General features: G+C 43.7%; 1 pseudogene; it reads left to right on the top strand.

The window, feature by feature from the left end:
• Positions 1-41,542: 41,542 nt before the first annotated feature.
• On the top strand, positions 41,543-54,894 carry LOC143713987 (uncharacterized; annotated as a pseudogene).
• The last annotated feature ends 17,195 nt before the right edge of the window (positions 54,895-72,089 follow it).

Genomic DNA, 72,089 nt, shown 5'->3' with positions numbered 1-72,089 from the left:
GTTCACGGACTGACCGCTTGTCCTGACCTTGTTCTGGATCACTTCGAGTTTATATCTGTTTTACAGTTGCTGTTTCTGCCCAGCAATTAAAACAGCAAACGCAAATTACCCGAGTAATGGGAGAAATCGAAACTAGCTGTTGGACAGCGCTCACTTCAGTGCTATAAAATTTAAACTGCAATACTATTCAGAGCGGCTGTTAGCTATATAAAGTGGGAACGCGTTTAATTAAAATAAAAATTTGTGAGAAGGCAAAAAAAGAAAATAACCAGAGAATCGAAAACAACCTTACCTTGTGGTAGATACTACACTGGTTCCCTATGGTGCTGGGTTTATGAAGCTAGTGGCCTCTTGCTATCTGTTTCAGCTAGCCTTAATAGGCAGCTGCTGAAGGCGAGCTTGTGCCCTGGCTCACTAAAGTTTTCATTCTCTGCTATTGGTTCCCTCCCGGAACCATTCCTGCCTACAGCCTGGTTTGCCTACCAGGCAGACCTTGTGCTCCCCTCACCGAGGGTCTCTATTAGCATGCGGCTTCCTGAGTCTGGTCAGACGGTCGTAGGCCTCTCGTGAGGCCTCCCAGTTAGATCAGCCCTTAGGCCTTCACAGGCCTCCTCAGTGTTTTGAAACACAGACACTGGGTTGATCCGCGGATCCAGTAGAGAAACTCCCCTCGCTAGCAGGGGTTGGAAAGCACTATGCTGAGACATACTCTCCGGGATATCCCGTCTCTGAGATCCGGGCCGAGTGGTTCACTGCCAGCTTCGCAGTCCCTCGGGTTGGATGTCTTACTTAAGGCTTTTGTCCAGAGGCTCTGTCTTCAGACAGACAGGATTTGGCCAGACTAAGTGTCTATGTACTGACACCAGGTCAGGCCGTCCTGGTGGCATTTCGGGGTGAGTACGTTCCCCTGAATAGTGACTGGCTGGGGTTCCTTTGGGTTCCCTAGCCACATTCCCTAGAAGGGACCCCTTCTAATTGGAAGTTGTGGTTCCAGGCCCGGAGCCGGCCCAGGTAGACCCTTCATTTAACCATGTTTATGAGGGTTTTTCTGTGAGGCTGTAGCTTGGGCTATGACGGTAGGGAATGCTGTCACTGACAGCCAAGTGTGACCGGAGGGTGAGTGGTTCTACAATACAAAACAATACAATACAATACAATACAATATTTATTTATAGAGCACATTTTAAAACAGCCAGGGCTTACCAAATTGCTGTACAAGGCAGAAGATATAATGCACAGGACAATAAAAATAAGCAAATAACACTCAGGGAGAATTAAAAGCAAGAGGAAATAAAAAAGTCTTTAAAGAAGATTTAAATATGGAAACTGAGGGAGCCAGTCTGATATAGAGAGGCAGACTGTTCCAGAGTTTTGGGCCAGCAGTCGCAAAAGCACGGTCACCTCGTTTTTTGAGTCTGGATCTAGGCACGTTAAGAAGGCAGTGGTCACTGGATCTCAAGGTACGAGAAGGATTGTACAGACAAAGCAAATCGGTCAGGTACTGAGGGGACAAATTGTTAAGAGCTTTATACACAAAAAGTAAAATTTTCAAATCAATTCTAAATTTGACGGTTAACCAATGGAGATTGAATAAGATAGGGGTGATTGATTCATACTTGCGTGTCCCAGTAAGGAGTCTAGCTGCTGCGTTTTGCACTAGTTGTAGGCGAGAGAGAGAAGACTGAGATAGACCAAAATAAAGAGAATTACAATAGTCTAGTCGAGATGTTACGGATGCATGAATCACTGTTTGGAGATTACTCTGAGTTAGAAAAGGTTTCACTTTAGAGAGTTGGCGGAGGTGAAAAAAGCATGACTTTATGACGGCACTGATCTGTTTATCAAATTTTAAGTTGTGGTCAAACAGAAAGCCCAGATTTCTTGCACAGTGGGTTTCATACGGTTCGAGGGTACTACGGTCAACATCATACGCGCAGTTTTCCCTGGGGCCGAAGATAATTATTTCTTTTTTATTTTCGTTTAGGTTTAGAAAATTACTTGAAAGCCAAAGTTTAAGTTCACTTAAGCAGGCAAACAGGGGTTGTAGACCATGTTTAGCATTATGTTTTAAAGGAAAGTAAATCTGAGTATCGTCGGCATACAGATGAAAGGATACTCCGTATATGTTAAAAATGGAAGCCAGAGGTAGCAAATATAGAATAAACAATACAGGCCCGAGGATTGATCCCTGTGGGACTCCGCAGTTCAGAGGTACACTAGAGGAGGAGTGATGCCCAATACGGACACTAAAACATCTGTTGGCCAGATAGGAGCGGAACCACTGCAAGACTATGCCTCGAAAGCCCACGGATGTCTCCAGACGTCGCAGCAGGACCTCATGATCAACTAAGTCAAATGCAGCACTCAAATCTAATAAAACTAGAGCCAGTGATTTCCCAGAGTCAGTTTCAGTGAAAATATCACTTGAAACTCTTAAGAGAGCAGATTCGGTACTGTGTAAAGCTTTAAAACCAGATTGAAATGTTTCATGGAGGGAATTTACAGATAGATATGATTGTAGTTGAATCAGTTCAACTCTCTCAATGATTTTTGAAAAGAAAGGTAGGTTAGAAATAGGACGAAAGTTACAGAGAGCGGAAGGATCGAGATTAGTTTTTTTAAGATATGGCGTCACCACAGCAACTTTCAGACTGCTTGGGAAGGAACCAGTTGACAGGCATTTGTTAATTAAAAGTAACAGGCCAGGACCAACTGTGGCCATGATTTGTCTCAGGAAAAAAGGTAGAATAATATCCTGTGGACAGATGGTAGGTTTTACTTGACCAACAATTTCATTACATGTGTCCAGATCATTCGGCTCAAACTCAGACCAGGTGGAGGGACATAATGGATCAACATATATCCAGAGTTAGACAACTGAGATCTTAAGGTTGTTATCTTATTAACAAAGAACATCCCAAAGTTATCACAGAGAGCAGTAGAGGATTCTAAGATGGGATGCACAGAGGGATTTAATACTGAATTAATAGTAGCAAAGAGAACTTGAGGTTTATGACAATTATTAGATATGAGTTCAGAAAAATGTTTACATTTTGCAGACTGTGCAGAATTCTGAAACGCCTTGTAGGCATTTTTCATGATTTCATACGAAACCTGCAGATGGTCCTTTTTCCACTGACGCTCCGCCTGTCTACATACCCGTCTAAGGGTACGTGTAGTGTCAGTGTGCCAAGGCACAGGTGCAGGCAGGGCCGCATTAAGAGCTCACTGGGCCCCCGGGGCTATGAGTTACTGCAGGCCCCCTCCAGCACTTTATGTCACCAACTACAGAGAGAAACCCCACATATATTGTATAAAGTAATCAAATACATAGTTTTCACTATAAATTGAACATTCATTCTTATTTATTTTACTAAAGTGATTCAGTCAAGGGCAGTAAATTACTTTCCTTCTGATGTTTGATTAACATTATTGACACAAATGGCGACAGCAGCTTTATTAGCAGCTTCTGTCACTTTAAGACCTCAGGGTCGGAACTCATACATCCATCAAGTTAATAATCAAACTTATCGAAAATTGGTGGGGTCGTTGATGACGCTGTGTCTTTATCTGCTCCAACATGTGCCCAGCCCACTTGCTGTTCCACAACTTCTCCGTGATCATCAGCATCATATTAGCCATATATTATGTAATATAATATTTATGGCAATAATAATATATTTTTTATATTAGTAAAATAACCAGATAACTTGGGGATTTGACTGAGCAGCTCATGTTTCCTCTGCTGTTCAGCTTTTAAAAAAAATCCTTTTTTGAGCCCCACTCAAACATGTTTTTTTTTTTAAGATGACATTTTTAGCTATGCTATAGAAGACGAAGATAATGCGTGACAATTTTAAGAATAGTCTAGAATGAAGTGAAGAGTGGAGGCGATTGATTGGTTGATGCGTATATTCTAATAAGGTGCAGGCAGCCATCATCTGATAGGCCTACGTGCAGCAGCAGGTCGGTCGTTCACAAGTTAAATATAAAATAAATGTATTTGACTGGTATATCAAATTAAAACGCGACGTTTCAATTCACCATGCCCTGCTGCCCACGGGGGTTTGATTGACAGGCGACCTGACCAATCATAACGCCGAATGCACAATTTTGTCCGATAACAAAGCTGTCAGTAGATTAACGTCGGTGGACTTGAACTTGAAAAATGGTATTGTTTAAATTACTTAAATGACAATATTTGAGAGTTGAGACTTTGTTTCATATCAACAGTAAGCTGCTCTGAGCTCTCTCTTGTATGTCGGCGCGTAGTCACTCAGTGTAACGTTAGTCTTTGCCCGCAATGTATTTTTCACTGCGTGAGTGAGAACATGATGTGTGTGACTCGTGAGAGCCGCCTGGCTTGTCACGCAGTAACTAAAAAAGGCGGGTCTTTGCGAACGGTCACTATAACATTAATGATAATGATTCCATGATAATACATGGAATATACGGCAAAGCGCCACTAAATAACAGGGCTAATTTGTGGGGGGCGTGGTAAGGCTTTGGCAATCAGATGGCTAGTAGTAGTCAATCTGCTCCACAGCCAATCACGGGCCCCCTCCTTGTTCGGGCCCCGGGGCTTTAGCCCCGCCTAACCCTATTGTTAATGCGGCCATGGGTGCAGGCTTGTGGTTTTTATACTTCAAAGGTGCAATAGAATTCATAATGTCTGAGCAGGTGGAGTTAAAAAGATTAAGATGTGCATCAGCGTCCAAGTTATATAGGGTAGAGTTAGATTCCAGGGAGTTTCGCACATCATGATAGGCTGTAGTAAAGTCTTCACTAGAGCGTTGATTAAGACAGCGTCTTAAACGTGCCAGCGATGGATTTTTAAGTGTGCGTCCAGTCAGAGGAACAGTAAAAAGTACAGGCATGTGGTCAGAGAAAGATGCGCTGCTGATTTCTATATCCGAAATAGAGAAGCCATGGGTTAAAATCAAATCAAGGATGTGGCCATGGATGTGTGTTGGACCAGAAACCCACTGAGTAAAGTCGAACGACTCAATCATGTTTTGAAAGTCAGCTGAGTATGGTTTGGAAACACAGCAAACATGAATGTTGAAATCAATCAGCAGTAATATTTTGTCATGCCTGATAACTAAATCGCCCATTAGTGCAGCAAGCTCACTTAAAAAGTCCTTGTTTTTCGAAGGAGGACGATAAATTAGAGCTATGGAAATGGGGTTTACTATGACAGCCACGAGGCACCAATTCCGAAAATGGAGATAACTCGCCAGGCTTTGTCCAAGTCTCAGTAACACACAAGAAATCCAGCGTTTGAGAGGCAAAAGATGAAGGTTTTATTTACCAGAGACCGGGCGTTGATGAGTGCAAACTTCAGCCGCGATGAAGCAGTCACTGCCTGTGTTTCTCGGCACAGCGAACGAAGGTTGTGAAGATTAGCTCCACCACGGCGACTGAAAATCCGAGCAGGTGCAGAGAGGAATCCAGGTATGATAGGGCGCAGCCATCGAGGGGGGCCATCCAGAGAAGACTGGCCGGTGGTGGAATTGTGATCAAACTCCGGTCCCCGTCGGAGCAAGGCGAGGTGCGGATCATGATTCCGTAGAAGGGCCGATATGAGTCGTACAGCGATGCCACCGCGCTTGTCGCGCTTTCTCCGCCATCTCCGGCGCGATAGATCGACTTGGAGCTGGCACAGGTATGCAGGAGGGATGGACGGACAGGGTGGAAGCTCGAAGCATGGTCCACCGACATCACACTTGGCGTTAGGCAAGGTGGAGAGTGTGCTAAGGATGTTTAGAAGTAGTAAACGGTCATAGACCAATATAGCATTGCAATATAAAACTAAATGGGTCATATATAAAAACATAGTAAGTGCAAGAGATAGTAACAGGGCAGACTGCAGACGGCATGCCAACAACATCGGTGCCATCTTCAATAACCTAGCGTTTTATTTGAAGTTGCTGGTTCTGACAGTTGTCACCTGCCCTTGGGCATGCACTCCCCTCAGCATGGCGGAGTGGGTATTTCGTTCCTCATAGCGTCGATGACGTATTGTTGAGTTCCCTTTGAAAGGGAACGTCTCAGGTTACGACAGTAACCTATGTTCCCTGAGAACAGGGAACGAGACAATACGTCTCCCTGCCATGCCTCGGGGCTTGCCTACCGTACAGTCCCTTCAGACGATAAGGTGATTTTTCATGTTGCAAGGCGCCCTTATATACTTCCAGGTCGCACGTTAATCATTACTCTAATGATTCACGGGCTGTGGCCGGTCAATGTGATTGACGTGATTTGATAGTGATTTCAGACACCTGTCACGCCTGAGGCGTTCCCCATAGCGTCGATGACGTATTGTCTCGTTCCCTGTTCTCAGGGAACATAGGTTACAGTCGTAACCTGAGACGTTTTTAATTTGTTTTCCCAGAAAATCTTCCAATCTCACATTCAGTTGTCATTTAAACATTTAAATTCTGCTGTCTCCATTGGCTACTGCGTGTCTTGTGATTGCTTGTGACAAGACAAGTCTGAATGTATATTTCTGAATGACATTTGACGGTAACACTTTATTTCGATAGTCCACTTTAGACATTCTACTAACTATAAGTAACTTTGCAGCTACATGTCAACTAACTGTCATTAGAGTATTAGTAGACTGTCTGCTTAATATCTGCTAACACTTTATTTTGTTGGTCCCCCAAAAGATATTCTACTGACTATAAGAAACTTAGCAACTACAAGTCAACTTGTTCTCCTAACCCGAACCCTAACACCTAACCATAACCTAACAGTCTACTGACAGTCTACTACAGCCTACCAATACTCTAATTACAGTTAGTTGACTTGTAGTTGAAAAGTTACTTATAGTTAGTAGAATGCCTAAAGTGACTATCGGAATAATGTGTAACCCATTTGACAGCCATGGTGTCAGGAAACAGAGACTCAAAGAAGTAGTGAGTAACAATAAACAGTCTTTATTTAAACAGGTAGATGGCACGTATTGCAGCCAGAAAACAACCATGAAGACAAGGATGATGATGAAGCAATGGAACACAGGTATTTTGCACCACACGCACCCTGCACACCAGTATATTACTGAGTACTCACTTGATGAGATTGTAGGGTATGGACCAATCAGACACATACTAATTATTCATTATATACAAAGGTTAATGAAACTCCTCACACAGCCCAAATGAACAAACACAAGGGCAGAAACAGTGTCAGGTTACAGGGCATGATAAGGAGATTTTACGACCTCCGAGGAATGTGGCCACATACTCAAGAGAGAGACTATGAATCAGAAACCCTCTTTAAAACATACTTTGCTGCATTAATCATAGACTAACTGATCTATAAATGAACATGCATAAAACTGTGAAAGAAACAGTGTAAATGGTTTACTGTCTCGTGTACTATTAGGTATATATTATGGTATGTATCCTGGTATACAACCAACTAACGATCAATGTAACCTCACCTGTATCATGCCTCCTACCTAATTAATCCTCATTTAATGACTCACACTTTGATGTACATCACCTTCTTCTAGAATGCAGTGTGGATGTGTTATAGCTATTTTAGCATTAATGAAGGTATAATCATGCTAGGGACAAAGATCCGTAAATCAAATAAGAGCCACTTTCCCTCTCAGACATGTCCCCTTTCTGATTGGTCGAGTTCAACCCTTAGGGGAGGATCTTCTCCAGGCCTTATTAGAGACAGTCCACACGTGACCTCCCTCTCTTAGTTCTTTCATCCAGCCGCAACACTGTTCTGGTGATACTGGGGAGCCCCCTCCCCCTCCACGGGGGCCCCAGGGCCCAGCAGGCCTCGATTCCAACCAGATATGGGCTCAGGCAGGAGAGAGATGACTCTCTCACAAAGAACCAAGGACAATCTCAAAAGTTTTGGAACAAAGACTCCAACCAACAACGACTCCAATCACCCATCCTTCCGACTTCCTCACTTCTCCTGGGTGCTCGGCGTGGCCTCAACAGAGTCCCAGGCCTTGACCAAACCCGCGATGCGTTCCTGGAGAAAGAGAACGCTCAACCAACTTCCACTTGACACTGCCGGAACCATCAACGATATCAATTTTCAACAACTTCAAGAATTGTTCCCATTACAAATGCAAGTATTCAATTCAATGAAATGTGAAAATGAAATTCTGATGGTTCTTCTCATAGACCCTCTTCCGGTTTCCAATTTCATCCTATCACTAACCTATTTATGTATTCATGTGTGTATGTTGTTTAGTTTATTTATATTCATATAAATATCTATATTTAGTTAATAAAACTTGTACATAATATGTATTTGGTTCTGTTTTGTTTGCAATACAAGTCACTTTACGATCACGGTTTTTGCTACTGGCTCAAAGTACTGTACAGGCGAAGAAATAATTATTCTTCTGTGGCCAGGGAAGATACCCTTTTCTTAGAATAAATTAATAATCAAAAGAGTTCGTTGGAAGAACTGATTAATTGATTGTAATATTAATTCAGCCACATCAAGTTAATCCAATTAACTGACCCAAATATTTATAATTAATAATAACAAGATATTATTGATTATTAATATTTCCAAAAAGCTGAGTTCCTTACAAGATGTTTCCTCTTTCAGGGAGTTGGAGAACTGGAGAACTGGAGAACTAGAGCAGGCAAGATTGGAGACAGGCAGGATAACACTGAGGTAGGTATATCAGGTAAGGAATATCCACAACTTGAGTGAGTCCTAATTGAGACCAGACAATGTGTGTGGTGCAGGCTTTTGTAGTGTGGAGCAGATGAGGGTGATTGATTGATTATGGAGTGAGTGCAGATGGGAGCCAGGGAGGATGATGGGAAGTGTAGTGCAGATGTGACAGGTGAATCGTGACGGTACTCCGGGGAGGGTGGGCAAGGAGCAGGTGACCAGGGTGGTGTCGGTAGGATGGTCATGGGCTCCGGTTGCTCAGGGAGCCAGGAAGGTGCCGGCAGTGCAGGGGCCAGGGAGGTGCATGTAGCTCAGGGAGCCAGGAAGATGCCAGCAGTGCAGGGAGCCAGGAAGGAGCAATCTCTTTGGCCATGAGTTCGGAACTATGGAGGCTGGAGATTAAATCACTGGGGCAAGGAACAACCCTCGCAGCCTTTTTTTCTTGGGAAGAACTGCGGGGGTAAGCGCTGCCTCCTGGCTGGGCTCTGGGGCTTGCACATGATCCTGGCTGAGCTCTGGGGCTTAAGCGGTCTCAGGAACGAGCTCTGGGGCTGGAGCTGGAGCGGGCTCAGGAATTTCACTCACTGGGATGAACTTGAGAATCTCACTTACTGGAATGAACTTGAGAATCTCACTAACTGGAATGAACTGGAGAATCTCAATTGACTTGGAAATTTCCCTCTGTGGAACAGACTCTGGGATTTCACTTTCTGGAACAGACTTGGGGATTATACTCTTAGGAATAGACACAGGAAAGTTACTTCTTGAATTTTACTTCATAAACCCGCCTCCCCTCACTCACTCATTTAATTTGCTCGGGATTAATGTTGGTGTTACAGGACTTGAATTTCTGCTTGGGATTGTCCATATTGCACATAATTTTACAGATTTGTTGCTCACACCCAAAGTGCGCACACATAAATGCATACATAAAGCCGCCCTCTCAGTAATAGTTATTTTTCGCTGCTTATTTCACTTAAACAGTGAAATACACACAAAATAATGTCAAAATGACAGTCTTGGCGAGTATCCATGTAAACACAGTCAGTTATGTTTTACAATAAGTGAACGTAAACAATTGAGAATTAAAACGCATGTGTACTGGCCGAGATAAGGCTGTTCTAGTGGGTACATGAGCGTTGAATGGCCGCTGACGGCCTGGAGCTTGCATCTCCGAAAACGGCTAGACAAATTGTCATATATCGCATATATGCGGTCTAAATAACTACATTTTCGCCTAAACCCCCCCCCCCCGTAAAACTACATTCTGTGACACAATAACAGTAGAATTTGTAAAAAAAATAAAATAATAATAATTACAGTCGCCGGAAGGGGAGTGCTACAAAACGGTGAAACGGATAGAGTGCGGATACTGGGGGAGTATATTGCACGCCTGGAAAAGGCTCTCAGCCAATCAGATTTGAGAACCAGAAAGAACTATATATGTGTATATTTTACAAGGATAATATCTTTAACGACCAAACCCATTTCAATGTCTTATTCCTTTAAAAGCATACCAAAAAATTAGCAAAGGTATTTATTGACCCATAATTACAAACTTTTTTTTTTTTTTTTTTTTAAGCCTGAGGCCATTATATGAGACTTCGTTTTTTAGGTAGTATTACAGCAACATTTAAATTGCAGTTCTGTACTATAAAAGATGGTATTCCTGCCATGTTGGTCCACCTCTGAGAAGCTGTACTTCAGATTGCAAAATGTCATCTTCTACTGAACATGCTTCTCACACACATCCTACCTCATCTGCACCCAGCACATGAAAAAAATCATTTACACACATATGCTCAGCCAATTTTAAGGTAACCCAAATAACCTGCTCCGTCTTATCTCCGATTTCAACACACAATCAAGGCCACCAAACAGACCATCTTCATCTGTTTAATAACAGTTATAATTACTTCTTATCTGCACCCAGCTACAGCTGCATGTCCCAGGGACCGACTGTTATCAGAATAGCACAGTTAGCTAAATAGCATGATGTGAATTCATGATTTCTTATTAAGCTAGTGTGTTTGTGGGTTTCAGTTGTTTATCATCCTAATATTAGTGTTCGTATATGCATGTACGGAGGAGGGACAGCTCCAATATTATATGTTGGCATATTGTATATGTGTGTTTGTTTGTGTGTGTGTGTGTGTGTGTGTGTGTGTGTGTGTGTGTGTGTGTGTGTGTGTGTGTGTGTGTGTGTGTGTGTGTGTGTGTGCGTGTGTTCTACTTTCCTAATCTCGGTATTTAGGACCGGAATATTAATAAGCAAATACAAATTGTGTATGTGTTTTAAATATAGGGGAACGAAAAAGTAGTTAGCAAAATCAGATGAAAGTTGTATTTGGTGAAAGTTTTCAAAAGGGAAAGTTAATTTAAAAAAAACAAAGAACATCATGTGTTCTTTAAGGTTTGGGTTAAGGTTACCCAATGGGAAAAAAAAATATTTGCTTTATTAATAATCAAAATAAGCCAATAAAGAGCATCCCACCTTTTAGATATAGGGAAACATGTTCCCAGAAGTCTGCTAAATACAAATAATAATAATAATAATAATAATAATAATAATAATAATAATAATAATAATAATAATAATAATAATAATTAAAGCTGCAAGCAGCATTTATCGGTGTTCAAGCAGTTAAGGAAGTTAAGGCAGTTAAGCTCAAAAGCATCAAAAGACATTACGTTTTATGTAGCAAGCATTTACCAATGACATCATATATGGAATAGACCATGTTTTAGCATGATTTACCATGATATACCAAATTTTAGTGTGATTTTTCATGATTTACCATGTTCCAGTATGAATTACCATGAATCTATCATGATTTACCATAGTTTACCATGATATACCAAGTTCTAGTATGACTCACTATGATTAACCCTTTTATAGCATGGTTTACCACAATTGAATACATTGTAGTATGATTTAATATGATTCTAGCATGACTTACCAGTTTACCATGATTTACCATGTTATAGGATGATTTACCATGATATACCACATTCTAGAATGATTTACCAGGATTGTAGCATGATTTACCATGATTCATCACATTGCTAGCATGATTTGCCATGATACACCATGTAATAGTATTATTTACTATGATTTACCATGTTTCTATCGTGATTTACCATGATTTACCACATTGCTAGCATTAATGTGAAGTGTCAGTAGCAATGAAGTGATAAACTGACAAAAAAATGATTGTCTTATAATAGTTAACATGGAAAAAGTGCTTTAGTGCAGAATAGTGGTGAAAATCAAGTCTGTCAAAATGAAACTGAGCCAATAAGTGGTCTTTTACTGCCCTCTGCTGGCCATTATACTTATTAATAAAGGATGTTCACAGGTGCTTCTGCACTCTTATTTTGCACTCTTATTTAGACAAATGCTTACACACACACACACACACACACACATAAACACACACACATAAACACACACACACACACATACACACAAAGATAAATGTTGTTGTTTTTTTCAATGCTATTGGGATGTGTCATTATGAAAATATACTTTAATGGTATATAAGCATTTCACATAATGTCTTGTAAACTATTAATCCGATTATTCAGCATTTATTCAGAAATATAGGACTACACACACACACACACACACACACACACACACACACACACACACACACAGACACAGACACACACACACACACACACACACACACACACATTATGTTGTAGATACAGACATTTGAACTATGTGATGGAAAAACAAAATGTTTACTGCAAGTCTCCTTCAGGATTCACATTTCTCAATGTGCTACAATAGTCAGCAGCAATACTTCAATAGATGAATTTTGACTAAATGTGAGTGTAAATGTTAAAATAGTGATTTTATAAAGTCTAAATAACAATTATAGAATTATATTAGTTAGTAGCATGACGAAATGACTATTTTAAACAGCAGGGGGCAGTAGAATACCACTTATTGGCTTAATATGCCATTATGTTCATATCATTTTCACCTTTTTAACTGTTTAAAAGGCATATATGCTCCAATCTGTCTGAAAATTGTCATGCTTATTTAGAGTCACATGTTCTGACTTGTTTTTAAGAAGATGTGAGCATTCATTGAAGAGATATAGGCTTTCGGGGACACTTGGTCAAGGCCACATTTTGAAGTGACCCTATTAAAGTCATCCAAATGCAGACGTTCAACTTTTTCTGACAATTATTGATCTAGAGAGTCCAGAGTATTGTACTGCACTGGTTTTTAAAATTATGATATGAAAATTATATGATCATAGATGGAAAAGACCATTTACAGCTAATACAGGCAATTTACCATAGGAAATATATGGTTTTGAAGCTTTTTAACAGTTATAGCGCCACCTATGGTCCGATCTCCATGAAACTTTGCATTCTTTTTCACCATGTTCTGACACATATGCTCATGAATTTTTGTGTAGTTCTGAGTTTTTATCTTGAGCCACAGATTACAGTGGTGCAAAAAGCTTGGGGCTAGGACCAACGGTCTATGAGTTATGGGCAATTTAGTACTTTTGGTTGCTGTAGCGCCACCTATGGGCCAATCGGGGTCATACTCTGATAGGTTCTCCCCAAAAGTGTGGCCTACCATCTGGCCGAGTTTCAAGTCTCTAGGCCTTACGGTTTGGGCTGCACGATGCGTTTTAGGGGATTTTTTTTTTCAAATAGCAATTACAATAGGTTTTCAGCACTTCGTGCTTGAACACCTAATAATAATGAGACCTTTTTGACAGTTATAGCGCCACCTATGGCCCGATCTCCATGAAACTTTGCATGCTTCTTCACCATGTTCTGACACATATGCTCATGAATTTTTGTGTAGTTCTGAGTTTTTATTTATGATGTATAGGCTTTTGAGTGTATTTTGCCACGCCCCTTTTTCTAAATGACCCTGTTATAGACACCCAATTGCAAAATTTCAACTTTTTTTCGATAATTATTGATCTAGAGAGTCCAGAGAATAGGCCTAGACTGGTTTGGTTCCGATCGGGCGAAAAATCAGGGACTAGTTCGCAAAAGTAGGTTTTGGACAAAATCCGATATAACCTTTTTTTTTTTTTGTTGCTTAAATCAAAATCGGAGATATACATCTTGTCCGTCTTGAACCACGGATTACAGTGGTGCAAAAAGCTTGAGGACCAACGGTCTATGAGTTATGGGCAATTTAGTACTTTTGGTTGCTGTAGCGCCACCTATGGGCCAATCTGGGTCATACTCTGGTAGGTTCACCCCAAAAGTGTGGCCTACCATCTGGCCGAGTTTCAAGTCTCTAGGTCTTACGGTTTGGGCTGCACGATGCGTTTTAGGGGATTTTTTTTTTTTTTTCAAATACCAATTACAATAGGTTTTCAGCACTTCGTGCTTGAACACCTAATAATAATAACAACAACAACAACAATAACATGCAATGCTAAACATTTTTAGGGGTTTGTCTATAGTAATTTAAATTAGGTTTAAATACAAAAAATAGCTGTCTATGATATAGTTGTCTTAATTTAAATGACACTTAGCATGACAGTTGTGGCATGTCTGATTCCCTTGTGCCATTTCAGGTCTTTGCAAAAGAAATGCTGGAATTATCCCATTTCTTGAATTATAATCAGCACCCCAAGCAACTCTTTTAGATTTACTTTGGCACTGTCTTACTGCTGTGATTTTAATCATGTTACTGTCAGTTCCCTTACGAAGGGAACTCAACGATGCGTCCATCGACGCCATGGGAACGCCCCCAGCGTGACTGCGTCTGAAGCATCTATGTCAACTAGTCCAATGGAAAGAATGAGCGTCACGGGCGGGTGACGTCATGACCAGGATATGATAAAAGCACATCCGGTGCAAACCGGCATTAGCTTCTGTTGCCTCAGCAAGCGATCTGTGTCAAACTGTCTGTTATATTTACTGTTGTCTGTCTGATATATATATATTTATGGAAACTAAACAATTGCACAACTCTGTGTTCTCCCTGCTCGCGCTATTTAACGAGTAGGGACACACACGAGCTTTGTGTGATGTGTTTGGGAGTAGAGCATGCGGTATCAGCCTCCGAGGGGGCTGATTGCCAACATTGTGAGAAGCTTTCGCTTCGCATGCTCCGCTCCCGCCTGTCACTTTTCGAGGAAAGTGGCCGGGCTCGCAATTCTCAGGGTGACAGGTCCCGCGTCTGCCGAGGCAGCGCGGAGAATGCATTCCTGTGGATCGCGAATAGGATCTCTTTACGGGGTTGGAGACGGGTCCGCGGATCTTATCTCCTCCCTTTCCACGAGGGATCCAGTGCTCTCTCGCCGGTCTCGGAAGCCCGCGCTGCGGTCTCTTCCGCCCGGGGAGAGAGAGAAATCAATGCTTCAGTGCTCTACCTCCGAGGAGGTAGATGTGCTGGGCATTGAAAGTGACACAATCATGGGGGAAGTGAATTTGCCATCTCTTTCCCCAGCGTATGAGAAATATATATAGCCTATATATATATATATATATGATAGTTTATATATTATATATAAAATAAAGTGAATATATATAAAAAATATATATAAAAAATAATAAGCTGGTGGAAGTGTTTACTAAGGCTGTAGATAAATTAAATATTTATGGCCAGCAGAAATAAGGGGGCACTCGTCCTAAAAATAAAATAAATTAAACGAGTTTCCTTCCCTCTATTTTTCCACCTCCATCACGGGGCCTTCCATTTTTCCCGATCTGCACAGCGAGCTGTCTAGATCATGGAAAAAGCCTTTCTCCTCTTGTCTTTTAGCCCCCACATTCATGTATATTCAGATATTTGGGGGTTAAGAGGGTATGGCTATACCCCGGGTAGAACAGACGCTTGCGAGCTATCTGTCTCCCGGTTCAGTATCGTACCTGAAGGCGTCGGCTTCTCTCACTAAACCATTAAAGAAAACTATTTTTTAATCTAGTGGGAAAAGCATATATGGCAGTGGGTCTAGCATGGGCCTGCTTGCACACCATAGCAGTGCTACAAGCATATCAGGCTGACCTGCTGCGGTATTTGGACAGAAGTGAGGGAGTTTGGCCCGATGGGGTTTGAGAACTCCGTCGGGCCACAGATTTATCTCTCAGGGATGGCAGCCCTTGTGGTCACTGAGAGACACCTCTGGCTCAATTTGATGGGAATCATAGAGAAAGATACAAGATAATCTCTCCCTCGCTATGTCCAACCCCCTGGGGCTGCTGGGCGTGAGCAGCTCCAGCCGTCTAGTTTCTCATACACAACACAGCAGCCAAAGCCTTCAAAGCAGAAGCCGGATCCGAGGACCGTTCTTCACGCTGAGAAGGCTGCGGCTCAAAAGAAAAAAAGGTCCTGATGTTCACGCATCAGGCCTGTGAGGACAGCCCCGACCGAAGTGGAGCGGTGTACACCTCATTTTACGGTGCCCGTTCCATTTCGGGGTCCTCACGAGACCCTTCTGCCAACCCTGCCACCCTCGGTGCTTCAGGGCGCAGCGGTCTCCAGCGAGTCGCTGATGCTATGCTGCGGCACAGCATCGGTTTCGCGCCCTCTGAGGGGGGCCTTAGAGCGGCCAGTTCAGGTAGTTCCTGCCATTATGTTTCAGGCTCCGGAATTGGCTGTCTCGATAACACCAGAGACCAGCCTCGAGAGGCTGGTTCCCTTAGTAAATTTTCTGGCAGCGTGGAAGCTTCTGCCGAATATTTCTCATTGGGTCCTGCAGATTGTAGAGAAAGGATACAGAATCCAGTTTGGTTCTCGTCCTCCTCGTTACAACGGGGTGCTGCCCACAGTGGTGCATCCCGAGCAGGCTCTGGTAATGGAGCAAGAGGTAAAGGCCCTGTTAGCAAAGGAAGCTATAGAGCAGGTGTACTCACCCGACATTGCGTCGGGTCTTTACAGTCGTTATCTCATTGTTCCAAAAAAGGATGGAGAGCTGAGTCACATACTAGATCTTCGTCTGTTGGAGTGTTTGGTGCTGGAACTCAATTCCAAAATGCTGACACTCAAACAGATCGTGACTCAAATCAGATCCGAGGACTGGTTTTTCACGATAGATCTAAAAGACGCATACTTCCATATCTCCATCCTCCCTCAGCACAGGAGGTTCCTGAGGTTTTCTTTGGGGCAAAGAACACCAGTATCAGGCACTTCCTTTCGGTCTAGCTCTATCACCCCGCACATTCACGAAGCGTGTAGACGCAGCTCTGGCCCCGCCAGGCTGCAGTGTATATGCATTCTGAATTGCATAGATGACTGGCTGATTCTAGCGGAATCAGAACAGTTAGCGGTTCGGCACCGAGGTGTCGTTCTCGCTCCTATGCAGATGTTGGGGTTGAGGCTCAATGCCAAGAAGAGTGTGCTTTCTCCAGTACAGAGAACCACTTTCCTTGGTGTGGTATGGGATTCAGTGACGATGCGGGCCACTCTGTCGCCCGTTCGTGTAGCTGCTATCCTAACAGCCACAAAAGAGCTGAGGCTAGGCCAGTCACGCACTGTAAAACAGTTAGAGAGACTGTTGGGTCTTGTGACAGCAGCGTCCAACGGGATAACTTTTGGCCTGCTGTACATGAGACCTTTACAGTGGTGGCTCAGGACCAGAGGGTTCTCCCCGAGGGGAAACCCACTTCGTATGATCAAGATCACGCGGCGGTGTCTCCGCACCTTGGTTATATGGAGGAAACACTGGTTCTTAACCCAGGGTCCGGTGTTGGGAGCTCTTTGCCATCGAGTTGTGATCTCGACAGATGCTTCCCTCACCGGCTGGGGAGCGGTATTGGAAGGCCGCTCAGCTCAGGGCTTGTGGAGGAGTCATCATCTCTCTTGGCACATGAATTGCCTAGAGATGATGGTCGTCTTCAATGCGTTGAGACATCTCCTCCCAGACCTGAGGGGCCATCATGTGTTGTTCTGGAACAGTGACTGTTAGGCCTCAGGGCAGCAGCGTCCAATGTGATACCCTTTGACCTGCTGTACGTGAGACCTTTACAGAGGTGGCTCAGGACCAGAGGGTTCTCCCTGAGGGGAAACCCACTCCTTACGATCAAGATCACGCGGCAGTATCCCCGCGCCTTGGTTATATGGAGGAAACTCTGGTTCTTGACCCACAGACAACACGTTGGTGGCCTCTTATTTTGGTCCCTCAAGAAATTACGCTGTCTGAGGGCAGTGTATATTCCAGGGGGGGCCAGAATATTGGAGCAGACACCCTGTCGAGGCAGGGGCTGAGGCCAGGGGACTCCACCCCGAGGCGGTGGAGCAAATATGGGAGTTTTACGGACAGGCAGAAGTGGATTTGTTCTCGTCTCAGCATACGACGCACTGTCCACTCTGGTTATCCCTCACTCAACCAGTCCCCTCGGGGCTGGATGCTATGGTGCAGACGTGGCCGAGGCTACGTCTGTACGCATTTCCCTCCGTTGCTCTGCTCCCAGGAGTTCTGGAGTGAATCCGCCAGGATGGAATAAGCCTATTTAGTAGCACCAGCCTGGCCGAGCTGAATTTGGTTTGCGGACCTAATTTTTCTCCTCGACGGACCTCCCTTGGAGGTCCCGATCAGGAGAGACCTTCTGTCTCAGGCAGGGGATGCAATATTGCACCCCCGGCAGGGGATTTGGGAACTGTGGGTTTGGCCTCTGAGGGGGCCCAACTCATAGAGAGTGGTCTCTCAACCGAGGTTGTTTAGACCATTCTAAGCTCCAGAGCTCCCGCTACGAGGAAACTATATTCACTATTTCGAGAGTTTTTCACTTCTTGGTGTTACCAGCGTCAGTGGGATCCGGTTAACTGTTCAGTAAACACAGTATTCGAGTTTCTGCAAGAACGCTTTGTATCAGGTCTATGTCCTTCCACGCTTAAGGTATAATATGTGTGGCGGCCATTGCGGCTTTCCACGCCCTGGTGGGTAGTACATTTTTGGGTCGAGACCCCCTGATCACTCGTTTCCTTCGTGGCACTTTGAGGCTGAGGCATGCAACTTGCACTAAGGTGCTGGCTTGGGACCTTGCAATAGTTCTAGAAGGCCTATCTGGGGCTCCCTTCGAGCCCTTAGATTTGGTCTCAGAGAAGTTCCTTTCTTTTAAGACTATTTTCTGCTAGCTATTTCGTCCCTATAAGAGTCAGACCTTCAGGCCCTTTCGGTCCCCACCTGCCTTGAGTGCACCGGGATGGCCAAGGCAATCTTACCCGAAACATGGATATGTTCCAAAGGTGCCTACCATTATTCCGAGGCCTATTGTGCTGCAGGTTTCTGTCCTCCCCCATTTTTCGGACCAGGAAAAGCTGAACCTCTTGTGCCAGTGCGAGCACTGGACACTTATGTTCATCGGACTTCTCTGTCGAGAAAATCCAACCTATTGAGCATATAGATAGTCGAGACTATTCTTCTTGCTTGTGAGTCTTCTGGCCAACCATTTGGTGGTCAGGGCTCATTCCACTAGGAGTATGGCTTCTAAGCGTATTATCTGGAGTTCTCTCCAAGACGTTTGTGATGCGGCGGGCTGGTCCTCACCGCTCACATTCATGAGGTTTTACAGCTTGGACCTGGATGCTGCCCCAGGTTCTCAGGTGCTTAGTGCTTAGTTACAACAGACTGACACTCAGGTACTTGGAATTCTGGCGCTTTGGGTATTCTCGTTCCCATGGCGTCGATGGACGCATCGTTGAGTTCCCTTCGTAAGGGAACGTCTCAGGTTACTATTGTAACCATAGTTCCCTGAGAACAGGGAACGAGACGATGCGTCACCCTGCCATACTTCCTGCATCCCTGTGATCGGCTTGCTTCGGCAATTTTCGAAGCTAATGCCGGTTTGCACCGGATGTGCTTTTATCATATCCTGGTCATGACGTCACCCGCCCGTGACGCTCATTCTTTCCATTGGACTAGTTGACATAGATGCTTCAGACGCAGTCACGCTGGGGGCGTTCCCATGGCGTCGATGGAAATTTTCTCTCGTAAATCATAAGCATAGGTGCGTATGGTCTCACCAGGTGCTTGTTTTCGATCATAAAAGTTTTTTAACCTTGTGCCAATAGGTACCTTGTCCCCGTAGGTTTCCTGGAGCAACTGGAAGATGGACTCCACACTGTTATCCACTTCTTCCAGCATGAACTTCACAGTATCTTTAGCCTACCCTTTTAGGTGCTGCTTATCAGCTCCACCTGATCTTCCTTTGGCACCTTCATGACTCGAAAGGCTGATTTCATAGAGACAATCCACTCTGCTACACTTCCTTCTCCATGTTTCGTGGTGCCAGTGAAATCTGTAGGTTTATGATCTCTTGGGATATAGATTGTTGCTGGGGTTGCACGAGTGGATACTTGCTGCTCCACTATTGTTCTGGCCAGTGACAGGGCTTCTCGCTGTTCCTGTCTGGCATGATCCAATGCCCCGGCTTGCTCCGCTAACATCCTCTGCATTTCAGCGAAGTCCCTTTTCAGTTCTTCCAGTTCTGCCATATTTCTTCTTGCTCACAGACCTGGGACAGAATACTACAACAACGACAAATCAGGCAAAGTATGATCCTGTTCGTGACGCCAAATTAATGTAGCGGAAATTTTCACTACATGTAGGGGTAAGAATTTCTTCTGCACTATCTTGGACGCCTAGGAAAATGACAGGATCTAGGTCCCCACTCCTAGTACGATTAATTCCTCTACTTATTAATTTAAGTACAGGTCCTTCTCAAAAAATTAGCATATTATGATAAAGTTCATTATTTTCCATAATGTAATGATAAAAATTAAACTTTCATATTTTAGATTCATTGCACACCAACTGAAATATCTCAGGTCTTTTATTGTTTTAATACTGATGATTTTGGCATACAGCTCATGAAAACTCAAAATTCCTATCTCAAAAAATTAGCATATTTCATCCGACCAATAAAAGAAGTGTTTTTAATACAAAAAAGTCAACCTTCAAATAATTATGTTCAGTTATGCACTCAATACTTGGTCGGGAATCCTTTTGCAGAAATGACTGCTTCAATGCGGCGTGGCATGAAGGCAATCAGCCTGTGGCACTGCTGAGGTGTATTGAGGCCCAGGATGCTTTGATAGCTGCCTTAAGCTCATCCAGAGTGTTGGGTCTTGCGTCTCTCAACTTTCTCTTCACAATATCCCACAGATTCGCTATGGGGTTCAGGTCAGGAGAGTTGGCAGGCCAATTGAGCACAGTAATACCATGGTCAGTAAACCATTTACCAGTGGTTTTGGCACTGTGAGCAGGTGCCAGGTCGTGCTGAAAAATGAAATCTTCATCTCCATAAAGCTTTTCAGCAGATGGAAGCATGAAGTGCTCCAAAATCTCCTGATAGCTAGCTGCATTGACCCTGCCCTTGATAAAACACAGTGGACCAACACCAGCAGCTGACAAGGCACCCCAGACCATCACTGACTGTGGGTACTTGACACTGGACTTCAGGCATTTTGGCATTTCCTTTTCCCCCGTCTTCCTCCAGACTCTGGCACCTTGATTTCCGAATGACATGCAAAATTTGCTTTCATCCGAAAAAAGTACTTTGGACCACTGAGCAACAGTCCAGTGCTGCTTCTCTGTAGCCCAGATCAGGCGCTTCTGCTGCTGTTTCTGGTTCAAAAGTGGCTTGACCTGGGTAATGCGGCACCTGTAGCCCATTTCCTGCACACGCCTGTGCACAGTGGCTCTGGATGTTTCTACTCCAGACTCAGTCCACTGCTTCCGCAGGTCCCCCAAGGTCTGGAATCGGTCCTTCTCCACAATCTTCCTCAGGGTCCGGTCACCTCTTCTCGTTGTGCAGCGTTTTTTGCCACACTTTTTCCTTCCCACAGACTTCCCATTGAGGTGCCTTGATACAGCACTCTGGGAACAGCCTATTTGTTCAGAAATTTCTTTCTGTGTCTTACCCTCTTGCTTGAGGGTGTCAATGATGGCCTTCTGGACAGCAGTCAGGTCGGCAGTCTTACCCATGATTGCGGTTTTGAGCAATGAAACAGGCTGGGAGTTTTTAAAAGCCTCAGGAATCTTTTGCAGGTGTTTAGAGTTAATTAGTTGATTCAGATGATTAGGTTAATAGCTTGTTTAGAGACCCTTTTCATGATATGCTAATTTTTTGAGATAGGAATTTTGGGTTTTCATGAGCTGTATGCCAAAATCATCAGTATTAAAACAATAAAAGACCTGAAATATTTCAGTTGGTGTGCAATGAATCTAAAATATATGAAAGTTTAATTGTATCATTACATTATGGAAAATAATGAACATTATCACAATATGCTAATTTTTTGAGAAGGCCCTGTATGTTTTAATCTGTCTTGATCCAATATGCTTTCTTTTAGGAATGACTGGTGAGGAGGAGGCTGCAGGACTTATAGTGTAAACAGTAGCTTCCCCAGAGTGTAATAGAATTTATTAACCTTTTTCCTACTACCAGCCTACAAAACAGGAGGAATGCCCCTACTCCAAGATGACAAAAATTGTAGATTTGTTTTTCTAAATGTTCAATAAAATAAAATAAAACAAAACAAATAATAGTAGTAAGTGCCACAAAATAAATCCTTGTTTCACATCAATTATGACTCAAAAAGATACAATCACAGAAATAAAGCTTCACTTAGCTTCAAGCTTTTGTTTCGTCTCTTTCCTTTCTGCAGCAATACTCAAGTCAAACATAAACAAATAAACAACAGTTCCAGTAGAATATTCAAATGAGAACCAGTTCACTCAACGGTATATAATAAATGTTACATTTCACATCAGGTACTTTTCCTCATGTCAATCAACATACCTGAAGGAGGTTCACAACCCAAGATTTAACCTCGCTGCAGAACTGGGCTGGCCTTGGACTGTCCAGGTATGGCAGGCTAATCAGAACAACTATCAGGAACCTGTTTAAAGATAGCAAGTCTCTTCTTTTTTCCAAACACAAGGAAATTAATGTTTTTAGAAAAAATAATGAGTGGAAAAATATTATTTCCACGCACAATCTCGGTAGACGAAACAGTCCCTAGGAAAAACCCGGATTCACTCAATCGTGCAAACTAAATAGTCATTTCACAAGTCCATGCAAGTGTCCATCCAAGAAGAATTTTTAAAGTTGTTAAACAAAAATACTGCAAAGCGTCCAAAAAAAAAAAGAATTATAGAGAAAATATAGAAAGAAGAAAAAATAATTCACAGGGCAATGGCTGAATACTCAAAATAGGGAGTAAAAAAACAAACGAAAGAATTTCATAGATTTGCATCCACAGAGCGGCATTAATGTGTCAAAAATGGCGAGCGAGGATTTTTCTGGAAACAACGGTAGCAAAAAAAATAAATCGGCTGAATCGGCTTTATTCTACATCAACAACAAAAACAATGTCCATGTTTTTCAGCTCCCTTAAATCAGACACAAACACTCGGGTCACACAGCAGTCAGCACAATGAGCAATGCCACTCCTGCTATCACACAGACACGCAGTTCAGCTGCGATCACGCTTGAAACTTATGACAGCACAAGCTCGGTTCAGCTCCTCGTCAGCTCACATCGACACTTGTCAACTGTTGTCCATGTAAAAGCAAATGAATCACTAAAAAACAATTTTTTTCCCCATCTTTCACGCCAGCTTCACTCTCACTTTTTTCATCTCCCTCACGCTCTCCAAACTTTTTTTTCCCTCTCTTTTACAGTTGCTGTCCTTTTCAGAGAAAAAAACTTTCAAAAGAAAAGTCCTTGAATACCTCCACACGTTCACCACTATACATTTAACCAACTATGATGACTTCTGCTTCTGAGAACACTGGAAATGTGAAAAGGGTTCAGGGTTCATTGTAAGTGCAAATTCAAGGATGAGTTAGTTATTGTCTGTAGTAAACAACAAAATATGGATAATTTGTTTACAACCCTGTACCATCCTTTAATTATAAAATGCTCTCTTATCTCGCTGAAATCTAGACCAGTTTATAACTTCCTGTGCATCGGCGGTCCCATAATTCCCTCTCCCCTTTATCTCATGCAATTCTACAAACCCTGTTCAACAAATTCCTTAATTTTTCTTACCAAGTAGGTATGTCTGGCATCTCATTGTAAAAAGACGTTCCTGGGAATCCAGGTCAAGAGAGATAATTTTTACCTCTATAAGTGTAAGTTCCCTTTCGGTCAGTCACTACTACGTAGGTCATGACTGACCAATAGGAATCTCGCTAGAGAGGCCAATCTACTACGAGTGAAACTAAACAAGGCAATACACATTGGCGTGCAATCATTTGCATCAGCTGCGCGGCCTCGCAGCGCGGGTATATAACAGGCAGCTGCTGCAATTGCACTTCAGCTTTTTGCTTCGGAGCCAAGCACTTCATATGCGACTACACAGTGAGTGAACCTGCAAGCCTCTTGGAACGCGATTGCCGTTCCCCTGCAAGCTTCAGCACCAGGGAGAGCAGTCTCTAAAAGAGCTTACACAGATAGTTCGCATCTTTTTCAAGATGACGTTCTATCTTTGTGTTTCTTGATGTGGTTATTAACTGGGGTCACGGGATGGTCACGATCGCTGTTATGTATTGTGGGATTGCCATTGTGGGAATGGATTCCCATGGTGGGAAGATGACCATCTCGGAACTTCCTTCGGGGAACCAACCCCCTAGGAACCCTCATCCCTCTCACGATCTGCAGCTATTTGAGTTACCAACCAAACGTACCGGACCATCCTCGAGATGTGTACTAGTCGTTTCCTTTGGTGCTCCCTGCGACGACCAGATGTCGTTCGCTACATCGGAGGGTGGGTCAGACATCTCTGCGGATGACGGCTCGGAGCCGCTGCCTCCTCCGGGTGTGCCAGCTGTGCCCGAGTCAGACCCAGAGATGATGGCCATGCTTTCCCAGGCTGCCAACAGGATAGGGCTCGAGTGGAACCCTCCACCGTGTCCGATGATTGGTATCTCGGGGTGGCGTGTGCTGGTTCTCAGCAACTCACCCCAGTGCCTTTCTTCCCGGAAGTGATGACCCGAGATGGCTGTGGCATCATGGCACTCACCGGGTTGCAATCACACCGGTGTGCCGCCAGACCTTCGTCCCATGGTCAGATCCCTCGTTCCTGTGGGCAGGAGTCCCCTTGGAACAGGTATCCAGGCATGCTGTGGTATTCACAGATGCCTCTGCCACCGGCTGGGGTGCCACATACAATGGGCATGCAGTGTCAGGGGTGTGGACGGAACCCCAACTGCATTGGCACATCAATTGCCTTGAGTTGCTAGCTGTACATCTCGCTCTGAGCCGCTTGAAAAGGCAGCTACAGGGCAGGGACGTGCTGGTCCGTACGGACAACACTGCAACTGTTGCGTACATCAACCGACAAGGTGGTCTATGCTCCTGTCGCATGTCGCAACTCACCCGCCATCTCCTCCTCTGGAGTCATAAGAATCTGAGGTTGCATCGAGCTATGTATGTCCCCGGCATGCTCAACCATGTGGCTGACGAGCCATCACGTGCTGTGCTTCCGGGAGAATGGCGACTCCACCCCCTCCGCACAGCTGGCCCGGGGGTCTCCGCAAATATGCATTTCCCCCGGTGAGCCTACTTGCGCAGACACTGTGCAAGGTCAGGGAGGACGAGGAGCAGGTCCTTCTGGTGGCTCCATATTGGCCCGGAGCAGGTCCTTCTGGTGGCTCCATATTGGCCCAACCGGACTTGGTTCTCAAAACTCATGCTCCTTGTGACAGTCCCTCCCTGGCCCATTCCTCTGGGGAAGGATCTTCTGACTCAGAGACGGGGCACCCTATGGCACTCGTGTCCAGACCTCTGGAAACTCCATGTCTGATCCCTGGACGGAACACGGAGGTTCTGGGTGACTTACCCCCAGAGGTACTTAACACCATCACTTCAGCACGGGCGCCGTCCACGAGACGTATATACACTCTGAAGTGGAACCTGTTCGTCGAATGGTGTTCTTCATTGCCGAGAAGACCCCCGAAGATGTTTGATAGGGTCTGTGCTTTCCTTCTTGCAGCAAAGGTTGGAGGCTGTACCCCTCCACCCTTAAAGTACATGCTGAAGCTATTTCAGCATATCACGACCACATAGATGGCAAAACAGTTGGAGAGCACGACCTGGTCATCAGGTTTCTTAGGGGATTAAATCATCTTCGACCCTGTTACGCCCTTACTAGGGAGCAACAATGAAGGAGGAAGAAACGTTTACGGCGGTTACAATACTCTCTTTATTTACACATTCTACGTGACAAAACTGTCTCTCAAGTTCTCTCAAGCTTTCGCAATACGCCGCAACGCTGATCAACATCTTGGTCCTGGCCAGGGATCGATGTGACAGAATGGAACGCTCCCTGAGGACGCCAAACAGGAAGCTTATATTGACAGGCACACCTGTGCACCGGTGCACCCAATCCACCTGATTTCCCCCTCAGCTCCGCGGCGCACCTGTAGGAGGAGCAAAACACACCCAGACACGGCAAAAACCGCAATACAAAGTATACAGCCGTGACACTTCCCCCCTTAAAAAAAAGGAAACTAATAAGTTTCCGCCAACAATAATCATTCATAACCGCATTAACAAATATAATTTAAGTGTAGGCCTATACATACCCAATGACAACAACGTTCCTCCCCCCACCCCCCCACCCCCGTGAATAAAGTAATAAATAGAAAAACAAACCTGTTAACTCTTCATCCAAGGCACAACCTAAGAAATGTTCTACAAGGGTGCCCTAGACAGTGCATCGGCCACTATATTTTCTGAGCCCTTCAAATGCCTAACATCTAAATGAAAGGGCTGAAGGAAAAGGCACCAACGCATTAACCGTTGATTTGGATTTTTAAAAGAATGTAAAAATGTAAGCGGATTATGATCACTATAAACTATTACCGCTGCACTGTTCCCACCAACATACACTTCGAAGTGTTGGAGTTCTAAAATTAACGCAATGGCCTCCTTTTCAATTGTGGAGTAGTTCCTTTGATGACTATTGAACTTCCGCGAGAAAAAACAAACTGGCCGCTCAATACCCGCATCATCCTCTTGAATCAATACCGCCCCTGCTCCCTCTTTACTGGCATCAACCTAAATTTTAAAAGTTTTCTCCAGCTGAGGTGCCATTAGGACTGGTGTCGTAGTTAACAGCGATTTTACTGCCTCAAGGGCATTCTGACAAGACTCAGACCAAACAAACAAAGCTTTGTCTTTCAATAGGTTCGTTAAAGGAGCAACAACCGTAGAAAAATTCCTACAAAAACAGCGGTAGAATCCCACCAGACCTAGAAAGCTCATTAACTCCTTTTTAGTGTTCGGAACAGGATATTCATCTATTGCTCTCACCTTCTCCCTCACTGGACGCACCTGTTCTTGCCCCACTACCTTACCGAGATACGTAACGGTCGCTCCTGCAAATTCGCACTCAGCAAGATTCAGTGTAAGATTTGCTTGAGAAAGACAGACTAAAAGTAACCGTAACCGTTTAAGATGTTCTGACCATGTATCACTTACCACGATTGTATCATCCTAATAAACAGTCACGCCTTTCAGTCCCGCTATTACTCTATTCATCATTCTTTGAAACGTCGCTGGTGCGTTTCGAAGACCGAAGCTCATATCCCGGTAAGAAAATAATCCGTTAGGTGTTATAAACAAGGAAACCTCGCGCGCGCGTTCTGTAAGCGGAATCTGCCAATAGCCTTTAAGTAAATCTAATTTTGTCACAAATTTCGCGGCACCGACCTGATCGACACAGTCCTCCATTCTCGGCAGAGGAAAGGAGTCTGGTCTTGTAACAGAGTTTCCTGTAATCTGTGCAAAAACGGAACGTACCATCAGATTTTTTCACCAACAAACACGGCGAAGACCAGCTGGAAAATGAAGGCTCGGCTAATCCATTATCCCGCAAATACTGGACTTCCTTTTCCAAAACCTCTCGTTTATTCAGCGGAACCCTGTAAAAACGCTGACGGACAGGAGCAGCCTCGCCCACCTCTATATCATGCTCTAACTGTGTCGTTTGGGTTGGAACATCCGAAAACAGCTCCGGAAACTCAGAAAGCAAACTAATCAATTCATGACTTTGCGTCTCGTCTAAATGTTTAAGATTAGAAGACAGATTTTTCAACGTTTCAGAATTCTTTAGACGACCCAGTAACACGCCGTCATCAGGAGACTCTAATTCGTCCACAGACATACTCATCATGTCCTGTGGAATGCCTGACTGAGGGGAGCTATCCACTAGCACCACAGGCGCCACTGGCACTGAGACTGGTCGGTTTCGCTGATAATAAGGCTTAAGGAGATTTACATGACAGACTTGGGATTTCTTTCTTCGGTCTGGTGTAAGAATCGTGTTCCATGGCCCCGCAATGTATTATCTCATACGGCCCAGTATATTTGGCCTGAAACGGGGAATCTATTACAGGCAGAAGCGCGATGACCTGATCTCCTACACTAAACTTTCGATGTTCAGTGTAACGGTCAAAAAACTTTTTCATTTTCCCCTGAGTTCTACTCAAACTTTTCCCAGCTAACTCCCCAGCCAATGAAAGCCGACGACGAAAACCCTGCACGTAGTCCGAAAAACATATTGGTGGTACTGACTCAATCCATTGATCACGTAAAACAGCTAATAGTCCACATACTTTATGTGCAAAAAACCAGCTCGTTAGGGCTAAACCCAATGCTCTGCTGGGTGACTTCCCTGCCTGCTAATATCAACCATGGAAGACCCTCTTCACAGTCCCGCTGCATTTCCAGACAGTAGGCTCTCAATAGTGATTTTAACGTGGAATGAAAACGTTCGAGTGCCCCTTGACTCTGGGCGTGATATGCTGTTGACAAGTTGTGTTTAATACCCAGCTCGAACAACACCTCCGTAAACAATTTCCAAGTAAAATTGCCTCCTTGGTCCGACTGAATAATTTTCGGCCACCCAAAAATAGACACGAACTGAGTGAGCGCCTTCACAATAGATTTTGTATTTATCGAGCGCAATGGGTACGCAGCTGGATAACGCGTAACTTGACACATCACGGTCAACAGGTACTCACTTCCAGCTTTCGAACGAGGAAGAGGACCGACGCAATCAACAATAAGGTGTTCAAACGGTTGACATACAACCGGAATTGGACGCAGAGGAGCCGGTTTTAACGACTGGTTCGGTTTGCCGGTAAGTTGGCACGTATGACAGGTCTTAATAAAACTGGCAATGTTCTTTTTAACACGAGGCCAGTAAAAGTAACGCAGAATTCTGTCATACGTTTTCTGTACACCCGCATGACCGGCGAGCTGATCGTGAGCCATTTTCAACACTAACGAACGAAACTTTACTGGTATCACGACTTGAATGACAGAATCTCCCATACCATCAATAGCATGCGGGGACCACTTCCTCAGTAGAACATTCTGTTCAAGAAAATAGCCTTGCCCTCTGTCACGAATTTCAGTACTGTCAACAACCTGTTCAAATTGAGATTTTAATGTCTCATCATTCTGCTGTTCTGTAGACAACTCTTCCCGAGAAACCACAATAGGATAATCACTCAAAACGAAACAGGCTTCAGCGTCACTGATTTTACCTTCAACCCTTGGTTGTGCACAAGAACAAGTCACTGCACACGCGACAAACACTTCCGGATACTGTCGCGCACTGATATCCGGACCACCAGTACAGGACGGTGCCTCAGTCACAACCAGAAAGGGCGATTGATTAACCCAAACGCGTCCGCCGGCTAAGTTATTTCCGAGAATCAGTGAAACGCCATCAACAGGTAGAATAGGGCGTATACCTAGAGCCACTACCCCATGCACTAGTTCACAGGTTAAATCAACTTTATTCAGGGGTACGGATAATGTATTAAGCCCAATGTCACGAATTAAAAGCGAGCTACCAGTGTGCGACTCAGTTGAAAAGGGGAACACCGACTCCAAAATAAACGACTCAGATGACCCCGTGTCCCGGAGAATTTTTACTGGTTCTTTCTCAACACCACCTGGAAGCGACACAAAGCCATTAGAAATAAATGGTTCAAATAACTGCTGGTGATTCTCTACATTCTTGGGTGCTACCACTGGTATTCCTTCCAAAGTACCGGCCTGACTTAATACAGAAATTGAAGTAGCCAGGACAGCAGGCTTCGCGGAATGGGCGTGTCTGACAAATTTTGACTTAAGCACTGGACAATCTGACTTCCAATGTCCTTTACCCAGACAGTAGTTACAGCTATCAACGTCACTTGAATTTTTTTTTTCTTAAAAAACGCCTGGCTGTACCCACAGGGACAACGGAAAAATTTCCCCGTGTATGAACCTGATGTTGATTGAATTCATTAACAAGGGGCTTATGAATAAGTTCCCAGTCATCAACCAGCAGTGCAGCTTCTGACGCGGTTTAACCTAACGCTCCGCAACATAAGTGGCTATCATCTCGGGAAGTGTATCTCTTTATTGTTCAAATAAAATCAACTCTTTCAGCTTATCAACTGCTGTACTATCTGCTGCTGTACACCAACGATCAAACTGCACAGTCAACTCTCTTACGAACTCAACATTTGTTTCATTCACCTTTCGTTGTAACGTACAGAATTTTTGCCGATAACTCTCTGGCACACGCTCATTAATTTTTAACACCGCCGCTTTAATGGCTTCATAATTCTGTCTGTCAGCATCAGACAGCGTAGAATAGGCTTGTTTGGCTTTACCTGTTAAAACGCATTGAAGTAACTTAGCGCGTTCATCACTCCATTTATACGCTACTGCGACTCGCTCAAATAGGAGAAAAAAAATCTCCAACTCAGCCTCATTAAACGGCGGTACTAATCGTAAATTATGAGCGACACTCAGTTTCGTCGACTCCGTATCAAAACCTCCCACTGGCTTACCTTCTTCGTGTAACTTTAAACGACGTCTTTCAATATGTAAACGCTGCTGCTCTACCTGTTGCCGGCTCTCCTCCAACTCTAACTTCAAACGTACCTTGTCACACTCCAAGCGACGCTTCACACACTCAGTATCATCGTGTATCATCAACAACTCTTTCTGTTGCTCAAATGAAAGTGTGCTTAAAGCAGGCAATGGAAGAGTAGTTGGAAGAGGCGTACCTACGGCAGGCAACGCAGTTGAATCAGGCCATTTCGATCTTTTCCTCAAGATTCCAAGGTCACACAGCGCAGTCTCAAATTAACTTAATTCCGTCTTTTGACCTTTTTTGATTATACGTTAGCTCGATTTTATAATGCGCAGCTAGCTCTATCAATTGCTCGTTGGTCATTTCCTCTAACAATTCCTCAGACGGAGTCTGAGAAAATGTTTCAATCACATCAGTAGCCGTAATTACCAATAATCACGCTTACAAAACAAACGCTCAATAAATATCAATTTTTTTTTTTTTTTTTTTACTTGACAAATCAGGGTTTATTTAAAGAAACTAAACCATCCCATTAAACTAAATCAACCCTAGTCTCCAGTTGGCCCAAGACCGGGTATTTACGCACTAAATCCCGCAAGTTTGGGAAGACGACCAACTGCCGAGTCGCCCTCCAAACCTCGGATGTGCTCCCGAGACAACTGCTCTAAGCCCCGAGCCAACCAAAAATAACAAACTAAAATAAAAAAACTACGTGCCCAAAGACATGCACTAAACCTACCCGGAAGGTTTGTTCTTCAAATACCCCCAACAAATTATGTTCTAGAACCTAACTAATTAATGGAGCGTTCCAATTTTTCAATTCACAAATAGTCGGATAATATACAAATATTCAAATATCAATTCAAAATTATCCTACCTCTTACCCTCCTTCAAAGACAACATTTTTTTTTTTTTTTTTTTAATGATTCGCACGAATCCAAACACAAATTTAGTTAGACGAGCCCCCAATTGTTACGCCCTTACTAGGGAGCAACAATGAAGGAGGAAGAAACGTTTACGGCGGTTACAATACTCTCTTTATTTACACATTCTTCGTGACAAAACTGTCTCTCAAGTTCTCTCAAGCTTTTGCAATACGCCGCAACGCCGATCAACATCTCGGTCCTGGCCAGGGATCAATGTGACAGAATGGAACGCTCCCTGAGGACGCCAAACAGGAAGCTTTTATTGACAGGCACACCTGTGCACCGGTGCACCCAATCCACCTGATTACCCCCTCAGCTCCGCAGCGCACCTGTAGGAGGAGCAAAACACACCCAGACACGGCAAAAACCACAATACAAAGTATACGACCGTGACAGACCCCCTCCATACCTTCTTTGGACCTTTCCCTGGTGCTTCGAGCACTTCAGGATGCTCCCTTTGAGCCTTTGCAATCAGTTTGCAATCGGTCTCTGGAACTGCCAGCCGGCTGTTAACAAAGCTGATTTCATTACATATTTTTCAAGTCATTCAGGTCTCAGTCTATTGGCCCTGACTGAGACCTGGATCAGAACAGAGGACACTGTCACACCTGCTGCCCTCTCCACTAACTTCACTTTCTCACACACCCCCCGTCTGACCGGAAGGGGTGGTGGTACCTTTAGCGACAATGAGTCTTACATTAACCCTTTCACACGTACGATCACACCGGTGTGATCAGTCTTGGCTGGTCCCTGGAGCGTACGATCACACCGGTGTGATTAGAATGGTCAGTGCTTCACGTGATCAACTGCTAAATTCAAACGTGCTTTCGCGCGTTGACTGGCGCCGAGCCAGAGACAGACGCACTCAGTGCTGTCATATATCACAACTATTGAGTGTTTTCAACCACATAATGTTTATTTTAGGTTTCAGACACTTAAATACACATAATTACTAGCAAAACAATGATTTTGAGTTTGTAAAAAACACACTGATGTCTATGGAAGCGGCAATAATTCTTCTTCCTTTCCATTATAATAAGACAACACTTTTATTCATATCAGATACACATTGTGTAAGTAGCTTTACATTTTATCCTATTCTTCTCCCAGTTCACCTGCCACTTACTTTCATGTATTTCGTGAGAAGTGGAGGAATTGACGTGTTGTAAATCCAACAGATCCCATTCTCTGAACTGTGAAACAAACTAACATGGCACCGCCCATTGCGCATACAGCTCAACTAACGTGATCGTTATAAAGGTGTTTAAACAACAAAACACTTCCACTTGCACATATTTGACAATCGGAATATCAGTGTTTCATGCCATAGCCAATACATTTGTGTATATTTTTAATTAAAAAGGAAAAATTACATAAAAGCAGATCATCATTCATTCAGCGCTGTGTTGTAGTTGCGCTGTGCCACGTGACAAGCAATGACGTGTCACCATGGAAACATTAAAGTGACAAGTTCTAAATAACGGTCGCCTTGAAAAACTCACGCTGGGGGGTCAGTTAGAATATTTTAAACTTACGTGTGAAAGGGTTAAATTAGCTCAAATTATATATAGGGAATTTAATAATTAATCATGAATGATTCATATATTGCACATTACAGTTAAATTATCGAAGCTGAAAATAGATCGATTGTGTATATGAATATGAATGATCACCATAATGGGTTATGGTTCGTCATTAATATATCAATAGTCTTATTACAGATCGATTATATGAGATAACCTTAAATGGAATTCATTTAGTTATCGAACAATCTGTTTGTCCAGCAAACGGCCGTAAGATTAACTTATCAATTTTCAACAAAAATTATCTCTTTCTTATAATTCCAAAAAAGCTATTTTCTGGCCATGAAAAATCACCTTCTTGTTATTATAAAATTTAGGTTACTGAAATAGTAACGAATTGTAAAGCTTTGTAGCTAGATCAAACATTTCATTGACTTTGTAAAAATGAGCATTTTAGACAAATAGCAATCAAGAATATAATGGTTTTAATAAAATGAAACTACGGATACAGAATTCTACATTTAAACCAGGGATACATGTATGTACAATAAACAGTAAAACTAACGAGACAAACGAATAACAACGGGAGTGAGAGAGAGAGAGATTGAGAGAGAGAGAGAGAGTGAGAGGGGGAGAGAGAGAGAGAGAGAGAGAGAGAGAGAGAGAGAGCGAGAGAGAGAGAGAGAGAGAGAGAGAGAGAGAGAGAGAGAGAGAGAGAGAGAGAGTGAGAGTAAGAGGATGAGAAAGATGAAACTAACGGTCAGGTGATCGCAGCATGGCAAAAATCACAGACAACGTAACCCTTAGAGAGGCAACAAGAAATCACATCAATCAAATCAAATCAATAACCTATACTTGCGTATGGTTCTCTTTCTGTGAGCTGAAGAACGCAGAGTCGTATGCGTGTTTGTCCTTCGACGCTATAGGCTTGTTCTCTCGTGTCTTCCGGGGCGAGCAGACTCGCGGGAAGTTTTAAAGGTTCACCGAATGTGAAGTTACCAAGGAAATAGTTCAGAGTTCATCTCCCTCGGGAGAGAGAGGTGAATATGAAAATGAAACTTAGTAAAGAAAGGTAAAGAAAAGAAACGCGGTGTAAAGCTCCCTAAGGAGCCATGGGACCGGACACCTCTCACAGGGAAAGTGCTCTCTGTGAAACTTCTGTGTCCGTCTCTTATGGAGAGGAGGGGGAACCAATCATCTTAGAGCATCTCGAGCGGGAAAAGTTCTTCTTTGTCTTGTCAGGATAATTTATTATGGTATAACATTTTGTCATTTCTAGCCAGAAAGATTGTATACACAGAACAATACGTTTTACTGTAATATCCTATGTATGACTTGTTTAGTCAAAACAAGACGGTCAAACAGGTACCAAGAATGGCCGGAAAGAGTAGAAGAAACATAAAGTTACATTCATATACAGAATTATACACATTTAATGTTCACTCACAAGACTATAAAGCCATAATACCGGCTACCATGACCTAGGAAAGATCAAATTCATGTTTATACCTTTCTTAAGTGGTTATACTTATAGAAAATATAAGATTGCAGAGTCTATTAGTCTTTCTTTATCAGAATTCAAGTGGGAGCTGTGATTCCCTTGGAATTCCTTTTGGGGGTCATAAAGTTTTATGACCTAGCAAGAGGGAGAGTTACAGAAGATGATCATGTTAGGTAATATTTCTTTAGAAATACACTTAAGATTTGAAGTTACAGACCAGTCTCCAATTACATCTATAGAATAAGACAAAACTAATTAGATATGCCTGCATACAGGAAGGTTAGATACCATTCTGTGTTATATACATTAAGGACATTCCTATCCTAAGTTGCACACAAAGGACGTTTGTGTGCGGGTATGTGTGGATATCCTTATTTTCAGCATCTGTCCATCCGTGGTGTGTACCACGTGAGGGTTTCGAGAACAACGGGGACCTGTTTCTTGATTGCGCAATGCGTCATAAATGGGGTTAATCAATGACCTGCTGCCAGACATTGGGGCACCATTTCACATGATTCAAGGTTTTGTGAATTAAACATATATGTGTTCATATTTGTTCAGTAGTGAAAGGAAAACAGGATTCGGTCAGTCGCTACATACTGGTCTGCTCATCTCAAATGACTGGAAATTTGGTCCCTTACCACCTCTATTTGACAACAGCTCATTTGAATCACATTCAATTACCATCACTAGTCCTATTAAAATCCATTTTGTAGTTGTATATCGTCCCCCAGGTCAACTTGGCAGTTTCTTGGAGGAGCTTGATGTGCCACTCTCATCCTTCCCTGAAGATGGTACTCCTCTCGTAATTCTTGGAGACTTCAACATCCACCTAGAAAAACCTCAGGCTGCCGATTTCCACACCCTGCTTGCATTATTCAACCTCAAACGAGTATCTACTGTGGCGACTCACAAATCAGGTAACCAATTGGACCTTATCTACACGCGCTACTGCTCCACGGACAATACACTGGTCACTCCACTGCACACCTCAGATCACTTCCTCCTCACTCTCAACCTCAACCTGCCTCAGAACACAACACACACTCCTCCACCTTTCGACGGAACCTATGCTCACTTTCACCCTCTCACCTATCCTCTTTGGTCTCATCCACACTTTCTCCACCTGATCAGCTCTCAACACTAGATACTAACAGTGCACTATCCACACTAATCTACTTCAAGCCATTTCTTCCTCAGTTGTACCCACACTCACGCACATCATAAACACCTCTCTTCACACTGGTACCTTTCCCACAGCTTTTAAACAGGCTCGAGTAACCCCACTGCTTAAGAAACCCAATCTAAATCCAGCACATCTAACAAGTTACAGACCGGTATCTATTCTTCCATTTGTCGCGAAAACACTTGAACGAGTTTTTTCAACCAGATCTCCTCCTTTCTTACACAGAACAACCTCTTGGACAACAATCAGTCTGGTTTCATAAGCGGACACTCAAATGAGACTGCCCTGCTCTCAGTAATTGAAGCTCTGAGACTGGCAAGAGCAGCTTCCAAATCCTCAGTCCTCATCCTGCTGGATCTGTCTACTGCTTTTGACACAGGTAACCACCAGATCCTCCTGTCAATCCTAAAGATGAAGGGCATCTCAGGAACTGCACTTTCAATGGTTTGAGTCTTACCTCTCAGATAGGTCCTTTAGGGTGTCGTGGAGAGGTATGGCATCTAAGACCCAACATCTAGCTACTGGGGTGCCTCAGGGCTCAGTGCTTGGACCCCTCCTCTTCTCCATCTACATTACATCACTAGGATCTGTGATTCAGAAACATGGCTTTTCCTATCATTGCTACGCTGATGACATGCAACTCTACCTCTCATTCCAGCCTGACGATCCAACGGTAGCTGCTCGTATCTCAGCCTGCTTGACAGACATTTCTGGCTGGATGAAGGACCACCACCTTCAACTAAACCTTGCGAAGACAGAGCTACTTGTGGTCCCGGCCAACCCAACACTTCATCACAACTTCTCCATTCAGCTAGGCTCGTCATCCATAACTCCATCAAGGTCAGCTAGGAACCTTGGGGTTGTAATTGATGATCAGTTGAAATTCACAGACCACATTGCTTGAACTGTGGCATTGAACCGGTCCTGCAGATCTGCCTTGCACAACATTAGGAGGATCAGGCCCTTCCTTACAGAGCATGCTACACAACTCCTTGTCCAAGCACTTGTTTTATCCAGACTGGACTATTGTAATGCTCTCCTGGTGTTGTGGTTTACAATCTTTCTGAAAAATAACTTCGCAGAGATCTTTGATGGCAGAAATAATTAGACTTTATTTTCTAACGCCGTCCCGTTCCATAGAACGGCGCTCTAACGCTCTGGCCCTCCGGCCCACTGGCCCTCCGGCCTTCCAGCGCGCTCCCGAGTATATTTTGGTTCAGAGTTATATACATACATCTTCTTCCAAAGAAGGTAACACACCCTATAGATAGTTTTGGGTGAAGGTCTTTTACCATGTGACTTCTCAGAATAGAATTTTCTGCCGCAAACAACATTCCTTTCAAGGTCTTTCACATACACAGAGGAAATCCAAAGTCACAGACAGAAGAAATAATTGTGTCCAAATATATAGCAAAATTACTTGTTCCCTTTCGAGGGAACTCCAACTGCGTCGAATGACACTTTGGGGGAACGCCCCTCAGCGTAGCGCCTCTGAAGTATGAATGAAACTGAGCCGATCTCTGATTGGTGCAACGTCATGACGTAATGGGTGACGGCAGATAGGCGGAAGCTATAAAAGCAGCCGGCACACATAAGATGTCAGCTTTCTGTTCTTCAGCAAGCGCTATCTGTGACTGTTTGTCTTATTTATTGTTGTCTGTTACTGAATGAGTGAAATGGCGAGTGTGAGCTTCAGGAAGTGTGTGCATCCTTGCCCTCGCTACATCACGGGCGGGGACACACACCAACTGTGCACACATTGTTTGGGAATGCAGCACGCGCAGGCAGCTCTCGAGGGGGCTGCTTGCGAGGATTGTGAAAAGTTGACAATCCGTGTGCTGCGTTCCCGGCTGGCTATCTTTGATGAAGATGGTCAGCCTCGCGAGCCCCGTGGTGCGGGACCCGCGTCCGCTGAGGCGGACCGGCGACGCTCTTCATGGGGCTCGCAAAGAGATCTGTCCGGGGATCTCGAGGCTGCTGAGGCACCTTCTCGGGATTCATCGGGCAGTTCTGATGTCCTCGAGCCTCGCGCAGAAGCCCGCCCCGCGGCTTCTTCTGCGCGAGCCGAGGATCCGATGTTTGAGCTGTCTGCCTCTGAGGAGGTTGACGTGCTCAGCATCGAGGGCGGGGATTTCGGGGACGACTCGCCGCCCCGTGTCCCCGCGTATGAGGATCTGATTGAGGTTGTTTCCCGTGCGGTGGCTCATTTAAATATCAGCTGGCCACAAGAGAGGCAGGAAGCGCAGACTAAAAGTAAACTGGATGAGCGCTTCCTGCAGCACAGGGAACAACCTCATCACCGGGGCTTGCCGTTCTTTCCCGATCTGCACAACGAGTTGTGTAGATCGTGGAAAAAACCACACTCTTCTCGTGTCTCCAATCCCCCTATTATAAATTATAGTAACATCATGGGGGCACGAGAGAACGGTTATGGGATGATGCCGCGCGTTGAACAGCCTTTGGCGAATTATTTATCGCCTGAGTCGGCATCATCCCTTAAAGCCCCGGTGCTGCCCACTAAGCCGTGTAGAGACACATCAGCGCTAGTGGGCAGGGCTTATATGGCTGCGGGTCGGGCTGGTGCGAGTCTTCACACCATGGCTATGCTCCAGGTGTACCAGGCCGACCTTCTTAAGGACATTGATGAGGGCGAGGGTCCAACTCTGGAAGATATTGCGGAGTTGAGGAAGGTCGCTGATTTGTCTCTCCGAGTCACCAAGGAGACGGCCCGCGCTGTCGGTCGCTCCATGGCAGCTATGGTGGTCTCGGAGAGGCATTTATGGTTAAATCTTACGGGCATCAGGGAGAAAGACAGGGCTTTCCTCCTTGATGCCCCGATTTCGCCTTCTGGCCTGTTCGGCGACGCCGTTGATACAATCGTCGACAGGTTTCAGGAGGCGAAAAGACAATCAGCGGCCTTCAAACAATATCTCCCTCGCCGCTCAGTGTCCAAGAAGTCTGCCCCCAGTGGGCAGCCGCAGCCACAGCCATCAGCCAGCTCCTCCGCCTATAGACAGGCTCAAAAACAGAGCGTCGCGTCTAGAGCCCCCCCTCAAGGAGCTTGGGGGCATAGACAGTGCTCTCAGGCGAAGCCTCAGCCTAAGCAGGGCGACCTGAGGGCCGTCCTGCAGGCTAAAAAGGCTTCGTCAAAGAGATCCTAGCTACTCTAGGATCTCTGCGGGCGGCCCCACCCGTGGTGGAACGACCGAGGTTGTCTCCTTCACGGAGCCCGCAGGAAATCGATGTTGCTCTCCCGCCGTTAAACACGCTTCGGGACACATCGGTATCCAGCGAACGCAGGCTGCACTGTCCGCCCCACAGGCTTGCGGTCAGGCAGCATTCGCGTCCGCCCATCGAGAATCGTTTTCGGTTCAGCCCTGCCGGGAATCCGCTTCAGGGGGCCGAGAACGAATCCCGATTAATACCCGAAGCCAGGCTAGAGAGCCTGGTTCCCTTGGTAAAATATTTCGATGCATGGAAAAATCTGGCGAATATTTCTCCTTGGGCCCTGCGCACCATTCAAAATGGGTACAGGCTGCAGTTCAGTTCCCGCCCACCCAGATTCAACGGGGTGGTCTGGACTGTAGTCGACCCAGTGCAGGGTCGGGTATTGGAACAGGAAGTAAACTCCCTGCTGGCAAAGGAGGCTATAGATCGTATTCCTCCACCGGACAGGGAGTCCGGGTTTTACAGCAGCTACTTCATAGTTCCCAAGAAGGATGGGGGGTTGCGTCCAATAATAGATCTCAGGCACCTGAACCGTTCTCTGAGGAGATTCAGGTTCAAGATGCTCACTATTACCATTATCGTGAGTCAAATTCATGTCGTCCTCGCTCACATCCAGAGCCTGGGGTTGAGACTCAACACGAAAAAGAGCGTGTTGACACCAGCCCAGAGAACTACGTTCCTGGGAGTGGTGTGGGACTCGGTCACGATGCGGGCACAATTGTCTCCCGCGCGGATCGAGTCCATCCTGACCACAGTGTCCAGGATAAGGCTAGGCCAAGCCATCACTGTGAAGCACTTCCAGAGAGTGTTGGGGCTCATGGCAGCAGCGTCCAGTGTCATTCCATTCGGCCTGCTGCACATGAGGGCCCTTCAGTGGTGGTTAAAAACCAAGGGGTTCTCCCCGAGGGAAAACCCGTTCCGCATGATCAGGGTTACGCGCAGATGCCTTCGTTCCCTATCTATGTGGAAGAAAGCTTGGTTTCTGTCCCAAGGGCCAGTGTTGGGAGCGTCATGTCGCCGGAGAACCGTTTCGACAGACGCCTCCCTCACGGGCTGGGGCGCGGTCATGGACGGCCGCTTTACGACAGGCCTATGGCAGGACCATCATGCCTCCTGGCACATAAACTGCCTGGAGATGTTGGCGGTGTTCCGAGCTCTGAGGAGCTTCCTGCCGGACCTCAAAGGTCATCATGTCCTTGTGAGGTCAGACAATATGTCGGTAGTGGCCTATATAAACCATCAGGGGGGTCTGAGGTCTCGCCCTCTATGCAGAGTGGCGCATCAGATCCTCCTGTGGTCCCAGGGGAAGTTGTTGTCTCTAAAAGCAACATTCATCCCAGGGAGTCAAAATCAGGGAGCAGACATCCTGTAGAGACAGGGGCTGAGGCCCGGGGAGTGGAGACTCCACCCCGAGGTGGTGAAGTCAATATCTCAGAGGTTCGGCCCAGTGGAAGTGGACTTGTTCGCGTCTCGAGAGACGACCCACTGTCCACTGTGGTTTTCCCTCACCCATCCAGCCCCGCTGGGGTTGGATGCCATGGTGCAGACGTGGCCGAGGTTACGTCTGTACGCATTTCCCCCGATCGCTCTGCTCCCGGGAGTTCTAGAGAGAGTCCGTCGCGACGGGATCAGTCTACTGTTGGTAGCCCCGTTGTGGCCGGCCCGAGTATGGTTCTCCGACATAATTTTGCTCCTGGACGGCCCTCCATGGGAGATTCCCATCAGGAGGGACCTGCTGACACAGGCAGAGGGCTCAATATTTCACCCTCGGCCCGAGTTATGGAAACTGTGGGTCTGGCCCCTGAGGGGGCACAGTACCTAGAGGCCGGCCTATCAGCTGGAGTAGTGGAGACCATACTCAGCTCTAGAGCTCCATCCACGAGGAAATTGTACGGCCTAAAGTGGAACGTCTTCGCCGTTTGGTGTAGGGAGCGTGAGGTGGACCCAGTTAACTGCCCAGTGGCTTCAGTGCTGGAGTTCCTCCAAGATCGCTTTTCACCTGGTCTTACCCCGTCCACACTCAAGGTGTACGTGGCTGCCATTGCGGCTTTCCACGCTCCTCTGAGTGATGGGCCTCTGGGGAGACACCAATTGGTCGTACGTTTCCTCCGTGGGGCTTGGAGGATGAGACCTGCGGCTCGTACCAGGGTTCCCACTTGGGACCTGGCAGTGGTTCTCGAAGGACTGGCCGAGGCCCCCTTCGAGCCGCTGGAGTCGGCTGAGGCCAAGAACCTTTCGTTGAAGGTGGTCTTTTTGTTGGCCATTACTTCTCTGAGGAGGGTAGGAGATCTCCAGGCGCTCTCCATATCTAACGAGTGCCTGGAGTTTGCTCCAGGCAACATTAAGGCCATTCTTCACCCTAGGCCCGGCTATTTGCCTAAGGTGCCGTCCAGTGCGGCACGGCCTACGGTTCTGCAGGCTTTTCATCCTCCACCTCACGTGATGGCGAATGAAGAGAGACTTCACATGCTCTGCCCTGTCAGAGCACTGAGTATTTACATTCAGAGGTCCTCTTCATGGCGGAAGTCGGACCAGTTGCTGGTGTGTTTCGGGTCGCCCAGAAAGGGGCTTCCCGCCTCAAAGCAGACCATCAGCAACTGGATTGTCCAAACGATTTCCACGGCCTATCAGGTGCGCGGTATGCCTTCACCTTTGGCCGTGAGGGCTCATTCTACCAGAGGCATGGCGTCCTCTAGAGCCCTTCTCGCGGGGGCCCCCATCCAGGAGGTCTGCGATGCAGCAGGATGGGCTACCCCTCATACCTTTATTTGGTTTTATAGTTTGGACATTCCGTCTACACCCGGCTCTCTTGTGCTCGCGTCCTAAGTGTGCCTGTGAGCAGCTTCACACTAGGGCAGGCAGGGCGCGTTGTGGCGTAGTGGGTACTCGTTCCCCCAAAGTGTCATTCGACGCAGTTGGAGTTCCCTCAAAAGGGAACGTCCTCGGGTTACGACTGTAACCCTTGTTCCCTGAGAAGGGAACGAGAACTGCGTCCCTTGGCCACGCCTTCCCCTGCCTGGGAGCGCTTGCTTCATCACAGAAGCTGACATCTTATGTGTGCCGGCTGCTTTTATAGCTTCCGCCTATCTGCCGTCACCCATTACGTCATGACGTTGCACCAATCAGAGATCGGCTCAGTTTCATTCATACTTCAGAAGCGCTACGCTGAGGGGCGTTCCCCCAAAGTGTCATTCGACGCAGTTATCGTTCCCTTCTCAGGGAACAAGGGTTACAGTCGTAACCCGAGGACGTTTTCTAAATAATATAATCTTCAACATTCCCTCCTCTGAGGCTTATTAAGCCTCACATTCACTATCCTTTTCCAGAGTGTAGTTTCAAAATCCAGCTCCCTCAGTTATGCTACCTAGTGACTCAACTGAGTCACCCATTCTCCTTTCCAGTTACTGGATTAAGCCACCACACTCCGGAGGAGCACTCGAGCCAAACATCTTCCTCCATACATTTTTATTTCTTTTAGTTGTTCTTTCTTTTTTGTTTAATGGAAAAAGTAAAAGACTCGAGTTCTCCCTAATCAGACAAACTTAAACATTGTTATAAGTGTGTGTATACATTTGTTCTTGCATTGCATGTTATTGTCACAGTTATGTAGAGTATATCAAACATAAAAGTCTCTTATACTATTGAAAGTTTTCTTGCGGTGTAGATATCCTCTAGTGTCTGGCTCATCAATCATCTTCTTCGTCCTCAATTCCTCATTTACTGGAATCAACATCCAGGGTTTGTAAATATCAATTTGGTTGCCTCTCAAATTAGTTTTCATTATCTTTTTTCCGCATTTTCATTCGTTTAACCGTGGTTTTCCAACTAGTGATCTCAATATGTAAAGTACACAACAGAATAATAACCCACTTTCAATATTGCATCTCCAAAAAACATCCCTAATTGAGCAAACCTTAATTTTCCAAACTTTTATGAAGTTTTCCTTAACTTCTTCTCTTAAGTTTTTCTTGACTCAATCGTAATTGCTAAATTTTCCTCCCTGCGCAATATTATATAGTAAAAGTGCAACACTGATCACCAAACATAAGTCATTCTACTTTTTTCATATAATTGTTTTTCTCCTAATGCAGACAAAGCATTATAATAAATATCTGCTTATTATAGTAGTCTAATTGATTTATTATGCATTTTTGTTCTACTTTATCCATATGACTATTAATTCAAAAATATGGCTGGGTAAACATAACTCTCTCATTTTTATCACTTCTTATGAGAGAATATCATTTCTTAAATTCGAAGAATCCATCTTTTAGTCAGTCAATTTTAGTGAACAGAACACTTTACACCTATCTAATAAATTGCAAAACATTTCACTTACTGTCTATTTTATTACCAAATTTAAACAATAAATTCCATTTTGACCTTTTTATTCTCGCGTATTGCTTCCTATTCTCATTGTAGCTCCTCAGTTCAAGACTAAACTGAATACATTTTCTTCTTTTCTACTAATTTCTAAATAATCTAACATGAATAAACTAATTATGTCTCATGTAATCACTCTAACTAAGAAAGCTTCAGAGCAATGTTACATTTATCTCATAAAAGTCATTCAATAAACTCATTAGACAATTAGAAAAATAACGCTAGAGAACAACTTTTTGCACTCTTACATATTCCGTACATTTCTTTTTCTTTATATCTAACAATCTAAAAGTTTGTCTATCAACCATTTAAACCATTAGCATTATAATTTAATTATTATTAAAACTTCCTTGTGTTCGTATGCAACTTATTTTTAATCTTCAATACTTCTGTTTAGTTGACATATAATATGACCTTATTTCTGATAGATTTTCAATCTAAGGATTACTTCTCTGTTAGAAATTTAATTTCTGTTCCTGCCCTCCTCTGATGATTTCATTGCTTTTACCCATCTATATCATGTCAAGTCAAGTCAAGTCAAGTCACCTTTATTTATATAGCGCTTTTTACAATACAGATTGTATCAAAGCAGCTTCACAGTGATAACATGAAAATAATATAATAGAGTTTGTTTCTAAAAGAAAATTGACTCAACGTCCACCTTAAGCAAGGCAGATCAATAATATTATTGAATATTAAATGTCCCCAACTAAGCAAGCCAAAAGCCAAGGCAACAGTGGCAAGGAACCAAAACTCCATCAGGTGACAGAATGGAGAAAAAAAACCTTGGGAGAAACCAGACTCAGTCGGAGGGCCAGTTCTCCTCTGGCCAACGAAGGAACAGTGCATGATTTATGATTCGGGCAGCATTACAAGGCAGATTGGATCGGAACATTTAGAATATTTATCCATTTCCATCTTTTGGAAGTCCAAGTAATCACGCCGGTGTTGAGACGAGTTGTTGAGGATCAGTGCCGTCCACCATAGAGGGTCCATATCGCCGGTGTTGAGTCGTCTCTTCACAGGCTTTGTGATTGGGGTATCTGAAGTCTCCGTGAAAGGCTGGATACAAACTGGAGCTGACGAACGCCGTTTTTCTCGGGACTCGCGTCCCGAGATAACAGCAGAAAAGCAAAAAGGGAAAATAATTAGCGTAGCTGCTGTTCATAATGATTTCCATAACACGGGCGTAAATGATAAAAAACATGAAGACAGTGATTCTTGAGTCCCACAGTCACCCCCCTCCGTCCCCCACTCAACTCAGCCCTGCTTACTGACCTCTACATCCCTCCTGCTGCTGAGACCCAACCACAATCTCACAATCTCTCCGCAGCCCAACCATACGCGCCGACCCGTTTGACTAAGGCTGTCGAGCCCCACTGTCGTCGTTAAAGCAGGTTCAGTGGCAACGGTTCCGTATGGCATACCACCTACCGCAAAACACAATATCTACCCAACCAGCCGTCATTCACGCAATATACACAGGAACGTGTATATTGATCGTTGATCTGATTCAGCAGTGGTATAAAAGGTAAGCATTATGTAAATGCTTGGCTAAAGAGATGCGTCTTTAATCTAGTTTTAAACTGGGACAGCGAGTCAGAGCCTCGAACAATATCAGGAAGGCTATTCCAGAGTTTTGGAGCTAAATGTGAGAACGCCCTCCCTCCTTTAGTGGACTTAGATATCCTAGGAATGACCAGAAGCCTCGAATTAAGTGATCTTAAAGAACGCGATGGATTGTAGGGTGATAGAAGGTGCATTAAATACACAGGAGCTAAACCATTTAGGGCTTTATAGGTCAGTAATAGTACTTTGTAATTGATACGGAATTTGATAGGTAACCTGTGTAGAGATGATAAAATAGGTGTTATATGATCATATTTTCTTGATCTAGTAAGAACTCTAGCAGCTGCATTTTGCACTAACTGTAGCTTGTTTATTGAGGATGCAGGACAGGATGTCCACATAATCCATTACCAAGTGATTTAATAGTTCTTCTGGTATACTGATATATGGCCTATTTTTGTCGCTGTTCTTTTCTTAACTTTGTTTTTGCCTCAAATTTCACAAAACTTTGCAAAAATGCCTTTTAATTTAAAATGCCTTTAATTTTATCTTCATTTTAATTTTTAATTTCCTTACCTTACTCCCCCCTTTGCGCACTGGTTTAAAACCATTGCGCATCTGGACTGAGAATATTCAAAAGTATTCATTGGTTCGACAATCTGTCCTTCATGTGAATGCCAAATATCTATTTTTGACCCCCCTCTGGTGCCATTTAGATTGTTCACAAGGGCCTGTTTGTTATTGGATTTCAATAACTTCCTCTAAGTCTATAAACTTTCTATACTTTCTATCAAGCACTACTTGATATCATTTTAACTAATCAATTGCACATTGAATCAAATTGTATTCTTAATTTAAATCTAATATTTGTTAATACCCAATGTTAATACTTGCTTCAATTTCAACTGTAGCCTTAAATTAATTTTGTATACCTTTGTATTGCCCAATTGCATATGAGTACCCATTAAGATTTATTTAAAAGTTCTTTTTAGTTCAAATTTTTTCCTTCATGAATTGTCTTAATTCCCACTATGCTATATCAATTTCTTAAATTAATTGTTAACATTATTTTAGTTTATTTTCTTTTTTTCATTATCATTGTTTTCTATGTTGCTTTAATATATTTTTCTCTTCAATCATTTTTGTTATGGTGGGGTTATTGTTAAGTTGCTACTGAATCTATTCAAGAACTGAACATTCAATCGTAGGAAAGTTGGTTGATGTTGACTATTGTTTGAGCTTGTACTCATCTCTGTTGATTCTCTCTTCTTTGCACAGGTCCTCTCATTACTGTGTTTCTGGTCAAGTTTGTCTTCTTTTTCCATTCATGATTTGATCATTCTGTTAGTCTTGTCATCTTTACATCTTTCACCAGGGTGACTCTTGAGTCGTTCATTGCAATGTACTCTTTTCTCTCATTGTCAGCATGTCCTTGATCCTTCACTTCAGTTGTGGGGGGTTGCTGAAGTTAGTTGGTTTATTTTAAGTTGAGAGACATGAACTCAAATGTCACTCTGTTGATCACTTCCTCTGAAATTACAAAGCACAGTTACTGGTTCTTTTTGTTAGACTTGTCCCAGAATCCTTCCTGGAATCGAGCTGCTGCTATCTGTAAATTAAAGCTTAATTGTTTTTGTTAGTGAAAACAACATATTATTTCAATCATCTGCTCATCTGTCCCATTGTCCTTCTCGATGTTACCTGTAGAAAGGTCATGTGGGCTGAGTGGTGTCCTTTCTGCTTTCATTAATAGCAGGACTTTAATCCATATATTCTCATTTGTTTTTCATAAATTTGACTTTTCATCATTATTTGCAACTTTTTGCATTTTTCTCACAATAAATTTCAAATGTACCCTTATAATTAGTCAATTCAACTCAGTTATCTCTTTGTCTTGAGTTCCACTATTAGCACATTATTTATTAGGCATCTTGGACAATACTCAACCCACTTTGACAAAAGTTACAAGACAATATTTCATACTTTTGACATAGATCAGCTCCATCATGATATGCTGAAAAGAAAGGCAGACATGTTATGCTGCAAAGAAAGTCAGATATGTTATGCGCTGCGCAAATGTGGCACTGTTTTTTTTTATTTTTTTTATTTTTTTTATTCTTTGTTTTTTCATATTGTTACTTCAGTTCCTGACCAGGAAATTTAACCAAATCCATCCGGTCATTATTTTATTGGGCAGAATTTGCCCTGTGGGCCCACATGTTAAATTTTAAATACAGCTGTATTGGCAAAATAATTGATTTGCCTAAGATGTTTCTTCAGACACCATCTCTCACTCATTCACACTCAGTGTCTCTCTCACACACACCGGCCAGCATACATTCTTGCAGGTTGTGTTCTAAATGTGGCATCCTATAATTTTAGCCAAGGTCTGATCAGGTCAACACAACTATGTCAAACACTATTGAGAAGTGTGAATGATCATAAGGTTTAGTTTAAGACCATTGTTATAATCCTTTTTTTTTTCTTTTTACAAATTCTAATAGACTAAGTATTTTAGAATAATAAGCCTGCTAATTGTAATTTTTTCAAATGCATTTTGTCATTTGTTTTCCTGATTTTTCCTATTCTTTTTTGTTTTTGCTCATGAGCTGCTTTAAGAAATTGGAGATCTCTGCATAATCTTGGATCCATGGCCAACAACATTTCCATCTCATTATCCCAGTTTTGACAGCATTTATTGCGAATTCATAATTTTGGACTTTTGGAGTAATTTTTTCTCCAATCTATATCTCTAAAAACTTACCAAAACAAAATGGAGTGACCAGTATCATTGTTTAGCAAACACTAATAATAATCTTTGACATTTTGTGTCTATCTTTTTGTTTGCTACAGAATCATTTTTCTCATGCTTTTAGCCCTATAGTTGTTTAATGTAATAGCCCTCACTATAACAAATCCAGCCTCAGATTGAACTATTTAGTGAGTTGAGCACCCACTTGTCTCTTTCAGTGTATTCTTTCTTTTTTATATGGCTGGACATGAACCTATACTGAAAAAGCAGAGAGTGTTAGTTTAGCAGAGAATATAAAGAATTGCTTATGAGACCAGTGAATAATCAGAATGAATAAAGTTAATCTAATAATTAACTAAATTTGAAGCAGTCTCTATAGAGCGATCATTGAAGTTGCCACACCTGTGGTGCCCGTAAGGGAAGGGTTTCGGTCAGTTTTTCTGTTTTTAGATTATCAGTCTGTTAAAGCTTCATGGCTGTCGCTCTGCATGTGTCGTCAGCCTGTCACTCAAAGGCTTGGTGTAGTAGACTGTATATTGGCTCTGTTGTTTCTCTGCCTCTTCTGAGGGCTTTTGATAGATTTTGCCTCAGCTTTGCATCTCAGGATTTTCCTCTTGACCTCAGGAAAAAGTCTCCAGTGAATAGTGAAAGTTTCACCTTTTCCAGCATTAAATCAGTCTTTCTCCATGCTGAGTTTTCCAGAGAGTGGTCATCTTCAGAAGGGGAGCTGAAAGCCCCTCACCCACTCTTCTTCTTCTCTCTGCAGTCTCTCTGCAAATATTTGTTCCTGAGCTATTAGCTTTTTTTTCTTTGTAAATTCCACTTTTTAACCATCTTTTTCCTAGTTCTTTTATACTATATAATAATCACTGGTTGACAACAGCAGTTCTCCCATTCTGTTTTTAGTAAAGCAAGTTCTTTGTTGCAGGAAAAAGCAAGCTATCTCTTCTTTGCAATATCAGCAATAATCTAACTTTTGACTATCTGAGTATAATACAATTAAATAATTTTCCCTATCATAAAATCAGACATCAATCTTTTTCCTATATTTGCATGCTGTGCTCAAAATAACTCACAAGGTGAATCAACTTTTCCTCACCCATTTCCAACAATTCACATTACCACAATTCTAAGATTGCTGTAAATTATTTATGACTGTTGAAACTTTGTCGCTCAATCTTGTTCACTTTTAGCACACTGCACAAGTTATTTTTTCCTTAGCACAAACTTAATTATCTACAATGGAATCATTTTTCTCACTTTGTCTTCAGGGATAATGAGATACAAATTGTAGACGTCTTCAGATATAAGATATAATATATTGAGCACGTGCATTCTTATTTATCATTATCTATTAATATATATCATTATATCAGTCCATTTATTAATTAAATATATATTTTATACTTTAACTTATTTCATACTACAATAATCTGCAAGATTATTATATTGAAACAATTGTTTTATTTTACTATTTCCTTTATTTTTACTACCCATCATTTATACAGTACTTGTCCCTCAAGCTCATTCACACATTCCTTGTCCCCTATTTTTAACCACAGGCACAGTCAAGCAGACACAAAGGATCCCACATACACACACAAGCTATACTCTACTCACAGTTTTACTCACTGTCTTTATAATCAATACATCACTGATACACTTCCCCAACACAGTGAAAAATAACTATATAAAACTTAGCCTACCCGAGCAGACTTTTGTCAAACCTATATTTGACAAAACGGTAACCGCAGGCTATGAGCTTCCCCGAGCAGTCTCTTGTCAAATCTTTAACAAGACGGTAACCGGAAGCTAAACTTGATCTGTACGCATGCTATAGCCTACTTGTATCCGTCCAGGCCCACTTACAAGTAAACACAGATCAAGACTGATATCTTATCAGTACTTATAATCCTCTGTGTACATGCTATCTTATTATCCGTCGAGGCCCTCTTAATAAGAAACACAGAAAACTAATACTAAACTTCATCTGTGTACATGCTATCCCATTATCCGTCAAGGCCCTCTTAATAGGAAACACAGAAAGCTCATACCCTATATCAGTATACTTAAATCTATAAAAAAACTGATAACCTCTACCAGTAAATTCAAACTCTTGCTAATCATCCATCCAGGCCCTCTTGATTTAGCAAACACAGATCCTTACATATGTACGACAAAACCTTTAGCGGCACATCAGCAGTACCAATATTCATACAATCTGCACCAGGTTATATAAACACACAGGCAAACACTAACGGGAGCTCCGCCGCGCTATAACACATTACTTGATATCGTCAACAACAATAGACACTTATTTCTAGAATCAAAGATCCTCTTTTCAATTTTTTAGTTCTTTAAACTTGGAGAAGCATTTTTAAGGGTCTTGCACTCTGGCTCACTGGTGACAACACATACTTTTTCAAAAGCAAAAATTTGCTCACCTCAAAGTACAGTGGCCACTGTTGTCTGTGTCGGTCACCAGTGTCGCCTTTCGTGGTTCCTTCTGCTTCAAAATCCAAGCCCCACGTTGGGCGCTAAATGTTGTGGTTTACAATCTTTCTGAAAAATAACTTCGCAGAGATCTTTGATGGCAGAAATAATTAGACTTTATTTTCGAACGCCGTCCCGTTCCATAGAACGGCGCTCTAACGCTCTGGCCCTCCGGCCCACTGGCCCTCCGGCCTTCCAGCGCGCTCCCGAGTATATTTTGGTTCAGAATTATATACATACATCTTCTTCCAAAGAAGGTAACACACCCTATAGATAGTTTTGGGTGAAGGTCTTTTACCATGTGACGTCTCAGAATATAATTTTCTGCAGCAAACAACATTCCATTCAAGGTCTTTCACATACACAGAGGAAATCCAAAGTCACAGACAGAAGAAATAATTGTGTCCAAATATATAGCAAAATTACTTGTTTTCTAAATAATACAATCTTCAACACTGGCTGGTCTTCCATCTTGCTTTGTCAAACCTCTACAATTGATTCAGAATGCTGCAGCCAGAATAGTCTTTAATGAGCCAAAGAGAGCACGCGTCACTCCTCTCCTCACAAAATGCACTGGTTGCCAGTTGCCGCTCGCATTAAATTCAAGGCACTGACGTTTGCCTTCAGAACAACCACTGGCACTGCTCCCTCTTACCCAAACTCATTACTTCAGACTTATATCCCATCCAGAAACTTGCGCTCTGCTAGCGAATGTCGTCTTGTGGTACCATCTCAAAGAGGCACAAAATCTCTTTCTCGGACCTTTACCATGACTGTTCCCTGTTGGTGGAATGAACTGCCTAACTCAACCAGAGCTTCGGAGTCAGTAGCCACTTTCAAGAAACTGCTGAAGACGTATCTTTTTCGCCAACACTTGATTCAGTAAAACTAACACTTTCTCTTCTCTTCTATTCTATTAAAAAAAAAATTCACTAAAATTAAACTGAGGGGGGTTATAGCACTTACGTATTGTTGTCCTACTGTTAGTTTAACTGCTTCTATTGTTCTCATTTGTAAGTCGCTTTGGATAAAAGTGTCTGCTAAATGAATAAATGTAAATGTAAATGTAGTAGACTTAACCTGATAGGGCGTAATCCCACTTTTGAAAAATCCCCAGAAATGGCATACCCAAACTGAAACAGATACAGTTCATGAACCCTTTGTACTAAAAGCACACAGATGATCTCATTTGAAAGCTGGCACCTGGCAGTTTATTGTACATGTAGAAGTAATTATTGTTATAATGAAAAAAATAGTTATAAATATCTTCAAAGTTGTGTAAAGTTATTATAAATTTATTTTTTATGAAACATCTTCATGAAAATAAAATTGAAGTTGGCATTGTATCAATCTAAGAATGCACTGCAGCTAAAGCCACATGTCTGACCATGTTATATTTAAAATCTGAAGATGATAAGTCTAAAACTCTGTATTTAGTTAAATATTTTTCAAGATCATGTCATATTGTCATTGTCATATTCTAAGCATCTATTCAGTCTATTGTCTCTATTGTTTTGTGGTGCAAACAAGCCCCATTCAGTCTCAGTCTCCCCTGCACACATTCACACCTCTCCGGCCTGTTTATCGCTCTAAATATGTTTTTCTTTTGTCTTCATTATAATTACTAACGATTGGCTATTTATACTGTTTCAATCCCCAATTTATTTTATCAAAGTTCTCACTTCACATTTGAAACTGTATCAAATGACCTTCAGGAAAAAATAAACATTTCAGTAAGCATTCCTATTTAGAAAAATTCATAAAAACAACAGCTAGGCGGCAGGTGCACCTAGGGCTAGCTAGCATGTTAGCTTAGCACACCATCAATACACAACAATTTATTAGATTAAAACCATGTTTGTGCTCCAAACTTACTTTATAGCGCAAGTCGAGTGTTTTAAATAAACTTCTGTGATCTGATTTGGCTTCAGATAAAAAAATCAGACAGAAAATATATTATTTTATAGTATTCTGCACGATGATAAAGTCTTTAACGATTAGCATTACATTATAATTATAATTTATATATAATTGTTGTCTGACCAGCTAGTTGTGCCTCAGGCCTGTCACATCCGGCCCGGCCCTCTAGCTGCTACCGTAGGCGCACACCAGGTACAACATCCCCCCATATCCACTGGACTGAAGCAGCAGTGAAGACCGGCAGCGCCCTGAGTGACTGAGCAGCCCTATTCAGGATCACACTGCTCACCTCCGTTGTGAGGAAAGGGTTAGAAAAGGTACCCTAAACATTGTCTGCTTCAAAACATCCTGGTCAGCCTACCGCAGCTGGCGGGATCCCGTACTTGCGGTAAAAAAAAAAAAAAAAGATAAACAAATAAAACGAAAAAGACCAAGGTGATACCACTCATTGTTGGCGCCTGGAATGTGCGCACACTGATGGATACATCTGGATCAAAAAGACCTGAGAGATGCACTGCCCTTGTGGGCAGAGAGCTAGCCAGATATAATGTGGATGTTGCTGCCCTTAGTGAGAACCGACTGGCCGATACTGGACAAGGGACTGAAGTGGGTGCAGGTTATACATTCTTTTGGAGCGGACGAGGCCAGAAGGACAGACGTGATGCTGGTGTTGGTTTTGCAGTAAAAAATCACTTGGTCAACAAACTGGCAAGCCAACCCAAGGGGATAAACGACCGTTTAATGACTTTACAGCTCCACCTATTTGGTAAAAAGGCAGCCACCATCATCAGTGCCTATGCCCCTACCATGACCAACTCTGACGAGATCAAAACCTAGTTTTATAATGACCTGGAAGTCACTATTGCTGCCACAGCCAGCTCGGATAAACTCCTGATACTGGGTGATTTCAACGCCAGAGTTGGAATTTACCATCAATCATGGAATGGAGTCATTGGTGCACATGGTATTGGACAATGTAACAGCAGCGGTCTTCTACTGCTGCAAACATGCTCTGAATTTGACCTGCTCATCACCAACACAATATTCCAACTACCAAAGCGTAAGAAAACTTAATGGATGCATCCTCGTTCACACCACTGGCACTTGATTGACTATGTCATCGGCACAATGTCAGGGTGACCAAGGCAATGTGTGGTGCTGAATGTTGGACTGACCATCATCTCATTATCTCCAAATTAAACATCTGGATTAAGCCTAGCAGACGCCCACAAGGACAAAGATGTGTTAAGCGTCTTAACATTACTCGCCTACAACAGGAACATAACAGACTGGCCTTTGTTGAGGCTTTAGTCCATCACCTGGAGTCTCTAAGCTTTGAGCATACAGATGCTGAGGCAGATTGGACTGCTCTCAAGACCGTACTGCATTCTACAGCCCTTGAATCACTTGGTGTTCCATTACGTACACATCGAGACTGGTTTGATGAGAACGATGCAGAAATCCGAGCACTCCTTGACGAAAAACATCGCCTGCATAAAGCATATTTGAGTGACAGCAGCTCAAGTTTAAAGAAAACTGCCTTCCTCAACATTCGCATGATTGTTCAGCAGTGACTCAGAGTCATGCAAGACGCCTGGCTGTGCGCAAAAGCTGAGGAGGTTCAATCTTGTGCTGTCAAATGCCTCTATCAAATCAAATCAAATGCCTCTATCATGGACTCAAGCAAGTCTATGGTCCGCAACACTCAGGAACTTCATCTCTCCTGAATTTAGATGGACTAACAACACTCCTTACGGAGAAGGACAAAATACTTGAAAGGTGGGTCGAACACTACAGCGCGGTCCTCAATCGGCCATCATGCATAAATTAGGAGGCAATTGCGAGATTGCCTCAAGTTGAAATAAACCAGTCCTTGGCTGTTCTACCATCCACTGAGGAAACCAGCAAAGCCATTACACTTCTTTCATCAGGCAAAGCTCCAGGGTCCGATGCCATTCCAGCAGAAATCTACAAGGCTGGAGGGCCTCGCTTAGTCGAGAAACTGGCCGATCTCTTCCAGGCCATGTGGAAATTAGAAGCTGTTACTAAGGAGTTCAAGGATACTACTATAATCAATCTATATAAAAGGAAAGGCAATTGGCAGGACTGTGACAATCATAGAGGCATCTCCATACTATCAGTCGCTGGCAAAATCTTGGCAAGAATCCTTCTGAACCGCCTAATTGTCCATCTAGACCAGGGTCTGCTACCTGAGAGTCAGTGTGGCTTCAGAACAGACCATGGAACCACTGACATGGTATTTACTGCTCGGCAGTTACAGGGGAAATGCCAAGAACAAAATGTTGATCTATGTATGGCTTTCGTTGATCAAACAAAAGCATTTGACACAGTCAACCGGGAGGGCCTATGGAAAATCATGGCCAAGTATGGGTGTCCAGACAAGTACATTGGCATTGTGCGCAATCTCCATGATGGCATGAAGGCCAGCGTCAGAGATCAGCAAGACTTCTCTGATCCGTTCCCAATCACAAACGGGGTGAAGCAAGGCTGCGTCTTAGCGCCAACGCTCTTCAGCATGGTGTTTTCTGCCATGCTGCATGACTCATTCCAGAATTACAACACTGGGATTAACATCATCTACCGTTTTGATGGTGGGCTATTCAATCTGCGGAGGATGCAAGCCAAAACTAGAGTGGAGGACACGGAAGTCCTCAGCAGGGCAAATATCCCCAGCATCTACACCATGCTTGCGAAGGAACAGCTTAGATGGACTGGTCACGTGACTAGAATGTCTTACGTGAGACTTCCAAAACAAGTCTTCTTTGGCGAACTGAAAAAAGGCAAAGGAGCACAAGGTGGCCCCAAAAAGCGCTACAAGGATACTCTTAAAGCTTCCGTGAAGAGTTTTGGACTCAACCTAAAAAGCTGGAAATCCCTAGCACGATCTGCTAGATGACAGGAATCGATGGATCTGCCTGGAGTAGAAAAGTCCAGGATGGTGCAATCCTCTGTGAGAGCAGGAGAAGCTCCTGTGATATCTTGAAGAGGCAGCAGCGCAAATTTACCAAGGAAGAACGTGTGGCTGCACCTCAGAGTTCTACATCCTTCCTGACCTGTCCAGTGTGCCACAGGGAATTCCGGGCTCGGATTGGCCTCTTTAGCCATCTGCACACTCATCAAAACCCAACAAAATGACAAACGTGCCATGGTCATCATCAACTTTTTGATGGATGAACAAGAATCTATTATTCTGAAAATACCTGACATGGCTCGAAGAACACAGGTAAATCAAATATCATTGCAATCATGTATCATTAACCTGCAATATAAAAGGAGTGAATTTCATTGATAACTTCAATATTTTCTGGATTCAGAGGCAACTGTTTAAACAGAATGGCCACCACCCAAACAAACTTGGTTCAAGAGTGCTAAAGGACAATATCTACTTCTCCCTCAATCATCCTTCTGCAGTGTGTGCCAATCCACTCAACCTGAATGTCACACACACACCTGGATACAGTATGAATGACCACAGGACTTCACTTCAGCACCTGAATAGACATACGGTTGACGCATCACACAAGGACAATGATAACACCACTCAGCCACAACAACCTATGCTCACGGACACAATCTCAGCTGAGCCCTGCCCACAGAGCTCACCACAGACAGACTGTGACATACTAGCACTGCTCCAAGATTCAGCACCCAAGGATGACTTTCTGGAAAACAGTCAAGGACACCAGGACAGCATATTACAGCCTCCAATAACACCAGAGCAACAGGCCCTCTCAACAGACACATAATCCCTCTCTCCAGCATCTCCACTTCTGTGCTTCTCAGAGAAAATGGAACAACTGGCGTATGCTGGAACTAGACTATCCCACTCTTTTGCTGCAAGCCCCCAGATACCAACCAAAAAACGGCAGGCCCCTCAACCACCAAAGCCTACGGGCCCAGCTCGCCCTCCCCCTCTCCCTGTGAGAGCTCTTCGGCCTCTGCCACAGCGCCAGGGCCCACACCCTCCTCCAGCGGCTCGAGGTGATCCAAAAACAACTGATACCAGCTCTCAGTGATATGTGTCGGGTCCCCGCTATGATAACAATAACTTTCTCAAATGTTTACAGAACAAGCGGGAACCCAGTGTGCCTGTATCTTTCTCTATTGCTGTTCGATTACATGATAGAAAGTCTAAGGCCTTCAAAAGCCGTACAGCAAACCCATTTAATCTGGTGCCTATTACACGACAAACTAAGATTGCTGTGGGGACAAAGAGTAAGACTGTTAAGTTAGCATTCTTAAACATCCGCTCACTTAAAAATAAATCACTTATAGTCAACGACTTAATAACCACTTACAACCTGGATTTTATGTTGCTAAATGAAACTTGGCTAATAGACAGCTGCAGTGCAACAGTCCTCAATTAAACATCCCCTCCTAACTTTACTTTTATGAGTGTCTGAAGAGCTGTTAGAAGAGGTGGGGGTTTAGTTGCTCTTTTTAGAGATGTCTATCAAGGTAAGCAAATATAATTTGGGAATTACCCGTCTTTCGAATATCTGAGTATTGTGTTAAAAGGTGCTCCACACATTTTACTTATCATTGTTTACAGGCCTCCAAAATACTCTCCAGCCTTTGCTGATGAATTTACAGAATTGTTACAACAATTTCCTCAGAGTTTGACTGTTTTGTCATTGCTGGAGATTTTAACATTCACATAGATAATGCAGAAACCAATATGGCAAAAGAAATCAAAACTGTTTTAAAAACTTTTGACCTGACTCCGCATGTACATGGACCCACACATAATCGTGGACACACTCTAGATTTACTTATCAGTAAGGGTCTAAACATTTCATCGATTGTTATTAAGGATGTAGCACTGTCTGATAATTTCTATATTTTCTTTGATATATTGATCTCTCCTACCATTGAAGCTAGATCTGTGTCTGGCAAGAAGAGATGCTTAAATGAGAACACTAGTGTACTGTGCCAAAATCACCAGTATTAAAACAATAAAAGACCTGAAATATTTCAGTTGGTGTGCAATGAATCTAAAATATATGAAAGTTTAATTTTTATCATTACATTATGGAAAATAATGAACTTTATCACAATATGCAAATGTTTTGAGAAGGACCTGTATATATATATATACTATTAAACCAGGCTGAAGCTCAAATTATTTTAAAGTTTTTATTTGAATAAATAATTTAAAAGTAGGTACCTTTTACAAAAATTTACTAAAATCAGAAAGATTGAACAGAGGTGCTACATTTTTGCTTAAGAGAGAGGGTGTGTGTGTGTGTGTGTGTGTGTGTGTGTGTGTAAGTGTGTGTGTGTAAGAGAGGCAGAGAGACAAGGAAACAGCTCAAATAATCAAATAATGCTAGTCTATGCAATCATATCTTTGTAAATAGCTACACTCATTCACATTTGCACTCACTCACATCCATACACAGTAAATACACTCACTCAGATTCAAATTTGACATTAAATTCATCTTTCAGCTCTTTTCTTCTAAGCTGGGCAGGGAGAGGGACAACTTACTTTCTCAACTGGCGGTTTTGGGCAAATCTCACAGATATTTTTTGTACAGATAAAGGCCATTGCACACTGAGTCTGAAATTCGCATCCGAAATTTTCGCACGTTAAAAAAAAAAATTCGACCTTACGTTATGTCAATCACGCTTGCATACTGTCTACGAAACTTTCATCCGTTATATAAAAAAATATCGTAAGTTTTTTGCATCCGTAGCAATCAGTTTAAATACCTTTACTCAATTATCTGGACTAAGATACTTTGGGAGATTATTTTTGAATGTCTGTTCTTTGAAATTAGCACTACAAATTTTTGCACATAATAGGCCCATATCTTAAAATGGAACGTTGCGACTTCCGACTCATTTCGCCAGATCGGGTCACATAATATATATAGAGGATTCTCCTACTGCATCAACTTCCATTTTTCTTAGTGATATTTATCACCAGTTTATCAGGAAGTGATGATTTTTCTATTCGACTGATTGGATGGAAACAGTGCTTTATTTGCAAATGTTTTATGCGATATTCCAATTTGGCGCATAAGTTAAATTCGCAACTTTGAATGGAAACATAACTATTAATGTAAATCAAAAGACAAAGAGAAAATCAATCAAAAATGTGCGCCTGCCGTGAAAGGTATTGCATGACATGCAGTGGAGCCGTCTCAATATTTGTCAGAAAGTAAAAGTAAACAGTTGAGAAAGAAAAGGCATGTATAACTAATTGGATCCGTGCATTCAATCTTAAAGTGACAGCAGCCTAATAATACTAATAAAAATATATTTTTTCTTTGATTTTGTTTTTTGATTAACATTAATGAAACTTGCTGCTCTTGAATGAATAACTTTTGTAATTTTAATTAAAAGGATTAATCTGAATTAATTTTTTCACAGAAGACTTTATTTTACAGTTGATTCCTTATGAAATTTCGTTAGTATTTCATACCTTAATACTAGTTAGACCTACCTGCAGAAACTTAAAGCAGTTTTCTTTATTTGTATCTTATTCTATTGTATTTATTTTTGTACTGCTTGTAATTTTTTTATTTTTTTATTATATTTGTCAGGAACCAACCAGGCTCTACCACCACTCAGTCACAGAGATCGCTGTCACCTGAATTCTAATCACCCAGCACCTGCACGTCATTAGTTCTCCATCAACACCCACATTTAATCACGCTGAGTTCTCCAGTTCATTGTCTGGTCTCGTTTCGAGCATAGGACTGTAGTTAACGCTACCAACCTGTTTCCTGAAATTTCTCCAAAGTATCTTCATTGCTGTATCCGATCCCTCGTCATCATCCTCCTGGCTCCAGTGTCCGTTATTCTCCTCCCTCGGTTCCTGTTATCATCTCTGCACTGTGCGATCTCTCTCATCACCACCATCTTCAGCGATCTCACTCCACAAGCTCCATCATCTGTAGTAAGGACCATCGCAACAGTATTCTCTTCAGTATTCACCCAGCTTCACTTTATCTCACTCAGGTTCAATAAATAAACCTGCATTATAATCTTACGTCGTTGTCCTGAGTCTCTGTTCCGTAACTAACAGAATGAGCTCACCGGATCCTTTCCAGGAGCTTGTGGATGCCCTCAAGCAAGCACTCTCCTCGACCACTTACACATCCACCGTCACTGCTTCTTCACTGCCTGTCGCTTCCAGTCGGGTTACACCCTTCAATTTCGTACCTCGCAGCAGCCAGTGGGTGGAATGAGCGATCCCTCCTCACCACTTATCGACAGGGGTTGAATCCTCGTTTGCGGCTGCATCTCGCTGCATACGACGACACCATGGGTTTAAAAAGATTTATCCACCTGGCAACCCAAACTGACCGTCGTATGCAACCCTGTTTGGAAGATCTACAGGGCCAGCACTTATCTCCTCCGCCACGCCAACCAGAAGGTGGAAGGAAGTAGTTGTTTGGGTTTTGTGTGGGTACTGTGTGTGTGTGTGCTTATTTTAGTGTTAATTTTTAAAGGTACCTTTTAATGTTTACTGAAATTATTAATGTATTGTAAATTGTCCTTGTGTATGCTGTCTTGCTGTAAAATCAATTGTAAGTAAAGTAAAGTATTATTCTCGGGCGCCCGTGGTTGGTGCAACACGATCCCCATCTCTCTTGGACTTCAGGGGAAGTCTTGAAGTGGGGTGATATATGTTTCCCTAACTGTTTCCCAAACCTACCTCGACCTATTCATCTGCTCCAACTCCAATCTACATCCACTGAAAGCCTGGTGGAGAAACAGTCAGTGGAAATACCAGCCTGCTACGCCTCCTTCAGTGACGTCTTCTCCCCCAGAAAAGCGTCGTCGCTGCCACCACACCGACCATGGGACTGTGCCATCGACCTCCTTCCGGATATGCCAGTGCCCCACGTTAAAATGTACCCCTTGTCACTCCCTGAACAGAAGGCCATGGAGGAGTACATTGAGGAAAGCACTCCAGCAGGGCTATATCCGCTCTTCAACTTCCCCTGCTGCTTCAAGTTTTTTCTTTGTGGCCAAGAAGGATGGAGGCTTGAGGCCCTGTATCGATTATCGAGCTCTTAATAATATCACAGTTAAATTCCAGTATCCACTTCCCCTCGTCCCAGCAACAACTTTGTGGTGCAGCTGTGTTCACCAAGTTGGACCTCCACAGCGCGTACAACCTCGTCCGGATACGTGAGGAGGACGAGTGGAAGACGGCTTTTGTAACTCCCACCGGCCACTATGAATACTTGGTTATGCCGTATGGCCTGGTCAACGGCCCCTCCGTTTTCCAAGATTTCATGCAAGATTTCATGCACGAGGTGCTCAGGGACTTCCTCCATCGTACGGTCATTTTCTACATAGATGACATCCTAATTTATTCCCGGAGCCTGGCCGAACATCGCCACCACGTTGCGGAGGTCCTCCAATGCCTCAGGGAACATTACCTTTTCCTCAAAGCTGAGAAATGTACTTTCCACCAACCCACCGTGCAATTTCTTTGCTATAACATCAGTGAACACGGCATCCAGATGGATGAGGGGAAGGTAAAAGCTGTTCAGAACTGGCCCATTCCCAACACCATCAAAGAACTCCAACGCTTCCTTGGTTTTTCTAACTTCTACCGTCGTTTCATCAAGAACTACAGCTGGTTGGAGGGTGTTAAGGAGAGGTTCACAGTTCTCACAGACCATAAAAACTGTCAATACCTTCATGATGCGAAACGTCTCAACCCCAGACAGGCAAGATGGGCATTGTTTTTCACCCGTTTCAATTTCACCATATCCTATCGCCCCAGATCTAAGAAATCTATCAAAGCAGATGGTCTGTCCCGTCTCCACACTCCTGAAGATAAGACCGAAGATCCAGAACCCATCTTACCCCAACAGATCCTACTAAGTCCCATCAAATGGTCTATCGATCAGCAACTCTCCTCCTCCAGTGTCTCAGAATCTACTCCGCCGGGCTGCCAACCAGGTCATCTTTTTGTTGCCCGATCACAACGCAACAACCTTCGGCACTCTGCACATACCTCACTGGGCACTGGCCATCCAGGGGCCAACCGTACCCTCTCACTGCTACAAGATAGCTTCTAGTGGCCTAACATGGCAAGGGAGGTTAAAAGGTTTGTCCAGGAATGTCCTGACTGTGCCATGTCCAAAACCCCACGTCACTTACCCCACGTCACTTACCTTCCGCCAAACTTCTCCCATTACTCATTCCTCAATGCCCCTGGGCACACCTAGGAGTAGACTTTGCCACAGAATTACCTCCCTCCGATGGTAATACCTGCATTCTGGTCATCATAGACAGATTCTCCAAGTCATGCCATCTGATACCACTATAGAACTTACCTAATGCAATGACCACCTCCAAACTCCTCTTCAATCAGGTGTTCTGATACAATGGGATCCCTGAGGACATAGCATCGGACTGAGGTCGACAATTCATTTCTCAGCTCTGGAAGGCGTTCTTCAAACTCCTAGGTGTGACAGTCAGTCTATCATCAGGTTATCACCCACAAACAAATGGACAGACGGAGAGGAAAATCCAGGAGATTGGACGCTTCCTGCAAACCTTCTGCCACGGGCCCCAGAACTCTTGGAATCAATTTCTAGGCTGGGTCGAGTACGCGCAGAACTCTCTCTGACAACCTGCCATTGAACTTACTCCCTTCCAGTGTCTACTCGGTTACCAGCCTCCCCTGTTCCCTTGGTCTGGGGAACCTTCCGATGTCCCTTCCGTTGACCATTGGTTCCGAGAAAGTGAGAGGGTCTGGGACGAAGCACACCATCATCTCCAACGGGCAGTGCGCAGACATAAGATCCAAGCTGACACACAAAGAGCTGAACCTCCTACCTTCCAGCCAGGATAAAGAGTTTGGCTTTCAACTCGGGACATCAAGCTGCGCCTGCCCTGCAAGAAACTAAGTCCCAGATTCATTGGCCCCTTCACCATCCTGCAACAGATTAACCCGGTCACCTACCAGCCTTCACACTACAGAATCCACTCCACTTTTCACGTGTCTCTTCTTAAACCCTGTCACCCACCTGTTTCTGTTCACTCCACAGAGCCTGGTCCGACGGAGGAACCCCCTCTTCCGTTGGTGGTCGAAGATGGAACTGTCTACACCGTACGAGAAATCCTGGACTCCTGACGCCGCGTTGGATGGCTCAAGTACTTAGTAGACTGGGAGGGCTATGGACCTGAAGAATGCTCATGGGCCCCAGGGAAGACATTCTAGACCCTACTCTACTTATCACGTTCCATGAGGCTCACCCAGATCGCCCAACACCTCAAGTCAGAGGCCGGCCACCGCGATGTTGAGGTCCACGGCCCTCAGGAGCGGGCGTGGAGGGGGGTACTGTCAGGAACCAACCAGGCTCTACCACCACTCAGTCACAGAGATCGCTGTCACCTGAATTCTAATCACCCAGCACCTGCACATAATTAGTTCTCCATCAACACCCACATATAAGCACGCTGAGTTCTCCAGTTCATTGTCTGGTCTCGTTTCAAGCATGGGACTGTAGTTAACGCTACCAACCTGTTTCCTGAAATTTCTCCAAAGTATCTTCATTGCTGTATCCGATCCTTCGTCATCATCCTCCTGGCTCTATCACCACCATCTTCAGTGATCTCACTCCACAAGCTCCATCATCTGTAGTAAGGACCATCGCAACAGTACTCTCTTCAGTATTCACCCAGCTTCACTTTATCTCACTCATGTTCACTAAATAAACCTGAATTATAATCTTACGTCGTTGTCCTGAGTTTCTGTCCCGTAACAATTTTATTACTGACTGTTTTCTTGTCTTTTTTGTGAATTCAATTCACCGTTTGAAATCAGGCTTGTGCTGTGTCAGCTATTGTGCAACAAAATTGCTCCATTGTAAAAACAAAAAATGCACTGCATTATAAAACGTTTAGGTGACAATTATATTTTTTGAAAAATGTTAAAAAAAAAGAAATCAGGTTTCTAAACTAAATATAGACGGATAAATATAGAAACATCTTTGACAGGGTTGTAAAAACTATGAACTTCAATAAACAGAAAATAAATTCACAAATTTGTAAAAACTATGAACTTCATATAGAATAAACAGAAAATAAAATCACAAATATGTGTTACAAGACAGAAGTGACTGACTCAAGGATGCAGGTAATGAAATTTTTATTAGAACTACCAGGTGAAAGATCAACAGTGCAGGTGAACGTGGGTGAGTAGAGATACAGAAGAACAGACTAGGATGACACAGTTCATATACTTGCTGATGGAAACCATGGGATAGCGGAGACTCTGGAGAATCAACTGGAGAAGTGGAACAACGGAGAAGACTTTGGTGATAATCCCAGGAGACTGGTAATAGCTTTGGAAGTCCAGGAGGAAAGCACAGAGTTAGCGTCTTGATGCAAACGATACCGGACAAAGACTGTGAGTGAGTGACTTAAATGCTGGAGGTGATCGCAGTAATGATGAAGTGCAGGTGCGTGATGTGCAGCTGTGTAATCAGTACTCAGGAGAGGGAGTGCATTGTGATTGCGAAAGGGTGGAGCCTGTCGTGGTTGTGACAATATGATCTGACCATCAACATTTTAGTAAAGGTTGAGCAGCTCCCTTCACTGATCATTTGATGAAAAATGTGTTTCTAGGCTTATTGTGTACCCTACTAGTGAAAAGAGTCATATTCTGTATTTCAGAAATGAATTTTTAATTTATGATTACAGTGAAATTATAAACAGTATAGTATACTGATGGTTGTGTGGTTTTTACTATATTTCCCATGTGGGGAAAATATAAAGCACTAACCAGCAAGTCATGTTTTCTGTGATCACTGTGAGCCATACAGATAATGTGATAAATGCATGGCTTTGTAATGCTTGGTCAAATGCATGGTTTTGTCTCACTTTTAAAATTGATGCATACTGTGACCACATATGATTGAAGTTACTCAGGCATTATTCCATACGCTTTTGATTTCCAAAACTTATCAGAGCCTAGGTCATAAAGCAAGCCAAGCATGAGTCTCAGCTTTGCCACGAGCAAAGTCTGTTTTCTTCTACTGTCAGTTTTTCTCTTTCAGGTCACCTGAGGTCATGGTGGAACAAGTTATTTAAATTTAATTTATATAATATAATCTTATATCTAGCTACCAAAACAACATACTGTTTAACAGCTCAGACATCTGAAGCTAACTATTGCTCTCTTTAGTAATGATGTTTCATGTTGTGACGAAGAGGCTGAGGCGTTTGGATCCATCTGCAGTAGTTTATTGATACAGGTGAGCCAGCATAGATCAGCAGACATAAAACTCAAAAACATCTCACAGATAAGGGCAATCCAAGAATAGTGGTTTAAACAGGCAGGGCCGGTGGCTGAGGTTCACAAACGAGTACAGAGTCCAAGTCAAAATATACAAGCAAGCACGAGAAAACGGGTCAGAGATAGCGTGAGGGTAAATCAAGACTTCACAAAAAGACAATGAACAGAACAGTCCAGATAAAGGGGAGCAGACGGGGAACAGGTGATACTAATGCAATAATGAGGGGATAATCAAGAGATGATGAGCAGGGAAGGAAGAGGGGAAATGCAGTCCTAGTACGCAGGAGAGAGAGATCTGATTCAACCAGGAGGAGGTGTCGCTGAGCGCTCCGTGACACATGTAATGTGTGTTAAGTGCAACAGGATGCCATCACTGCTCATTTGAGTAGAGTACACTACCATTCAAAAAAATATATATATTTTTGTTGTTGTTTTTTTTAAAGAGAAACTTACTTCAGCAAGGGCTTCTATTTCAAAGAAATGCAGTTATTTTGAACATTCTATTTATCAAAGAATCCTAACAAAAATGTATCATTTCCACAAAATTGTACTCAGCACAGCTGTTTCAACTGTGATAATAAGAAATGCTTCTTGAGCAGCAAATCAGCATATCAGAATAATTTCTTAAGGATCTTGTGACACTGAAGATTGGAGAAATTACTGTCACAGTTCATGAATTCACTGTCTCTCTCTCGTGTTGTGGTTTGTGGTGTGTCTCTCATGATTAGTGGCACCAGCTGTTACAACTTGTTTTGTCCCTTTATATGTTCAGTAACCGGTGTGTCATGTTGTGACATGAGACTTCCCGATGTGTGTTCCATGTTCCCGCGTTCATTTCCTGGTTTCCTGATGTGTGGATTATCTGTATTCCTTGTCACCTGTCTGGACTTCTGCATTGTTACACGGACTTCACCTATCACCACCACCGAGTTGCCCATCCAGGTCCCTGCGCCATCTACCATCTGTGTTTGTGGCCGCCTGACCTGTTACTGTGCGCGTGTGTGTGCGTGCGTGCACTCAACCTGAATTCTGACAGACTCATGGGGACTTGTCACCATGGGGACCTCATGAGGAAACGTCTCGGTTACTAATGTAACTCTCGTTCCCTGAAGGAGGTAACGGGAGACGTAATGTCGACGTGATGATGTAATTGTGATCGCCTTGAGAGACCAATCTACTTTGAGAGTATTAAAACAAGCCAATGCACATTGGCATGCGATAATTGCATCAGCTGCTCTGCTTGTAGCGTGAACATATAACGAGCAGTTGAAGAGCCGAGACGTGTTCGGCCATACAGCAATGGTACAGCACATCCTGCCCAAAGGGAGGTAACGTGGAGAATACACATATGGACTGGCCGGAAGGGGCAGTGCAACATATGGAATGCCACTGGGGTGGCTCCAGCCTGAGAAGGGGGAGGCTACACCAGACAGTGACGGCAGAGCGAACTCTGCCAAGGGAAAGACACGGGCTCCCCGCAGGGTGCTGGTCGTGGAAGTATACACATATGGGATCACCGAAGGGATCACTACATATGGAACCCAGCCTAGCACAATTTACACAAGCATACGACCACTAGGCCTGGCGTCGGACCCTCCACCAATGTCCGGCTGCCGAGGGGTGAGGAGGAACTCTACAGGGTTCGCCTGGGTGGGGAAGTAAACTGGAGCAAAAAGGCGCACGTATCCGCTCCATGTGGAGGGGAATGGCGCAGCAAGCCGACACTAGAGCGGGAACTTCGGTGTTACCGGCTGGTTGAAGCGAGCACACAGTAAAAACTGGCTCAACACGTAGGCTATAAAACCAAGCGAACGTGTTAGGTGTCGCCCCGCCCCCAGCTCTACAGATATCTGTCAGCGAGGCATGCAGGCCCCCTAGCCTCTTGATGGAGGCCAATGTAAGTACTGCAGGAGTACTGTTTTACAAGACAGAATTTTTAACTCAGCTGATTGCAAAGGCTCAAAGGGTGGTCTCTGAAGAGCCAAAAGGTCTCAATCCCAAGAGGGTATAGAGAGCGGGCAAGGCAGATTTAGTCTCCTCGCTCACCTCAGGAATCTGACGATCAGGTCGTGCTTTCCCGACAACTTACCTTCAACTGCATCGTGATATGTGGCGGTAGCGGCGACATACACTTTAAGGGTGAAGGGAGACAGCCTTCGCTCCAACCCATGTGGCAGGAAGGAAAGCACATCTCTGATCGAGCAAGTTCATGGGTTCTCCTCGTTAAGAACACCAGTCAACGAATAGGTTCCAGTTCAACGCATAGAGGCGCCTCATAGAGGGGGCTCTAACGGAAGTAATGTTGTCAACTACTGCTGGGGGTAGGTCACCTAGGTGCCATAGGGTGCCCCGTCTCTGAGAAAACAGGTCCTCTCTCAGAGGAATGGGCCAGGGAGAGGCTGTCGCGAGGAGCACTAGTTCCGGGAACCAGGTCCGGTTGGGCGAATATGGTACAACTAACAAGACCTGCTCCTCGTCCTCCCTGACCTTGCACAATGTCTGTTCAAGAAGGCTAACTGGGGGAAACGCATACGTGCGTAGACCCGGGGGCCAGCTGTGTGCCAGAGCATCTGTGCCGAGGGTCCCCTCGGTCAGGGAATAGAACAACTGGCAGTGAGATGTGTCCGGGGCGGCAAACAAATCTACCTGTGCCATCCCGAAGCGCCTGAAATCAGCTGGAGCACCTAGGGATGGAGTTGCCATTCTCCCGGTAGCACCTGCTGCCGTGAGAGCTCGTCGGCTGTACGGTTGAGCAGGCCTGGAATATAAATGGCAAGAAGTGACCTCAGATGCTTCTGACTCCAAAGGAGGAGATGGCGGGCAAGTTGTGACATGCGGCGGGAGCGTGGGTTGATGTACGCAACGGTCGCAGTGATCTCTGTACGGCTTTTAGAAGTGGCCCAGCGCAAGATTTACTGCTAACAACTCAGGGCAGTTGATGTGCCAATGCAGTTGAGGCCCCGTCCACATACCTGAAGCTGCATGCCCTTTGTATGTAGCCCCCCAGCAGGTGGCAGAGGCACCCATGGAGACCACATAGTGCCTGAACACTTGTTCTAGGGAACACCTGCCCACAGGAAACGAAGGGTCCGACCACAAGCTGAGAATTTTGCGACAGTCCGGTGTTACTTGGACCCAGCCCGAGCCACTCTGCCACCCCCATCTTGAGACTCGATTGTGGAGCCAGTGTTGGAGCGGCCTCATCTGAAGTAATCCGAGCGGCGTTATTGCGGCTGCAGATGACATATGCCCTAGGAGCCTCTGAAAAGTTTCAGTGGTGTCGCTGTTCTGCGTCTAAGCGAGCTCACGCAGTTCAACACTGACTGGACACCGGCCTCCGAGAGGCGCGCTATCATGTTGATCGAGTCCAACTCCATACCGAGAAAAGAGATCCTCCTCCTGGGTGTGAGTTTGCTCTTTTCCCAGTTGACCCAAAGCCCTAGGTGGCTGAGGTGACTGAGCACCATGTCCCTGTGTTCGTACAACTGCTCTCTCGACTGGGCCAGAGATAAGCCAGTCGTCGGGGTAGTTGAGGTTACGAACACCGCGCTCGCACATGGGAGCAATGGCCGCCTCCGCGACTTCGTAAAGATGTGGGGCGACAGGGCCAGCCCGAAGGGTAAGACTTTGTACTGATATTCCTGTCCCTCGAATGCAAAGCGAAGAAACGGTCTGTGTCGAAGGAGAATCGAGACATGAAAGGACGCGTCGGGTCGATCGCTGCCAGACACCGTACAAGTGGGCAGAACTACCCTCATACATTATGACTGTTTTGGCCTTTTTTTGTAGGATGGTTGTCACATGAAGAGGCTGTCTGCAGTAGCACTGCCGCCCCATCATTGAGGGAAGTGAGAGAGGAAAAACTTTGTGCAGCTTTTGGCACGTTTGGCTTGCCCTATTGGCACCAAAATGCTTCCATACTGCAAAAAGTTTTTTCACACACATCCGGGAAGGCATGAGGATGGGGCAAGGCGATTACGCGTTGCACTGTGCCCCTAGTGTAACCCAGGAAAGCATGGCTGTCAAGTCTGAATCTGATTAAGCATGAGCATGCACACCATTATAGTGGGAGCTCAGCATCATCTCAATTTCCAGAGCGTAACAACCATCTCTCTGATGCAGCGGTCGACATCTAATCCTCCCCTGGAGCCCAAATGAAATGCTAGGTCCATCATGAGAATGACCAGCATCCCATCCAGAAGCTGCCAGGCATGCAAGACAGTGAATGTGGCCGTCAACTTGATGGCACACAGCACGCTGATCGCTTAACCATAATGAAAAAGGCAAAACGAACAAGGTGCTGACGTTGTCATGTTCTCATAGGAGAATATAACCACCCACAAACAGAGTCTCAACATGTTTGCGATGCGATAGAGGAGTGAGGGGCCCACACAGATTGGTTACTGGGCGGGGAAGGCCCCACTATAATCCTCTGATCACCCTGGCTTTATGCAGAAATAGCCCTTTTCTGGAGTACCAGAAGAAGAACTAGATTGGGGCATAAACGAGGGGACTCCACCTCATTTGAGGCACTTGAGTCTCGACCGCGCATCTTGAGCGCCAAACGACGTGCGCTGGGTTGCTGTGACAACCCCCGCTGTCAGCTGGCAGCTCGACGGCACACGGCACACTGATCACTTAAACCTTAATAAGAAAGGCAGGATGAACAACGTGCCGACGTGGTCATGCTCTCAGAGAGAACATAAACCACCCACGAGCACAGTTTCAGCACACTTAAGCCCAGGCATGTGAAACAGTGATCGGGGATGTCACATGAGGATAGGAAACGACCGCATTCAGAAACACACGGTTTGAATGATGTCTTGAAAAAGACGCAGTGTCAAACCTTGTATGCTCTTTCAGGAAAAACTGCTCTCTCTGGTGCTGAATCACCCAGGGATGACCGCGGCTACACAAACAGGACGATAGTACAAGCCTGATGTGAGCACTCACATTCTCATTGAAGGCACAACATTCTGAGCTGTGAAAACAGCTGTTTTGCCGGCTCTCTGTGAGATTGCGGTCAGCGCTGTCTGCGCTTTAACACCAACACCAGCTTTGAAGAGGCGTTCTCCTGAAGAGCAGACTCGTTTTCATCTTTTGAAGTTTAACACTGTCAGAAGATTGTAGAGCAGGAACCATAGAACCGCTCGGCTCCTAAGCGAAAAACAATATGCGACGCACCTGCTGCTCGTTATATGCTGGCGCTGCAAGCAGAGCAGCTGATGCAATGTGCATTGGCTCGTTTTAATACTCTTAAAGTAGATTGGTCTCTCAAGGCGATCCCAAATATGTCGTCACGTCGACGTTACGTCGAACGGGAGCGACTGAAAGGGAAATAGCTTATAAATCGTACAGAATTTGTTTTTGTTTTTTTGAACATGTAAAAAAAATTGTGTGATGGGTAGGTTTAGTGTAAGGGTAGAGAATATACAGTTTGTACAGTATAAAAAGTTGAGTCACAGACTCGCCTAGCAAAAATCATTGGTAATGGAACATAATGGCAGATTAAATAATTGTCAATATAGATGATCAAATCTTAGCTTTTCTCAATACAATCATCAATACACACTCTCTGGTGACCCAATGGCCGACCCAAGATTTCTTCATGTGCCAATTAAAACTCAAGAAAGCATCGATAAAACTATAGATGAATTTAATGTTTGTTAGTTTTTCTGGTCCCACTTTATATGGCTTTAAGTACTATGTACTTACATTGACATTAATAATTTGATACAATGGACTTATTGTGTACATACATGTTTTTACATTGTACTTATATTTTGAAAATACCTGCATGTAATTACAGCTGTAATTAATTTATGTAATTACATTTGTAATTACACAGTTGACCCTTCCCTTACACCTTAACCTACCCTTAAACCGACCCATACCACCACACCTGACCCTAACCTTACCAGTATCACACCTCAATAGCAGCAAAAGTGTTTAACAATACAATCTGAACACAATAAGTACATTGTACTTATTTTTCGATGTAAGTACATAGTACTTAAAGCCAATATAAAGTGGGACCGTTTTTCTTTTAAAAGTGGAGCATATTAAAACATTATATTAACCATACAATGTTTCAAAACCAGCCTTGTTTTATCTGGGGCAAAGTCTGGCGAGTGTGAGTGAAAAGCAGATATCAGAGGTCCTCCTGTCCTCTTGCATCAGAGCTGTGCTTTCATCTGCCATTAAGCTTGGGGCAAAATCTGCTGACTTGCCGTCTCCATCCTCAAAGTCAATGGGTGAATCTGGTTGGGTAAAACCGGTTTGAGAGAAAAATTTTGCTTATGAGATAAAAAAAAAAATCCATGATGTTCAGAACTTTCACTGTTTTTGATTCCATGACCCCTTTATTTAATGTGCATAGACTGACAGAGCACTAATCATGTTAAGCAAAAATGTCAATACTCCATGTAGAGGTGTCCCTTCCCTGCGTCAATAGCGAATGTGGATCCTGTTTAAAATAGCAGGAGGGAAAGCCCTACCTGCATATCTTTTATGCACGGAGAGTTAGTTCTCCGAAATCTACCCTGAACACCTTCAGCTAAAGAATGCTGCGGATTTTCCTCAGGAATACAGTCAAGGGGAGGCCAAAGCTGATATCAGCTGCATGGCCCGGTAATACAGTAAGGAACGTGCTGCATCAGGTTGACCTTGATGACCTCAAAGCATGTGATGGATAGATCGTAGCCTAACTGAAATAAAAACAGACAAGATCACATTTCGTAATTGTACACACTCCATCCTATTTTCCACACATTATGACTAGAGAATCAAGTTGCTTGAGCTGTCATATTTCCATTTCATTTTTCCATATTAGATCATCTCTGTCATCAGTAAGTGATTAACAAGACACTTTCATTCCAACAGGGATTAATATCTGCTTCACTCTGGGATTTCCTAATCCTAATCTATATGCAGCCTGCAGAATGTTTCCAGCCACACCAGGGTGATAGATGGCCAACTGTCCAAATGTGGTTATTCATGATGGACAAATACCTTCTTTTTTTTATTCTGGAATGCGTTGGGTTAAAACTGGTAAAGAATGCAGCTGCTTCGATTATTCATTTTTCTCATGTTGCTGCTCACGCATCGGTTTGGTATAATGGGTCTTCTCAGAATCTCTACAAAATGCAACATCTAGTTCTAGGTCAGTGCTGACATATTTATGAATATGCAAATATTTGTTTAGAAGGGTGCAAATGGAAGCTCAGTTTGAAGTTGTGGGGCCATCTCTCCTGAGATCTCTCTAGTTGCATATTCATAAGCGACTATCAGACCTGTCACTTGGCGGAGTGATGGGGTTTGCAAAATAAATTGCACACATCTGGTAAAGTGACGGATTATGTCATTATTTAAGTCTTTAACATTTTTTTTTTACATGTCTGTACATTGTCATTTTCAATGTCTTCTCTGATGACATGTATACTATATGGAGGAGTGGGCAATGAGGTTGTCCAGTAGCCAGACGATTGTCAATCTCCCCCTTCCAGCAACGTGTCACTCAGATAAAATTATCACAGCAAATAGCAAACAATATTGACTCAACGATCCAATCAGTTCCAAATGGACAAAATCAAGTCCTATCATTATTATTCTTGTTCAATAAGCCATTGGAATAATCATAATTACGAGTTCTGAGCACATCAATGTCCAAGTGAAGTCGTATTTACAAGTAAAAAAATCGACTCGGTTACTAACGTAAACTCGGTTCCCTGAGAGGAGGGAACGAGTATTGCGTAAGTAGCTTACGCTATGGGAAAACTCCTTTTCTCGAGAATATTGAAGTCTTTATGTAAAAGG

This window comes from Siphateles boraxobius, unplaced genomic scaffold (assembly GCF_051911475.1).
Source record: "Siphateles boraxobius isolate OS27281-9 unplaced genomic scaffold, OSU_SipBor_1 53, whole genome shotgun sequence".
Taxonomy (NCBI): Eukaryota; Metazoa; Chordata; class Actinopteri; order Cypriniformes; family Leuciscidae; genus Siphateles; species Siphateles boraxobius.
This window is presented reverse-complemented; position numbering and strand designations above follow the sequence as displayed.